General features: G+C 37.9%; 1 protein-coding gene across 1 annotated transcript; it reads right to left on the bottom strand.

The window, feature by feature from the left end:
• Positions 1–13,941: 13,941 nt before the first annotated feature.
• LOC129258900 (leucine-rich repeat serine/threonine-protein kinase 1-like) lies at positions 13,942–61,481 on the bottom strand. Its single transcript, XM_064098545.1, has 25 exons — positions 60,428–61,481; positions 54,681–54,819; positions 48,692–48,836; positions 45,097–45,228; positions 41,685–44,087; positions 41,018–41,176; positions 40,257–40,423; positions 38,907–39,027; positions 38,174–38,332; positions 37,186–37,308; positions 36,490–36,748; positions 35,486–35,621; positions 33,385–33,479; positions 32,643–32,765; positions 31,914–32,110; positions 28,761–30,533; positions 27,939–28,394; positions 27,220–27,471; positions 26,543–26,692; positions 24,911–25,112; positions 23,619–23,838; positions 22,470–22,727; positions 21,615–21,811; positions 21,155–21,283; positions 13,942–20,200 (listed from the first exon to the last, which is right to left on the bottom strand). The coding sequence occupies exons 1-25, from the start codon at positions 60,540–60,542 to the stop codon at positions 19,734–19,736; spliced, it is 8,577 nt and encodes a 2,858-aa protein (XP_063954615.1). The 5' UTR covers positions 60,543–61,481; the 3' UTR covers positions 13,942–19,733.
• Between the last annotated feature and the right edge of the window lie 10,608 nt (positions 61,482–72,089).

Raw genomic sequence — 72,089 nt, 5'->3', positions numbered from 1 at the left:
GAGGGGGAGGAAAGATGACATAAATATGACGTCATATTTTTGCTTCATTCAATAATTGAGCTATTGGAGTATTGTAGAGTTTTAATGGCCCAGACGTCACATTTTTAAACGTCCTCGTTTCTTCAATTTCTCCCTCCTCTTTGTTCCCCATTTTCTATTTTCCCACCCTTTCATTATTTTAAATATAATAGACGGACGGTTGCCCCCCCCCCCTTATGTAGGGCCACCCCTGAATTCCGGAGACGTCTCAGCCACTAGTAAGGATAGTGAGGAGGTGGGGGGGGGGGGGTGATCGGTCTCGTTAACCTTACAAAAATAACAATGAATCAGTACCCAGCGCTCGAAAATGAGAAATCAAATATTCCAACAATTTACATCCATCTCGATAATTGAACGTCACACTTTGATGGCGTAATAATTGATCATTATACGCATCGCCCCGAGCAGATTCCAGAACTCTTATGTTCGAAATAGTACTTTGATATTTACGGGGTTGTAATGGTAGAAGTTGTTTGGCGCCAAAATTGCCGGGCGTGTGATATTACAGTCCTTGAAATGAAGGTTTCATTGTCATCTTTAAAGGTTATCCGAATTTTGGTGCGTGTATTTGATTCTTGATAGCGCATCACGTGAATGACGCAAAACAATCCTTTTTTTCCCAAATTAATATGTCAGGAGGTTGTGAAAATTATTGATCAAAAGGGCCAGATAGGTTATTGCTTTTCGAAACTTATTTTAATCTTTTTTTTACTGAACATGATTCAAGCAAACTGAAAACAATGACAATATGTAATCAAATAACTCCAGAATAACTTCAAGTTAACACCGAAATAACACTAAATAATGTTCAACCAATATGACACCAATGGGAGTTAAATTAACTCCATATTCCAACACGGGTGTAAAATGCTGGATGTCACCTCTGATAACATCTAAGGGCGTAATTTAAACCTTACACCACAGCTATCGCAGTGTTTACACGGAACTATTTGTGATGTTTTAACATCTTCTGTAGATAAGACATACATTGAACTGGAAGCGCGACTGCTGGAACCGTCAGCACTTATCCAGAATCTCGGGTAAAAGTAAAGGTAAAAGCTAAAAATATCTGAATCCTTTCCGATCTATTTCAAACTTTCCTTTTTTACAACAAGCATGACAAGTTTGTTGAAATATTATAAACAAATCGATAATTTGCCCAAACAAAACCGCATGCAAAATGAATTTTAACAAATTTTAGTCAACAGTCGGTCGGTTTGTACTTTAACCATCTTTTGAGTGGGTTTTAAAAAATCTTATCTTTATCCTCTCACACGAAAAATGTATAACCAAGGTAGCTTTCCCTTTTTATATTACTAAAATAACTAATTCGTTGATTGATAGCGTTGATCAAATTACTTGAATGGTTCATTAACTACAGAGTACGGGCCGGTGGGTTTGAATATCTCATGTATTCGTAAAGAAACGATGCCAGTATGTTCCATTTTACGAATGGGTGCAATAAGAATTGAAGTAGTAAGAGGTCTGCTCCCGTAGGCGTTGCAGTTACACACTCAGAATTTAAACACAACACCAAATAGTATCAGATTAACACCCAAAACTCGTTACAACAGCACTAAATTGTGTTGAACACCAGCTCCACAGTTGTAACACAGATGTGATTGCACCCAAAGAGTAAACATATTACCAAATATAGGCCAGTAGTGTATACAACCACAATAGCACCAAACCGAATAACACCAAAAAGTGCTAGTGTACAACCAATATAACACGGATAGATGTTCAATTAACACCATAAGCTAACACTTGGATACAGCTCTCGATGTAACCCTCTGATAACATCCATGGGTGTAATTTTAATCGAACACCATGGTTATCTCAGTGTACAAACACAGAACCAATAGACGGTGTTTTAATATCTACTACAGATAAGAGATTTAGCTAGTAAGAAATTTACTTGTCAACTCTTATCTGTTCGTGAATGGATCGGTCAAAGGTTTCATTAAAAGGACCAAATAATGTAATGTTTTTTAAATGAAAAAAACAACAACAAACAAACGAACAGATAAAACAGAATATAAGTGAAGGTGCATGCAGTGGTCACAAAAGGCCTATAGGTCATGGGCAGATCCAGGATTTGTGCCCCCCCCAAAAAAAAGGGGGGCACACACTTCTGTTTTAACGGCATTTTTACAATACAAATTTTGATTTTGCTTCGCAAAAGGGGTGGGCACGGGCCGGATGTGCCACCCCCTGGATCCGCCAGTGCTACAGGTATTATGTATATAGACCACCTATTATGATGTACGGATAAGGTCCGGACTACAAAAACGCCCCAAATGACAAAAATATGATTATTATCTCACCTCTTATACTCAGAACGATATTTGCTTTTACGGGGACATGATATCAATGTATTGGTTTTATTGGTTATATTTGATTTTCGCTCCGGGCAAAGTATGATTAAAGGTCCTCCATCTCTCTGCCTCCATTTCTTTCTTCTTCACCTCTCTCTTTATCTATGTTTCTGTTAATCTCGTGTCTATCACAGTCTCCCCAATCTTTCTATCTCTCTCTCTCTCTCCCATTTTTCCTGATTTCATTTATCTCAACCGTTATTGCTAATGCTTTACCCAAACAGCCATCGGCTGACGCTATTCATTACACCACCGTGCATCACACGTAATAGAGCAATTTGTTTTACTTGATTGCGGCGATTAACCCGCGATTTAGAAGCCATTACTTCAAAGACAACCGCCCAATGACGTTCCTCTATTTCTCAAGGTCATTTGAATTGACCCAGAGGACAATTAAATCAGAGAGATAAAGAGAGGGCGGTGACTTGTATTCGGCTCTTTATATGTTAATAAAATCCCCTTGAAGATCCTGTCACACAGGACTATTGCCCTCTAAACGGGCTGCAGCCACACTTGGGACTTTTTAAGCCCGCCGTCTTATTTCCATTTACCAGTCGTTAGCCAGTCGAATTAGATGCCACAAAATTCCCGCGCTCCCGGTCGGAGTGGGTAATTTCTAGCAATATCTGCCGCCAGTCCCCATGGAGTAATTCTTCCGCTTTTCGGCTCATCACTACAGACAGCAATATTTTTCTGCCAAGGGGGGGGGGGGGGGGGGGGAAGAAAAAAAGGCGGGTATAACATTCGTGCCGTATCATATAAAAAAGACTTTTATTAAATTCAATGAACCTTGATCCATATCCCTGCCTTGTTTTGGGCCCATAATGAGCAATTTTGAATGTTCCTGAAATATATTTGTGATATTCCTCGTGTAATTGGAAGCTTAGTATATATATTGAATTTGTCCTTAAAGTCTTCTGTATACCCTGATGCTTGGAAAATAGCCAGAGTCCAACCGATTCCAAAAGGAGGGGACTCAGCCACACTGAAAAACTACAGGCCTGTATCTATACTGCCGATTTTATCTAAAATAATCGAGAGGGCAGTGCACTTAAACGTATTTGATTATATATCTCAGAAAGACTACTTATATAAGAATCAGTTTGGGTTTCGCCCTAAGCACTCATGCGAAACAGCTTTATTATGCATGGTGAATCTATGGTCAGAGAATGTAGATAAATGATACCTGAATGGTATAGCTTTTATAAACCTTCGACGTGCATTTGATACGGTTAACCACTCCCTACTATTAGATAAATTACATCAATATGGATTCTCACCAAATGTCATCAAATGGTTTGATTCATACTTGAAAAACCGCCAACAATATGTATCATTAGGAAAAGAAAAATCAACTCTAAGAAACGTTACAATGGGTGTGCCACAGGGTTCAATCTTAGCCCCGATACTTTTCACTTTATTCATTAATGATCTCCCTAACGCTATACCAAATGGCACCGTTTATGTATGCTGACGATACTATTATTTCTGTTTGGGGGATAGAAGCAAGAGGTTGAGCTCAAACTGTCAAAAGCTCTTAGGGAATTGGACTCTTGGCTCAACAAAAGCAAGTTGATTTTGAATAGTGACTAGACCAAAACGATGCTACTAGGATCAAAACAAAAGTTAAGATCACTAGACAGCAATATGCTATCGATAGTGTTAAATATATGTCAACTGGAATATGTAAGTAAATTTAAATGTTTAGGAGTTATTATAGATAACAATCTCGACTTTAAAAAACATGTCGAGATTATAGTTTTAATTGTGAAACAAAAACTAGGAATTATTCGTCGCTGTAAACAGTATTTTGATAAAGCACAATTGAATAAGCTATATTGGGCTTTTGTAATGCCTCATATAATGTATTGCTGTACCGTCTGGTCGGGAAGATCTGAAATTAATCACAGTAAGTTAGAGAGATTACATAAGAGGGCAGCATACATGCATGGTGTCTAATTTTTCTTGGGAAACTCCATCTGAACAAATTTTTAAAATATTATCTTGGCCAAAAATACACAATGTATTTTTTAGAGCATTTTGCTTAATGGTTCATAAATGTTTACACGAAGCTGCTCCTCAGGTGCTTTGTGACAAGTTTATTTATATAGAAGAAGTATCCTCTCGAACAACAAGGAGCACAAATAAGATGATAATCAGGGTGCCATATGCTCGTACAGCCTTTTACCAGTAATCATTTCTTGTCACAGGCCCATTGCATTGGAATGAAGTACCCAAACACCTCCGATTCATAAAAGACATTAAACAGTTTAAACGGGAAATGGCAATATGGGAAAAACATTTGATATGTAATAGGGACTAATGGTGGAATCTATTCTACTCTTTCTCCTCATTTTGTACATATCTTATCTATTTCATGTGTATATATAATTTTCGTTTACTTTTAGGTAACATTTGTACAGTATCATATTTTATCTATTTTGTTATTTTCCATAGTTAATTATGATTATTTTATTATTTAATTTGTCAATATTAGTATTTATGCTCTATTCTGTGTTTATATCCGAATGTGTCAACATGTTTTATATTTGTGTTTGTTTACGAAGGGCCCCAACGAAAACCAGCTTGTTGCTGATTGGGCTACCCTTCTTTAAAATATTTGAAATAAATAGATAAAAAATAAATAAATAAATAAAGTTCCTAAAGTTTCTTAAAACTACAAAGGATGGCGCATATGAGTCCGAGAAATTAAACACCATTTTTTTCTCGGAAATCCTTGCATCATTTTTTCCCCATTTTGGCGCTCTGTTTTCCTCGTATTCAACTTTTAGAAAAATCTTAGAAAATCAATCAAATTGGAGCTGGTGATGGTACTATGAATATGTGCATTTGGTTCACAATTTGATATAACATCCATCCTTTAACATGTTTAAACTTCATAGCTTAATATGCTATGCACAGGAAGGAATAGTGGCTTAAAATTTTGCCCCCTCCCAATTTTCAAGAACAAGAAAAAAAAGAGAAAGGTGAATAAAAAGTGAAAAAGTGAAGGGTGAAATAATTGCGATATTATTTCCAGAATATTAAGTCAATATCTGTCCCAAGATTTGGAAATGTGGAAATTTTTGCTACATGTAGCTCGCTTCGCTTGCTCGCTCGTATTAACAAAAAAAATGAATTTTACGCGACTGTCACATTAAAATGTGTTCATTTATATTTTTGTTATTATGTGAAGATTTTTATTTATTATCCATTTATGAATAAAATGCTGAAACTCCTGCCAAAAAAGGGGGGTGGGGCTTCACGATTCGCAGGAGGGGGAAAACTCCTCTCCCTTCACGATCCATCTAGAGGGCGCGCTTCGCATGCACTTATAGCATCTTCCAAAAATTAAATCCTGGCTACGCGGGTTGCACATGGAGAAGGAGAAGGATGATGATGATGGGAGATGATGCAATCCCGGAAATGTTCTTTGGTAACAACCGATGTGACAAACCGCTTCATCTCTGTCCGTTCTCGGCTCTCTTATGCCTGTAAACTGTTAAAAGGTGTCATTACGAGGTATGGTATAGTTACTGATAGAGTGCTTAATGTGATTGAACTTTCCATTTGTAGGATCGATACTGGGCAACATCCACTTATAGCATGATTTGATGTCTATAAACTTCCTTTAATTTTTATTATGCGAAACTGACGCATTATTTCGTGTAACATCCTCGATTCAGCACTCTTCCCAATATTTATGAACTGTTGTTTCAGCCATAATTGATTTTGTTTACGACATTTGAATGGGGATTAACAATTCTTATTTTCAAAGCTAAATCGTGATATTAGTTATAAAAGCGCACCAATCACATAGAGTGGGTTTCAGCCTCTACTATCCTCAGTAAATGTATACAAAGAAAAAAAAAGACCACCAAATTGTGACTGTACAGTTGCATGCATGTTCACCCCCCCCCCTTCGGCTCAGCCCCTGTCTAAAATCTAAACTAAGAAAATAAAAACAACGAAGACCCCAAACACCTACATGTATAAACATGAATTAAATAGGCAAAACACAAATAATGTTCAGTTTATTGTAAATAAAATACTATAATACAAGGCTTCCGCTTTATCCTTCTCAAAATAAATCTGATTAATTTACTTTCATTTGAGCCGAATGCGATATGATTATGAATATGATTTCTATATTATCGTCTATTGACGGATAAGCCTTGCAGCCTCGGTGCATTACCTTCTTTAGAAAGTACAGAGATCGCTCGGTGAGCTCGGGCAACGCACAGATCAAGATAAATACCACATTCCTTCGTCTTCATTATCAATCCCAATTATTGATCATCTTTGCAGTAAACAGCGAAGACACTTAACTTATTAGAAGGCGGAACGTTCTCGACGTGCAAGGCTGTCTTAAAGAAGACATAAAGGAGAGATGAATTACCCCTTTAGTCTCTCTGTGTGTTTGCTTTCCGTTTTGTTTGTGACCGAAGCGCGCGCTATGGACTTGTGGATGCGTCGTTTTGAGGAGCTCCAACTTCTTAGTGAGATATTTATTGCTAATGATGCATTCGAATCATGGTTAATTTGAAAATGGGACGTAGTTTAAGGATCATTAGGGTGAGTCGTAGACGGAATGAATGATCCTTCTTGCGCCAATTGGTGTTTCGCCTGCCTTGTCAGATGTACTTGCGGCCGTCTTTCCATTCTTTATTTCGGGGAAGGGATTGAAAGTTTCTGACGTCCCTACTGAGATAATTATGGTGCAATTATCTCCGTATTACAAGACGTCCAAGATCAATTTTCATTATCAAATTTTCTTCTTCGGATGTCAATCAGGTTCTTAAACCTGAGCAGAAGATATTAATATAAGACTTATCACCGGAGCACTTGGAAGGCCTTTGGAAAAATAATTCAAGTTGGCAAACTTTAAATTTTAAAACCTTTCTCTGAAATGGTTTTATTCATGGAATGAATTGATCTCACAATTAAAATCTGAAGCGTAACAACTTTATATTTCAATATGATGGCATATGATTTTTACTCTCTTTAGTAGGCCTATATTCGACACCTATTGCCTATAGACATGATAGATAAGAAAGGATGCATACAGCAACATATTAATGGTAATGGCAAAATTATTTTTACTTCAGAGAGATTTATAGAAGGCAATTAATATCTGCTGATTATGTATATCTCTAATAATTTGAAATGAATTTATATATGATATTATTATTATTTGCTTGTAATTGTTTTTTTTCTGACAATCCCCCTGTAGAAAACCCCCAGCAACCCCTATTTAAAAATTGTTCCAAGCACTGGCGTAAATCCGTGTTGAGGGGTGGGGGGGGGGGATGACTGAAATATTTTGGCATTTTTTTTGCAATCATGTTTTTAGATATGCAAGGAATTGTAATTGATATGTCCACAGTGGCGTACCGTGGGTCACGGCATTGTGGGGGCACCAGCAAAATCTTTGAATCACTGAGTGAGCGCGCGAAGCGCGCTCAGTTGCTAGTTATTCTGACCTAATAGAGACATTTTAAGGACAATGTCATTGAACGGATATGTATCTCACTGATCAAATTATGCGAGCGCGAAGCGCGAGCTGAATTTTTTTAATATTCACACCTAAAAAGGGACATTATAATCAAATTTGCGTAATCATGATAGTTACCTGTCTCGCTAAACAATGCGAGCGCAAAGCGCGAGCTGAAATTTTCGTATATTTTGACCCCAAACAGCGAGATTTTAAGGAATATATTTTAGGAATCCATTAAGAGTATGCATATCTCACCATAGTCATCTAATGCGAGTGCCAAGCGCTTGCTGATTTTAGTAGAATTACATCTGAACACATGAAACACTTTTTGTAGTCATTGCAATCATGATTATCATACGCATCTCACTAATCAAATATTGCGAGCGTGAGGCGCGAGCAGAAAATTTAGATAAGTTAGATAATTCAGACCTGAAGTGGGGCATTCTAAGGTTTCTTTGTAGGAATTAACTTGGACCATACGTATTTCATTAACCAAATGATGCGAGTGCGAAGCGCGAGCTGAACATTTTTGATATTCATATCAGAAAAAGGGACATTTTAAGGACTGATTTTAGGAATTCATGAAGAGCAGACATATCTCACCAATCCACTAATGCGAACGTAATCACGGACAGGAAATGTTTTTATATATACGAAGACCTTAACATGGGGCAATCACTTTTTGAGTCATGTAAAAGAAGCATAGGCCTATGTCACTACATAAAACAATGATAACTCAAGTGCTAGGAAATATATTTGGTTTATATTGACTTGAAAACGGGATGTTTTAGTACAACAGGATTATCGTTGAACAGACAATGCGAGCACCAGGAACAATGAAGACGTAGGCCCTGGGCAAATTATGTTTCATAAAGTTATGATAAAAATGTTTCTTATGTAATGTAACATAACATAATTATAATATAATATAACATTATAATGAATAATACTTTCTTCTTTCCCACTACGTTTCTTTTCCTTTCTCCCTCTTTTCTCTTTTTCCCCATTTCCCCGGGTTTTTTTTGTCAGCCGATGGGGGGGGGGGGGGGGGAGCATGTGCCTCCCATGCCCCCCCCCCGTAGTTACGCCACTGTATGTCCATATGGCAAATACCCCTCCAATATTATTATTTGTTTACCCCATGATGGTTTAATGGTTTTATTAGAGATTACATTAAAAAAAAATTGACATTCCATCTTAATCCCTCCCCAAAGACCCCAACATTGATGAATCGGAAGAAACGGGGGTTTCTATTCAATGTTATAATAAGGACATAAGTATTTCGTTTGGAAATGGTGAACTGGCTCTTTATTTGCATTTTATGATTCAATAATATTGTTTTATTTGTTAAGCGGTATTTTAGGAAGAATTTTCACCAATAAAACAATTATCTCTTGTGATTTTTTTTTATTTCTTTCGTAAAAAGTGGGGGGGGGGGATGATTGTACAGGCCATCCCCCCCTCCTCGAAAAGTGGGGGGGATATATCCCCCCATCCCCCCCCCCCCAGGATTTACGCCAGTGGTTCCAGGTCCCTTTTATCGGTTTTTACGTTGACAGGATGTTTTCCATTGCTAGTTTCGTGAAAAACCCAACTAGGGAGAGCATGCCAACGGATAAAATGAACTGAATGTATGCCGAAGTCACATTTCTCCAACGGCGGCCGTACGGCGAGTCAAAAACAGCCGTTTTAACAGTTGTTGTACCAGCTACATATACATGTATGTGGTTTGAATACAAATGACGGCCGCCGTAGGGGAAATGTGACTGCAGCATGACTGTTCATTTCTAAGACACCATTTCGCGACTATATTCTGATACAAAGTCAACCATGTTGTCCCCTGACAAGCTGTACCCGATTATGTTATCTCTTGTTAGATATATGCTCTTTGTTATAGTTTCTTTGTTCTTACTCTTTAATTTTGTCTGTCTTGTCCAATTTCTTCCTTCTCTCCTCGCCTCTCAGCTTACCTGTCCGAATTACTTTCTCTCCTCCCTTTCTTTTACTTGTTTGCTAGAACACTTTCCACCCAACCCCAGCACAAGCACACGATGTCTCGGGCCTACTTGGAACTTTTAAGTTCTTGGTGTTAAAACACCAACAACAGCTAAAGCAACGACAATAGTTAACTACATTACTAAATCTAATGATACTGTTATGGTATTTACGTCGGTCTTTTCAAGTCGATAGATTCCCAATATAAAATTGTTATTATTATTATCATTATTTTACTATTTTCTCCAGTTTAAAGTATCACATTCTCTCGCCTGATCCCTCCTTCTCTGGCTTTGAAATCTCTCTCGTCTCCCAGATACCCTCCCTTCCTCGTGCCCCTTTATATATATCTTTCTCTCAGTATATATAGTTCTGTACTAGCTGGTCTCATTCCATCTCTCGCTTTAATCTGTCTCTGCCGGCCTTTTTCACCCTTTGCCGTCTCTCTTTTTTGGCAGGTGCGAATTCAGCTGTATCATAAGATTCGGTTCAATTATACCAAACTGTGATATCAAAGTCAGATATAATGATATCCTCCTTTCGTAATAGTCTAGACTGAACAACTTATTTCAAACCGCGATACCATTCTCGTCACCGGGTGCGCCCAAGCAAATTTTAACGTCTGAAAGGTCTGATCACCTCAATTCCATGTGTTTTTCTCTTTCTTTGCACGAATATGTTCATATTCCATAGACCTACATCAAATCATAAATACCACCACATTTTTCCTCACGGTCAGAGCACACGTTCAAGGCTTTATGAACATTATTTGATGAAGAAGGCTTCCTTCTTGATTATATCGTTGATATCGATTCGAGAACAGACGACATTAATACCACGATGTTTTATAGATTTTGTTTTCCCCGCGCTTATTAGCTTCACCTCGACTGCGTGCGCTCTCCGTGACATGAAAGACATTGACATTACAAGAAAATGATGAACCAACGACGACATTTCACAAATATCACACTTAATTCCCACATGAGGGGAATTTGTAAACATATATTTTATTATTCGTTTATGTATAAAGGCCTATCTTCAATTTAGGTTCATGGCACTTGTTCACTGCAACCATCCTGCCTGTGGGGAATCTACAGGTAGGACTATGGTATGCCAATGTTGTACAGAGCACACACTTAAAAAAATCATTAAAATATAACTTTTGTGACCAAAATTACTAATTTCCATACAGTTGCAATTTATTTTTCATTAGTAACTTGGGAATAATTTTTGTATTCACCAGAGCGCTCAAAAACTTGATTTTTGGGCATATTTTTGTGTACGCCCTCTATTGGTGGAAAGTAATATGGCAAGAAAATTAACATTTTTTAATCTCTATTTTTAATTAAGAAAAAAATAATTTAAAGAATCAAATTTACTTAAGAGCCAAGTTGCATGACGAATAGGTGTAATGGAAACTGTCAGTGTAAAAAAAAATCAAGCATTTGTCGCAAAGAAAAAGAGAAAATAAGCCAAACATTGCCACCCTTATTTTGCCACACATGGAGATATAACTGAGAGCGTTCATTGAATGAGTGGTTCATGGCACAAGCTTGTCGAATCCCCATTAACAAATTACAGCAATCATCTTCCAAAAAGAGGCAAGACAACGTGATGTTTCAAATAATAATAATCATTTCGTTAATCGTATTCCAAATATATATATATAGATCAGTATTTTAAATATACATGTACGTGACCGCGGTGACGCTAACTAAAAAAAAAGTTGACAAAAGACAACTTACCTATTTTCCTCCAATCCATCAACGTCGTCAAAGCAACACCATCAGCCACGTGACCTGCGTTCTCCTTTGCCGCGCACACCTGAAATCCATGTAGCTGCGCTCAGGAAGTTCCAAACTAAATTCCGGGGTCCGTGGTTCGAGCCTCATGCAGCTCAGTGCAGGTATGTCACTTGGAAATGTCTCAGGTAGGCCCCAGACTTTAGTGGTCACATTTGATTGAAGCATGTCTGTAAAGTCATGTCAAATAACTTGCTTATTCGAAGTTGAGGTCCATATGACGACGATCGAGGCGACGATGATGATGATGATAAACAACGTTTTAGCGCCACTTATCTGTAAGAAACATGTAGGCGCCATTGCCATTGTCGGGGTGTCATTACTCTTGCAGTTGCTGGAAAAGACAGGTCCTTGCTAACTACAGATTTGAAGTTCTTGGTAGAGATTTCAAAAGACACGGAGCAAGGTCACTACAAGTACACCGAAACTATTCCAGAACATGAAATAGATTAATTTAAGCCTTCAAAGCGTCACTTGGGAGCTCATGAGGACGTGTATGCTAATTGATATCTATAAGAGGAATGTAGTGCATTCCTAGAACAACTTACTGTACCTTAAAAAAAGACCCGGGCTGATTCCACGATGTCATGTTCAGGATTCTTGGGTATTGTTCGGACCACAATCGACAAGAAACAAAGGAGAATTTGCTTGTTAAAATAGGCCTACCCGATAGGATTCACAGTCCGTATTAAACGTATCAATAATAGGCGTCATTGATAAAAATTTTTGCTTCTTTTGTTTACCGCGTTAAGCAACAACCTTGCTCTCTCTTTCTCCCCTCGCTCTTTTTTTCTCTCTCTCTTTTGTTATTTAAATTAATCTCTTCCAAGCAAAACTTTACTTTTCTCCACACCCTGTCACATAGGCCAACTGAATAATACCTGTAAGAAATTAGTTCTTGCGAAATCAATGGATTTTTCCTCTTGTATTATTTGTCATTACTATCATTACTATCATTATTATCATTATTATTATTATTCTATTATCAATATTTTTTTATACTAAAAATGTTTTTATCTAATATCTGGTCACTCGATTTAGTGAGCAGATATTATATAAACCTGTTTTTGATAAAAATGATAATAACAAAAATGAGAACAACATTAACTATTCAGTAGATCCCTCCACTTTTCATCTTCGTCATCATCCATTCCATTTTGCAGTGTTTGTAGATACTTGTACGTACATATATTGTTATATCGTTGTGAATGAATCAAACCAAATCAAATCAAATAAATGGATGGGTAGGAGGCCTATAGGCGGCGATTCAGAGGGGGGGGGGGGGGGGGGGGGTGAGAAGTACATGTATCCTATCAATAATTTCAAATTTTGTTCAGAAGCGTATATCCGCGCACGGATGGTAGAATATGACTGGCCTGTTAATAGATGTTCATCATTCTTTCCATCTTCCTAATTTTTTCTCATCTCGCCCCAATCTTTCTAGTTATAGTCGGCGTTTTCCTTGCTTTCACTCTATCACTCCTCTCCTCTCTCATTTCAGTTATAACTATCCCTTCATTCATTATTGTTTATCTCTTATGTATTTTCTTGTAATTCCATCATTAGTTTCTGTATTCCTTTCCCTACATTTCTTTTCTTCTTTCTTTTCCCCATCTCCTTCTTTTCTTCTATTTCTTTAAAGAAGAAGAAAATTACTCATCAAAAAATTCTTCTGAATTCATACTGATTTAATCAAATATCCACGGTAGTGTTGATTATTAATACATAATTTTGTATACAGTGTATATACATTCGTGATACAGTGTTTATATCTATATCAATTTATCGAATTTTGCTGGTTATTTTACTATATTCATATAATATATTACCCTTGTATATAATTTCGATAGGGGGTCTACATCTTACAAGCTTTGCTTTTTAATGGGGCCCCTCCACTATTTTTCATTTTATTGGTACGTTTCAAAACTGCACATGCAGATGTATACTTCTTCTGTAAATGATTTATTATGAAATGTACTTTGAGAATTTGTGGAATATGAATATATAAATAACTAAATGAGGAAAAATAAGTTTTAAAAGGATTGGAGGCCTACATTTTTTTTTTCAAATTTCAGAATGTCTTATTCTTCCTCTTCCTTTTCTTTCTTAATTTTCTTCATTATCCTCCTCCTTCTTCCTTTTGATGTTCCTCTTCCACTTCTTTCTTGTTTTTCAATTGTAGAAACATATTCTGTCAGCCGCATAGAAAACAAAACTAAATCAAAAAGACTCAATTTCCTTCACTTTACATCACTTTATTTCAAAATATCATGCAACAACTTTACAAATATACATAATTTTCTTCAAAGCTTTTACACAACAATCAGACAGAATGTGAAACACACAACATACACAATAAATTTTACCCAGGAATATATAATAAATATAATTCATATTTCTCGTCTCCGCCCAAAATGGGATGAAATTATACAATAAACTATGTTTGGTATTAGTATGAAATAATGCACAGTGAAGCGTATTGCCATAATATGTTGAAATTGCCCATGCAAATGTACACAAATTTATACAAATATACACACAATAGAATAGATCACAAACTTTCTCCAGATATACAGTATGCTACGAGTATCGTGCTTGATATAAACTTTAGAAATATTTATCAAAAAAAGAAAAGGAATCTATTCATCTGACCAGCAGAGAAGCATGCATTTCTTGATTTTTTCAATACCCTTTTTTCTTCAAAATGTTAAAGTTGTCTTCCTAACACTTTGAATCCATTTAATGTTTGAACCTATATGGGAAAGATTAGAAAAAAATACCCTAATCACATACAGGGAGGATGAAAAAAAATGCATTCTTCAGAATAAAATAACGCCTGAGCAAAATATAAAAGAAAAAAAATCCCCTTTTTTGATAGGTCCAGCCTGTATATAATTTTCAACATAAAAATAAATTATAAGACACATTTATGAAGGCATTCAAGTTTAAAGAATGACAGTCATGTTTAAATTTAAAAAAAATGAGCCACTCACTACCTCGTGATATGAAAAAAAAAGGAAAAACGTTAGTGTTTTTGGATATAAATGGATTAAATTAATAGTTTTACTGTGTCAAAATTATTGCTAAATCACATGTTAGCTAGTCCATTAATTTCGGATGAGAAAGATAGGTGCATTAGTGTCTGTCTTTTGGTTTGAAATATACTAATGTTTACAACGCTTTAAAGGTGATATGTTTGTCCGACTTTAATTCACAAAATTTTCAGCCTTGATTACCTCCTTTAACATTCAACATAGGCCTCAACAATAAATACATAACTTTTTCATGTATTACATCAATATTCTAAATGTATTGCACATTTGCACCTGTACATAAAAGACCATAATATAAATATGATGCTTATTGCTAAAACATACAGTATATTTGCATATTCACAAATTAGTTAGAATATCTTAACAAACATACATTGTATGCAATGATTGGTTTGATTATTGCACTATGTACCAAGCCAAATTAAATAATTAATAAAATTGTTTGATCTTAAACATTAAGTTAAAGAGTTAAAGAGGTACAGTAGAAATGCAGGAAGAAAGGGAAAGAATGATACTTATACAAAAAAATATAACAGAGCGAGATAGAGAGAAAGAGGGAGAGAGAGGGGAGAAAGTGAGAAAGAGAGAAGTGAAGGAAGAGAAAGAGAGTGGGAAAAGGGGGAGGGAGAGAGTGAGAGAGAGGACAATTACACAGTGACACAACAATTGCTCCTGCGACGATTTCTCCAGGCTTAATTTTGTCTAAGATGTAGGGTTAGGGTTGCAATAGGGTTTTATGTTAGGTTTAGGGTTAATGTTAGGGTAGGGTACATGTATATTGTTAAACCCAGGGTTGAAGTTGGTTATTTGATTAGGATGTGAAATTCAGAGCGGAGTAATTGTCGCCAGAGCAAACGTCATGGAACCAAATTTACATGTAAAGTAGTATACTGCACGCTTGACCATCCAAAAGTCAAACCATATTTTCACATCCGGGGCCCAGAACATAAAACTTAGCAATCATTATAGAGCATTTTTTTAATGACTACATTGACTACAATGTACAATTAATAGTGAAAATCAAGCGTACGATTAATTACTAACCTTTGTTGTTACAGGACCAATGGGAGTGTTTCATAAATCTTCAGAAGTTACAAGCGACTTTATGAACGACTGGTGACCCTTTCTTATAGTAAATGATATACCCCATATTTTTTTGGTGTTGAGTTACTTGTAAAGAGAGGGTCACCAGTCAGTTTTATGGAACACCCACCAGATCACTCAAACTGTTGTTCATTAATTTGACTTCAGCAGCTTCAATTACTTGACTTTTAATTTGGTAAACATGTGACAATGCTGCCACTAATAACCAAGTGATACAAGTAAATTCTGCCACCAAGAGAGTTTAACACTTAGTAACACCTCAGTCATTTTACACATTTGTACTTATCTTGATAATGCCCAATGAATCAATGAATAAATAAGTAAATAAATTAAAAAAAATAATTGAATAAATAAACAAGTATAAAAAATAATTTGATCAATATTCTTTTCATAGGGTGATAAATACAAAGTATTCAAATAAATCTTGCTGTTTGGATTGAAAATGCTCTATATTGTTGAGCTACATGTATCAATGAGTTTTGTATTTTTTAAGTATTCCACCCATATTTGCGATTGACGCTAGGTTGGGCAGCCTCACCCATGCCCTTAGCAAAATTGAAAACGCAATACAGAACTGTGCTCGATACCTTTTGTTACCAAATCACAATAGCATAACCGTTGGTGTCACATACATTTACTGAACATGTCAAAAGATACGTGCCTTTAAGGTTCTCAAATGAAATGCATTGTGGGAGAAATTTCCATTGCACCGAGAAGCAATGCACTAACCAAATATACATATAATCCTAGCTCTCTTAAAATAACTCATAATCGTGGTAAAGTACCTAGATCTAAAAAGATATCATCTCCAAAGAGAATGTTGTATAATTGAATGAAAAAAAGTGGTGTTAAATTGATCGAAACAATGATCAAACGTGTGGTGTTTGTAATGGCGTTCCGGTATTATGATAATGCTACTTCTATGCTATGTCAGTTGAATGAAAGAAAGGCATTCATATGTCAACAACAACAATCAAGAGGACACATTTTTTTTCTGCTCATCTTTTAAAAAGCAATACAAGTCTACTCCAGGTTCCCAACAAACAGCGCACAGCCGGCAATCAAAATGCAAAATCAGTTCCCTATTTCCCGGCGGAATAGAAACTGGGCCAAATCGGCACTCCTGCAGCTTGCAAATCAAGGCTTTTAATCTTGAGAACATATCAATAGTATCTCATTGCAGGGTCTCGCTGATAAGGAGCTAAAGTGGTTGTGGGTTGGGTGGGAGGTTTCGGGTGGACAGGGATAGTGTCCTATTAAAACGAGCCCTTTTTTCTCATCCCGAGGATGATTTACCACTCTCACCCAGGTGCTAATTGGGCAAAGGTAGGAAACAACCGTCATTGTGGTTGGTTTAGCAAGCTTGCGCCTAACAGGCTGCTTGAAATGCTATGGATCAAGTGACCGGGTAATAATTGTGAAGCGCTTTAAACAGTTGTAGAATAATAAAGCGCTATATAAATGCCAATTATTATTTCATAAAGCTGTTGGTAAAGTTATGCATGGCTTTACGAACAGTGTACATTACGGAAATATGAAGCGCCAAAACTTTTCATGAGATATTATACAAATGATGAATGTGGATGAGTTCATTTAGTTGAGGAGTTGAGGATGTGTTTAATCTATCACTGAAGCCATTAGGCAGGGAGCAATGGATTGATAAGGGCCTCGACAACAGCGGATATATCATATTATGAACAGATGAAGACGTGCATTATTCATTTTCATGCAACTCTTCTAGATCTTGTTATTTGTTAGCATAAACAAAAACATAATGAATACAAGTATAAAACATATTAAAGTAAACATGTTGCTTAAGAGGAAAATATCTTTACTGTATTTGAAATTATCAAATTTACATCAAAGCAACGAATATACTCTAAATGAAAGTTGTTTTACATATTAAGCTAAAGTGGTGGATGCACACACATGGCTTGCCATACTCCAGTTGATCAGAATGTTATGCATTACTTTACAAAAAAGCTATATGAAACATTCCCAAGCTGTCTATGTCATTTGACACTATTCTCTTTATATTTTTCTTTCTCCTTTGGTCGTTCAAACCTTAATAATATACCTGTAAAGATCAAGAAACATCATTCTGCTGTAAGTAGACTAAGCATTATACAGTGCGTCTCACAAAAAAGGAAACCCGTTTTCAGAGACAGATTTCATAATACATACTATAAATTTGATATTTATGGAAAGAGTGGAATCTCATCTTTTATATGAGACCAACATCTGAGCAAATCGTTTGCAGATGGCAGATTACAAGCAATAAATATTGAGGCGTGTCAGAAGCGATTTGCGCAGAAACTCACATGTGAATCTGAATCCATTTTCATTACAGGGATCAGTGAGAGAAAATTCACACAGAATACAAAAGAAATGCTAGTAAGCTAATCGTCGAATAAGCACGGTCATTGTATCACTAACCAATCTTGTTCAACTTTTCTGTGCAACCTGATTTTGACATTAAAATTCCTCTTGCTCATTAATGCGTGAAGTGTTTGTCACATATTAGGTATCAAAATATAGAGAAATAATTGAATTGTATGATGATGTAAATGAAATATCATAATTAATTTTCCTTTGAAGAAAAAAGACATGGGAATAATGGTTTACTTTTCTGGGGTGCACTGTATAGGGCAGAATATTGTGACCATAATTTCTTTGTTCTCTCTCTCTTTCTTGTGTCCTGTTCGGTCTTTCATCTTTCTTCTCGTTTTATCAAAATGCACTTTACATCCGACTCATTTTACACACTGACACACATATTGTTGTCGGGGTATTTATGTTTATTCTTTTGAGTGTGTCTGTCTTTCTTTCTGTACACTTGTCTGCCGCATTAGATCATTCAATGCCTCCCTACTTCCTCTTGTCTATCCTCTCCACTTCCTTTCTTGTACTCTTGCTGCACATATTGGATGTCTGGGGGTAGGGCTGATACAGTTGTTACAGTTACATATGGCTTTACAAACAAACCTAAATTATGGAATGCTGAATAATTTTAGTCATGATGAGCACACTACAACTCTTAGTCCTTAAAACAATGGCCAAATTACGAATGAATGCATATTAGATCAACAAAAAATTTCCTCCACAAGAGGATGAACAGGGTCATATCCCTTGAGGAATGCTGGTAACATGACATATTCCTCAAGAAGGTTGCAACACATTTGTACTACACATTTCTTCTTGTCCAAGCAATTGAGCTGTCGGCCAGAGGAGATTCTCATCAAAGACAATGTTCTGCTTGCTATATACTGGAGGTGTATATGAACATATTTCTTAAGGACAGCTGGTAAGAATACCTGGTTCTTGACAAGATTTTCACACCTTTGCACTCAGTTCTTCTTTACCAAGCAAAACTGCTGCCTGACACAGGTGATCCTCATCAATTACTCCGTTCCTCCTTCTAAAGGAAGATCTCATTCCTTGAGGACAGCTGGTATTGATATATATTCCTTAAGAAGCTCTTCACTCAGGTGTTCTAGAACAAGCAATCCTGCGGCTGGCTGACACAGAAAATCATCATCAAAGACTATGTTCTACCATCTAAAGGAGGGTATAAGAGACCTCATTGTTTGAGGATGGCTGGTAAGGCTGGATATTCCTTGAGGTGTCGCATCTCTGTAAGCCTCTTCATTCACAGGAAGATGGAAAATGGTAATGCTTCTTATCTGAGCATTGGGCTGGAAAACACTATGGTTCCAGACTATGCCAACAAAATAAGTTCTCCCTAATGACCCTTCCAGGAAATTCTCACTTCTAGAAGGTCCTGAAAGAAGGGATCCCTATTCTTAGAAATTATTGGAAGTTCTCACATTCTGAAGCAGCAGAACCGTAGTGCTAGACCAGGTCATCATACCTCTGTACTCCTTGATTTCTTCCTCACGATGCCATCCAGGAAATCGGTTCCAACCTCCAGACGATCCTCACTGAAGTACTCCATGTTCCAGAGAAGAATGTACCAACCCAGCCTCTCCTGGCCGGTGAAGCGGGACGGCGAATTCCCGTATCCGCCCACCAGATCGTTGAAGCCCTTCCCGAGGGTGACCAAGGTTGGGCGGCTGAACCTGAACCGATGCGCTACGGCTGCCTCCGACTGATGATCTGGGATGATGGATGATGAATCCGGGAGGTCTGGCACCAGGTGGTGATGATGAAAGGGCGCTACGGGAATGACGAACTTGACAGGACCCTCGTGACAGGAGAGCAGGATGGCTGGGGCCAGGGTGGATGCATCAAGGACAAGGAGATGGCCGCAGGATATTCCGATGTAAAGGTACTCACCGCTAAGGCACATGGAGTTCACCTGGGAGCGGAAGGCTGGAGGAAAAAAGAGAACAAATCGTAGATTATGAAAGGTGATTATTTACATGTATAACAAGGTTAGTAAAAGGGCTGTAACACCTCGCCATAATATCCAGTGCAGGCCAATGTACGCTATGTGTGGCAAGTCATTTCTCCTTTAATCCTATCAAACATTCCATTTCTTATGTCAAGAATCACATTTTGATCACACAATATTTCAAGATTTCAAATTCTTTATATGAAGAAATCATTTTCTGTTGCTGAGAAAGAGAAATTATTGATGTCAACAAAGTGTGATGAAGAAAAACTGCTTGCCATAGGCTATGTCCCTTGGTATACGCTGGCTAAAATGTTCAGGTGTTGGTCCTTTAGAGCTACAACAAGAAATGACAGACACCCTACATCATACTGTCACTACTCTAATATTTGCAGGATCAAAGCGATATGGTTGGGCCATGCAGGGTCAAGATAAGTAAAGGGATAAAATCATGATCTTGTTTAATATGTAGGAGTTACTAAACACTGAACATTCACCCTCTACTGTTACTGAACTCTTCAATCATAATTCAAACCATAGTGAAATATCTATTCATTTCTTTCAATTCAATTCATTTATATTTATTTCATTTCTAATACTGCATGGCATTGTATGCAAAAATCAGAATTATTACTGGATGTTGCAAGAAAATTATTTGCAATTGATCACACATTTAATTTACAAATTTGAAATTAATTTGATCAATTATCTGACGCAAGAATCAGACCATCAATTAATTAGAAATTCACTTTTCAACATTCGATCTGATGTAACATAATCCTATTTTAACATGATTACAAGATGAGAATACTTTGTTTTTCATCAAATTCCTACACCTAAACAACTCACTTGTAAAGTAACTATAAAACGTCAATCAATTGCAAGATTTACGCTTGATTTTGGGTCCTAAAATTGACCTGCAAGTGACTTACCACTCATTGGTCGATGACTTTGTCTGCCTCTTGGTCGGGGGTTGGATCTACAAGTTGAGACCGTCGCAACAAAGTCAAGCCTGCCCTCTATTGCTTTCGTTTCCGTGTTCCACTTGTACACTACTGGGCCTGGAGAAATAAAATGAGCAAATAATTACCATTGGTGAAGAGGGCGGGGGTAAACATACCACTACATTTAAAATTTGTGAATGCCCAGCACGAAATCCACAATTGGTGAAAACCGAAATCTAAGTTTTCTAAATTGTTTTAAAAAGTGGATCCTAAGCTGTGAAATGATGTAAAACTTAAATCCACATTACTATTTGACTCAATTTGTGTGTTTCACAATACATTCATGCAATTCTAACCCTATGCCCTCTGAGATATTAAGACCAGAGCAAATGTCGTGTCACCCATGCAACACCCCCCAGAAGCCACACCCCCAAGAGGCCACACCCACCTGGCTGGACGTACGACCAGACGTGCTGGAGACCCATCTGTTCCTGGATGGCAAGGTCATAGGTCACCATCTGAGTGACCGGTGCCAACGTGAGGGGTTCGTCAAGATGGCAGAGGACGACCTGCTGAGTGGTCAGGTTGCCGGCATTCAGGATGGTCACGTACCCATCGGTCTGGCCGCACCATAGCTCGTAGGACCTGAGGAAGCAAGAAACAAAGATTGGAACAGGTTGATAATCAGAAGTAGTCAAGTTCACAATTAAAAAAAATCCTTTAGCTTGCATATATCCAGGATGTGCCTGAGGTGAAAATTTTGGATGACAGAGAAACAGCGCCTATGTCCTGCTTCCACTACGCAGGCGAGACAATTATAATAAAATTTTTGTACGTCTGACCCCCTATTTCTCCATTCTTACTTTACTAAATACTCAAGCCCTAATAGTTTGAGGGTATGCAATTTTTCATACGAAACACAAAGCGGAAACAAATGATTTTAGGAAGGGCGTGCATACAGGGGGTCAGACATACATGTACATACTTTCATGGGCAGTGGCATCAATTACACTTAACAAGTGGACAGAAACATTTAGACAATGTGTCAAGATCAACTTTGTACTACGGCGCAGATCTCCCTTGTTCGTTTCAAGTTATTTATATCATATTCATCTAAAATCCATCCAAAATTCTTTGAAAAAAAAAAAATCAACATTCAAAATCGATGGGGGGGGGGGGCATTCCCCCAAATTGAGGTGATCCTCCCCCCACCTCCACCCAGGATTAACACTCGTGCCTCTGGGATCAAACAATCATTGGAGTACCGAATAACCATCTAAACATTAAAACTTTCAATCATTACCTTTTACTTCCATTCTTCTTCAGGACGATGGCCATGGATATGATCTCTCTCTGCACATCGACATAGTGGAAGCCGTCCGGGTCCGCTGAGGGCGCCCCGTTCCCGTCTTCTTGCCTGAAGGCGACCTCGTGATCTGCTGCTATGGCAACCAGCTGGAGAGGGGGTATGTGTACCATGCAGCACGGGGAGCGCGGCTTGCTCTTGTACTGTGGAAGAGAGAGGCGTGCGATTTCGTTGGGGTACGAGAACCTTCCGTTCCTGGTTAAAACAAGGGTGAATGAAAAAGTACAATGATGAAGATATTTCTGGTTTGTTCATGATAGTATAGACTGTAAGTCCCCGCCCCCCCAAAAAGGGAAGAATGTCTGCTTGCCATAATGGGAAAAAAATTAGGTTAGGTTGTGGTTATTTTATTCAAAGTATAATATGAAAGCTCAGATTTCTTCTTGTGTATGTGGCAGGGACATCATCAAGATGTTTTTGCCTCTGTTCAACTGGTTTAGACCATACCAAATCAGATACCAAGGATACAATGCTATCATGAACATTTCTCCTACAACACATCACTCACGGAGGAGAGCTCCGTGAGGTGCAAGTTTTCATGGAGGACACATCTAATCAACAGCTTATTCAAAGACACCTTATCTATTATCAAAATTATTCTAATATCGTAAATAGAGGATTCTAAAACCTACAAATCCATGGCCTTTTACAGACACTCGGAGGGTCTCCGGAAGGCGACATGACATTTGCTCCTGCGACAATTGCTCCGGGCTTAATTTTGTCTAAGATGTAGGATTAGGTTTTGGGTTGCAATAGGGTTTTATGTTAGGTTTGGGGTAGGGTAGAGTGTTAAACCCTGATTGAAGTTGGTCATTCGATTTAGTGTGTGGAATTTAGAGCAGAGCAAAATGTCATGGAGCCTTCCGTACAGACCCTTCGTCAAAACTCTGGTGGATTCATCCTAGAACAGACATGACGTGTTAAATCAATGCTCATTAAACAGTAATGACTACTTTGCAGATATTTATTTTGTATTATTTATTTATTTATTAAGTAGTCTTTCACACCAGCAAATATACCAGGTAATTTTCATTAGCAGGTATGTGTGAAAGCATCTAATGAGCAAATCAACCTGTTGTCACTTACTCATATACAACGATAGAGCCTGAATTCAGACCAAGCCACATCGTATCAGCCACAGAACACACGCAGCGGACAGTGCCTCCGGAGACGGTCAGGTTGAAGCAGGTGGTGTCGTCGCTAGGGGTGCGGTCAATGTTGAGGATGACCACCGATGACGACTGATCCTCTTCCATGGTCTGGGTCATCCAGATGACCGGCAGACTGGACGAGGTGTCCGGACCGTCTAAAGAGTTTGAGGAACAAAATTTTAAAGATTATACAAGAATTTAATACAGTAAGTTTGTGAACTCCTTCATGCTGAGTGTTTGATATAGATTGCGACATCACAATGTTTGGCGAGCCCAGAGAAACAAACTTTATTGAATGTGATATTTTATCACCTGACTTCACAATTAAATGTCTAAAACATGGCAGAACTTGAACACTTTGAATATGTTAAATTTCTGAAGGGGTTCACTAACTATTGAGCACCACCGTACATGTAAAGACCACCCAAGGTATACAAGAAATAGATAGGATAGGACCACTTAATAAATTCAAGAAAAACAGTATTTGTGAAGAGGCTCCTGTAATAACATGTTTCGATGGGAAATACAACTTGAGGGAAATCAAACTTATGGTCTTGACAGGCAAACTGTCCCAAGGAACCTTTTCCTTACAGCAGATATGACTGAGTACACTTCATAGGTAACTGGTAATTAGGCCCCCAACCTGAAGTGCAATCCCTTTCAGAAGCTCCTTAGCCATCCCGTAATAAAGATACACTGTGCACCAGCGTGAGGTGCCATAGTGAAGTAAATCTAAGTGTCACAATATAACAGACCTGGTGGGCATTTCATAACATATGAAGGACTTAATGCATGACTGGTTACCTTTTCTCATGCTCAGTGATATATCCCTATGAAATTGATCTTGGGGGCCGTTTCATAAAGCTGTTCATAAGTTAAGAGCGACTAGTGAACCTTTTTTGTGTGCTAAACCATAGCGAATGAACATTTTGGTGTATACCATTTACCACAAGAAAGGATCACCTGTCGTTCTTAAAGTCGCTTTCAACTTACGAACAGCTTTATGAAACACCTACGTGGGCCCTGAAAACACAAAACTTATAGATTAATCATGGAGCTGATTTGTACAACTGATTGCAGTACTGTTGCTAGTTTGTATGATCAATTGTTGAAATTAGCCCCAAGATCAATTACTACGCTTTATGTCACAGGGCTCCGACCTTTGATGTGACAAACTGTTCAATCGTCCTGCAGGAGAGAATGTGCCAAAGACAGAACCCGACTCACCTCCTTCCGACCCACATCCTGCTGTGGTGGCAACGGCGCAAGAGACGACTGGCTTCTCCTCCAGAGAGAGCACCTCCAGGAGGTTGGCAAACTCTGCTGTCTTTGAGATGTCCTTGATCTGTTCCATTGATGGGCGGTCCCTGGAGTCCTGGGCCCAGCACCAGGTCAGCAGGTCCAGCATGTAGGTTGGGTTGGACTTCTCCTGGAAAAGAGAATAAAGAGGATATATCAATGTGCATCCTATCAACCGAACATTTTCTAGAAATTCAGTTACATAAACTACCACTACACCCTCTTTCTAAGAAATATGATTGGAACTGGTATAATGATTTAAGATTTATATAGCGCACAATTGTATGTCATGTCATCCACAACAAAACAATTTTAGAACATGCACATTCATATGATGCAGGAATGAGCTGAAACAGTGTCAAACACTTTTGGGGATTTAACAATATTGAAAAATAAAATAAATTTGTTGCAACAAACACTTATTGTCACAATATCATCACAGATCTAGGTCTGGTACATTAACATAAACCAAACTTTATAAAATCATGATATTTTAATTAGCTGGAAATCTATCACTGAAAACTGCCAACACAAATGAGCACATGTCAGACAGTGTATTATTATTGCTTATAAAAAAAGACTGGACATCCGGCTGGAATGCCAGGCTTATTTTGCTCATTTCTCTGAGATTACACATATCCTTCCAGAATCATTTGGCACATATTTTCTACTCATACAAATAAACAATTTGTGGTAATTTTATTTGATTCTGTTTAAATTCATTTTGTGATCAATATCAAAACTGGCATTTATCTTTAACCCTAAATCTCCTGGGGTATTTTGATTCTTGTCATTCCCGGGGGGGGGGGGGCCATTATGGCCCCCCCTTAAGATCTCGGCCGCCAATCGCGCGAGCAACGTAAAAATTTGCACGCTGGTAGTGTGCGATGTAATCTACAAGGCTGTATGGTAAAATTTTCCAAAATAATGAAATTTTATTTTATATGAATTAATTATGCTAATTTATGCATAAATCATACTTTTTGCTCTAATTCACTAAATAAAGCTCCTAGAATGCTACTTTTTGTTAAAAATATTCTTTGTAGCATTCTTAACAATCACAATTAAAAAAAACTTCGGTTTGGAAATAAATTTCTTATGTATTTTATTGTTTTATGAATTTCTTATGTATTTCCTTGTTTTTTTACTTTTTGTTTTTTATTGTTTTTTCAATGAAAATCGTTCCAGACTTAATTCTGATCATAAACAATGCAAAATTGATTAAGTTTAATCAGTAAAAGTAGAAATAATGATACATTTATGAATTTTGGCTAAATACACAATTTGCATTGGATTTGTACATGAAATCACGTTTATGAGCAATTTTGGGTCCGACATGCACTTACATAATGTTGCGTAATGTCGTAACCGCGTACCCGGGCGTCACAAATTTGGTCTCAAAATTTGCGCAAGACTTGAAAGCAAAAAGTCAGTGAGCGGCAAGGTCAAAAAATTTCGCGCAGCAGATATATCGCGAAAATTGTCGAGGGGGGGGCCATTATGGCCCCCCCCCCCCCGGGAGAATTAGGGTTAAGAGAGGCTTTAATGATGAGATCCTACCTTTCTTGAGAGCACAGGCCTCTGGCCATCCTTGATGAGTTGCTTGATAACCTCTGACAATCGACCTACATCCTTCCCGACCAGACACTCGAAGGGTCGCTGGAGAGACATCAGCTCATACATGAACATTCCAAAGGAGAAACAATCAACCTGAAAGGTGGGGAAGGATAGATTTATTTTTGATTTCTTACTTTTAGAAGCAAACAATAAGAAACAAATGATACTGAAACTAGTAAAGTGTACGAAATCACTTTTCAAGGATGCATATTCCTGTAATTAATTTTCTACACCTGGTGAAAAAGTTGGATCAACCAGTCTGGTTAAGAAGCAAAGTTGCAAACTAGATTTAATATACAAATGTACCCTATCAAAATGAATTACACCGAAAATTAGGAAGATGCCTGCCAATGAAACACAATCCAATGATGGTTACCTATGTACATGCACATGTAAGAATCAGGGAGAGACTTAGAATTTGTAGTTTTTAACATTATGAAACTCTTTCAAATTTTTGGGCAGTCTTCCTGAAGATTGTGAACACACACTGCCATGGTGGTAGCCAACATAAGAATCTGGGAGACACTGAAAATTCATAATTTTGCTTAAACCCTTCAACTTTTCAGGGAGTTTTCCCGAAGACCCAGGAGACCCAGAAACACAATTTCAAGGCAACTCACCTTCTCATTGTAGGTTTCCTTGCCATCATATTGGACAATCTCTGGGGCCATGTATCCCGGTGTCCCACCATACCCCTTTGTTCCTGAAGGCAGTGCGGTCACGCTGATGCCATAGTCAGCCAGTTTGATCTTGATAGGATCTGCAGGGTTAGGACTATATGGGTCCGGGAACTTCCACACAAGGACATTCTCCGCCTTGAGGTCACGGTAGATGATGTCTTTGCTGTGGAGATAAGCGACGGCTGAGGAAACCTGCAAAGCAAAAGGAATTTAATACAGGCATACTAAAAGCTTGTTTTTCACAACTATTTTTTTAGGAAAGCTCAGAAATAGCTCTATTTTACAGTTATGACATAAGTTTTGTCATGACTTTCTTTTCCCAAGAAAGATTTCTCTACAGGATATACAGCTTTTTCTTGATCCTTGTTTGCTCTGAGACTTTTGAAAATTAATGATTTTAAATTTCTACCTCTAATAAAATCTGTTCACTCCTGTCTACAATTGATCAAGTTGTTTACTAGTGATTCTTAAATCAATGTGGAAAGAGAGAAAGATAGGAGCGGGAGAGGAGTGGGAAAGGAGTAGGGGACAGTGAGAGAGAGGGAGAGACAGAGAAAGAAAACATGAGTGTAATACATCAAATATGAACTTGAAACATAAATGCCCACGTTTTAATCATAGCTGCACCTTAAAGTAATCTATTCTTCAACTACACATACCTGTACAACTAATTCTTGCAAGGTGTGAGGCGTCAGCCTGGCTCCAACACGCTTGAAGTTCTCCATCTTGGTGTCAAGTGCACCTTGAGGCGCCAGCTCCAGGATCAGACACATCGGATGCCTACAGAACCCAAGGAAAGGAACTATGTGTGGATGGTCAAGGTTATTGATGATGGAGAGTTCCTTGCGAGCTGTTCTGTAAGCCTCACAGGAGAACCTTAACGGATCCCGGTGCCACTTGGTGTTGTCGTTGTCGTAGCGCCGCCTGTCGGTGTTCCCGGCGCCTTGGCCTGGCGGGTAGGGCTGGAGCATCTTGACTGCGATGGGACGTCGGTGCTCTGAGGCACGGGCCATCACCCCCTGGAAGACCAGGCCGAACGTCCCACTGCCCAACAGACGTTGGATGTCCAAGGCCGACTTTTCGGTCAGGAGGGATGGTCCAAGATCTGCATACATCTACATACACAGTCATAACAAATAAATGAATAGTAAGAAAATAAAAGGAAAAATGGAGGGATACATTGTTCTTAGTGTCAAAAGTCAAATCCACAGATCTATTCAAAAGTTGTATTTTAGGGGAAGAATGAAACTTCTCTCCTCACGATTAATGGAATAACAGTTGCATTGACAGAATCTTGGCCTTTTTAGCAAATCAATTTACTTCTAAATGTTTTACAAATGGATAATCAGCATGTCATTTGAACCATGTATAGAATAAAGAAAAACAGGTGAAAGATCCCAATAATGGATGTTAACATATAGTCACAGGTTTTGCAAAATTTTATCTGAATTCATCAAGTCTTGCATGTACAGTGTACTCACAACATCTGGTGCAATGACGGAGATGGCTATGTTTCCGTGATTGGGACACTCCACAAACTCATTCCTCATAGATTGCAGGACAAGCTCTTCAAAAAGGAACCCATACACGCAGATATCGTGAGGCACATCACCACTTTTATGGATGGAGCTCAACATGGTGCTGTTAAGGACAGTGTCCAAGGCGATCATGTCGTTGCTGACATCGGGTTCAATACCAAGCTCACTGCAGGTCTCCAGCGGCAGGGGATGTTCTCGGTCAGCATCTATCTCCGTCTGTAGAGTCATGTCGCCATCGGTAGAGAGACGGATGTTGGCCGCTGCCGCTATGCGATCCTTTCGATAGAGTGCATGGGCAGCTTTTCGCCTTGGGTTGAGGTGCCTGAGGTTGACACCTGTCAGGATGTCATCATGGAGTCTTGGGTAGCTACAGGAGAGTCCACAGCAAAGCTTGCTTCGCTCACCCGTATTGGTGCTGATCATCTGGGCATCTGCAGAGCTGATGGACGACCACAGGAGCGGAGAATCGTGTTCGGCATTCAGGTGCAAATCTGCATCGAGAGCATGGATGAATTCCCATTCGGAGACATCCACCTCATCCCAACTTGGCTTGTTGTAGTCCCGCCAACACCGGTGGCAAGGAACTACCCTCGTGATGAAGAGTTCTCCTTCAAACGTTGTCCCCAATGGTTCACACAGGTTGGGATAAAAGTTCTCTATCAAGGTGTCAATAAGATCAATGATGGTAGACAAGAGACGGCAAACAGCCTCCAATGACGTAAGCACTTTCACTGAATCAAGAGTTTTCTTTCCATTGCTGTCTCTCTGCTGGACCTTATGTGTTACTTCTAGATTTTGGTTAGGGATAAGGATCTCCAACTGGCCACTCCGGGAAAGGGACACATTCCTTGGGAAGTTGTCAGGGTCATCTGTCAGGCTCAGAACGTGGACGGACTCTGGTCTCCTCTCCCGCTCAAAAACAGAACTCAATAGCTTCTCCCTGACAACAGCTTTCACATGGAACACAGTCACTGACATGAATTTCAATTCAATCCCAGACTGCCAACACACCCACTGGAACTCATTGGTGAATTCTGATATAGGGGTATCTTCAAAGAACCTGCGGACATCGTCCGAGAGCAGATACATAGAGTTGATAAGACCAGGGATCATCTGGTCGGATAAAAGTCTGCTGATCAGGTGTGACCAAAAGCCACTGGGAATGTACTGGAGGATATAGAGTCTTCTGATAGCAGTCTTAAGGTTCTCCACAGGAGTGAACTTATACCCATCAAATGGGCTGGGCACCTTGTCATCCTTTGCCTGATTTGACACCAACGCAATGTCTGCCCTGTCCAGCTTTCCTTTGACAGTTCCTGTATTGACATCCCCTGAGCTTGGGCTCTTGGAGATGGTAGCCGACTTCCGCAACAGTTCAAAGGTAGGGGTATCACTTGTGTCCAATCCCAAGGTGGACGTTGACGCTTCACTGTACATCTCGCAAGGAGGTGACGAAGCGCAGTTTGCCATTCTCGCCTTGCCCTGGAGGTTTCTTCGGATCGGGACTGGGATGGACATCGAGGCTTGGCTCCTCTCAGGAGGTTCGAGGGTCTCAGGGGATGTCTCTCCAGCGGATGTGACATCTGTCGGTGATCCATCACGGCAATACATCCTGGAGGGTGACGGACTGTGACCACGTACTGCTTTTCTGTTCCATCTTTCTGGAGGAGAGGACTGGATCGGTGATGGACTTCTTGCTCCTGTCTTCCTGTAAACCTGCAGAGATGTAGAGTTTCAAAGAACAAGTGTAAGGTCAACAGTCACTTGGGACTTCATGATCCAGGTGAGGGGGGAGTACATAGCAAGAAGTATGCAACATTGTGGCAAAATCCTTTTGCAAGTTTGACTTATTGTGAAAAGCATCAAAGACAAGACAGAACACCCCTGGTGTAGTTTGGGCTAAAGCAATAGTTCTTATCAAGGTATCAAGTTTCATGGGGAATTACACATAAATACCATTCAAGTGAAAGAATATTTTGAAAACTTTATGTAGTATTTTTTAATGTCACATCTTGCCTTGTATAGCAATTTGGACAAACCATTATCTCACTCTCAGGCCGAGGTAGAGTATGTCTTCTGACGGAACAGCAAGGTTAGCTGGCTCTCCTGATGAAATCTTATTGCATTATTAAAAGTCTTTTTGCAAAATTAAGTTACTCCTATCCCAAAACTAAAGAAAATAAAGTCAAGCCTATTTTCAGAACCTGTACAGAAGGACCACCTATAAAGACCACAGGATTAAGTTTTCTTGAACAACTTTCTTTTTACAACATCTATAAAGGACAGCTCTGATTGCTTCCAGGTCAATGTTTTGAACAAACTGTGCATGCAACGATGATCTTGATTGGTCACTGGCAAATAGCAATGGATCACTTTATATTTTGGAGCCCTGGTGGGCATTGTGGCATACGTGTGTAATGCAAGTTACATAGGTGAAGTTACAAACTGACATAAATGTTGGAGCCCCGGTCACGTCTTCTGACTGGTGATGCTAGAGGTTAGTTCCAGATGTAAATCATCATACACAATTCGGTGGATTCACAATAGAGTGTGCCATCTATCGGTTGCAGCGACAGGCCGAAATTCGCAATGCCTCATGGGAAAAAGTCGACATCTGTTGCACACACTAGTACTAAAAAATAAAGTGCAAGTATGCATGCATGCGATTATTCAGCGCTGGCCGACGCGGCTCGACCGGATATGCTGTTTACTAGGGTCCAGGAGGTGGGAGAGAAATTTGCCCGCATACTGATATTTCTTTGCAAAATTTAGACCATTTTTTGTGAATTTGTGCCACATGGTTTTCATTTTTAACGCACCACAGCCACATTACAGTACATTAGCAGTGTGCGCTGCCTGTGCCTGTGCGCAATGTCGACCGCGAAGTTAGACAATTGTCCTGTTCGCTGCAGCCTATAGATGGCGTAACATATTGTGAATCCATCAAAATTATACACATGCATCCCTAAAAACTCTATTACACTCAGACAACTTGCGTATAATGACCAATATCCTGTTTCTCCCTTTGGGTAGTCCTTATATACAGGTTTCACTGCATATCTACAAAGTACATGTACATGTATGATCAACCCTTACCCTAGTGGAGTCACTCCTGCTCCTAAAGACCGGTATAATGGTGGTATCCACGCCCTCCTGGGGTAAACGAGACGGGATCAAGAGGTGCTTGGGGTCATAGGTCACAGCCACCTCAAACTTGTTGAGGAGGCTGATTATGAATTCCTTCACGCTGGAATCCTCAAACTTCCGATGCAGATCTTTGACGAGCATCACACCTGCACGATAGATCAAAAAAGAAGGGAGGAAAAGATGTGAGCCTTACAATCAAGCTATTAGGGAAGTTTCTTATGTGGAGGTAAACTTGATCATATCTTTCAAGGCTTCATTTACTTTTTTTTCTCATCCTCAGAAATCACCTTTAAGTTCAGCCTTCACAGAAAGAAGATGCACATAGAATAATATCAATAATTACACTTGCTAATACAAAGCGTCCACTTAAGCACGATATAATAATGCAGCATAATTACAGCGAAACATGCAAATTTATAGAATTTCAACTTGGAAAGACATTCTCTATTAATCTTTCTAATCATTTTCCGATACAGAAACTTTTTGAAAAAAATGTAGCAATGAAAGAAAAAATAACAAAGTTGTCAGTTTAGAATCAAAACCTGAAGAAATGGAGCTACAAATAATTGAATGTTCCAAAAGGAGTTCTAGAGGCCCGTTTGCCCCTAAAAATAAAATCGATCCCTCCATTATTCCTACTAAACCCTTCATCCTTCTCATTCTTCTATCATACTGTACCTTTCTTAACATCTGGGTTAATCTCTGGAATCGTCACAACCTTGGCCAGCGTGTCACACAACCACTGCGGGTCCAGGAAGAAATAGTCATTCAGCATTGAGTCCTCGTAGTGAAGAAGAATACCTGGTAATTCAATTTTGTAAAATGTAAGAGAACAATTCAATAGTTTATCATCATAAATGGAAGAGTGAACTGTTCAGCATCGAATTCTCATAATAGAATACTACTACTACTACTACCACTACTACTACATGTACTACTACTAATAATATTAATAATAAAAAAATAATACCAATAATAACAACAGTAATAATAATAATAATGATAATATTAATATTGATGATGATAATGGTGATGATAATGATAATAACAATAATAAATTTGAATTACTATTATAATCAGTGGCGGACTGAGCCAGGTTGAACACAATACTCTCTCTTAGGGACCATATTGCTCTTGCACAATAGTTGGCCTCTCAAAACTACTGTGTTTAACCCGCCTTGATCCGAGCTTGATAATAATATCAACAACAATATTAATAATAGGCATGTATACAGACTCATCTATCTAAAAATAATCTATTCCGAGACGCACTTTTTTGTCGACTTCTTCTCTACCTGCCATTCTACTGCTGAGCATTCAAGGGATCAATCCTGTTGGGTAATTATAACTGAATTCCAATAAAATTAAGATGAAAATGAACTGAATGATTAGCGATGCTAAGTGAGAAACGAAAGGGTACCGTTGTTATGAAGGAATCTTGTTGCTTGGAGGAGTTCTTCCTTATCGTGGAATGAGATCTGAGACTGTTCGACCATCATCCTCATCACCTCAGACCTGGATGAGAAAAATGAAATAAAACATTTAGCATGTTATAGTAAGGACGTACTTTACAGGGCATTCCAGACCCCCCATAAAAAAAAATAAAAGTATGGTCGTGGCACTTTTGATCCCTAACAACAAGCACAAGTTCTTTGCACCCTTCAATCAACTTTTCCCAATCACTATGATAGTACCTGTACCTTCCCAATATCCAATCTCACAATGAGAAATAAGCTTTATTTCATTAAACCTGTTGACAACTTAATGATGTAATTTCCTTTTTAGTCTAAACCAACGAACGTAGAGGGCAGCAACACACATCAGTGTTGCTTTTAGGAAGGTCCACTCTGCTCAGATTTTGTGACCACTTAAGCTCCGCCCCTCACTCCGCGCACTTGTTTGGTAGATTGTAGAGTTGATTTTTTTTCGTTTGTTCAATTTTACTATTTTTTATGGATACTGAAAACTCCACAAAATAATGTTGAATATTACTTTATAAATGTTCATTTATTTTTTGAAAAACGTAAGACAAAACGTAATCATGATTCTTGTAGTTTGCACATCAATAAAATACATAGTCTGATGACATTGGATTACCGTTTTTCTGCTTAATTTCGCTGCCCCTACCAAAACTACACCAGCCAACACTGGAACCAATACCTTGAGCTTCTGGCAAAGCCGCGCTGAAACTTCCCGGGACACATCGGTGCGCGTACTGCACAAAGGCAATGCTAGTCGACTTAGCCAGATATGGACTTGAACGATATGGACTTGATCTGTCATTGATGTGGCACTAACTGCCAGTTGCAACGATAAATGTTCAAGGTTAGAATCCTAATTTTCCCTTACAGTGTAGATCGGAGTCTGAAAATATAAAATAATTATGTGATATCCCCAAATCCGACCAAACTTTTTTGCAACCCATCAGGCAGAGATCGAATACGGCCACCAGCCAAGCTCAAGCCCAGGTAAGTCCTAGTCTAAAGTGAGACCTAATTAGCAGACCAAAATTATCTGGTCCAGTCTCGAGCCTGGTTTGACGGGCCTTGACTTGTGAACTATCAAGAGACGAAGGTATATGTTACAGCTACTCAAGCTTCAAGCGATGGCACTGCCGCTGGATTGTGTAGGCGCATTTATGTGGTGCAGCGAAATTTAGATGAAGAATGTTCAACCTCAAGTATATTTGTTATCATATAGATATGTGAATGTCATAAAATTGTTGTACCACGACGTAATATTTTAGGAAAAATACAGGAATGAATATCAAATATTTTTAAATGTGATATTTGCTTTAAAAATCTTTCAAGTAAAAATGTTGAAAATGAGGTAATAAAAAAAATTAACTCTACAATCTACTAAAAAAGTGCACTGAGTGAGGGGCGGAGCTTAATAGCGGTCACAAAATGAGCTTGACTAAATCGGGGTGAAATTAGCAGATTGGTTTATTTGATGGCAGAATTCAATACTGTTTACTGAAGAATTAAAAAACATAAGACAATAATATAGTAATATTTTTAACTTAAAAATGTTGTACACTTTTTGTCAATTGTTTTCATATTTCTATTATTGGAATTTAGTCTTGTCATAATCTGTTAGTTTACCTCTATTTTCCTATTAATCTCTGAATGTATTGCGTTGGTTCATGATTTCTTTGGCATGCCTACCAAATCGTGCGCGCACTTTAATTGCACGTGCGTATCGAGTGGACCTTCCTGATAGCAACACTGCCGTGTTGCTGCCCTCTACGTTCGTTGGCCCAAACATAGAAGAGACTTTGGGGTTTTAGGCACTTATTAAGAACTGTACTATTATCATAATTATTATCAGTTGCTACATGTATGTGTAAGGGCAATATCTTCTTTTAGGGCTCCTCTTTTGACTACTTCCTAAATTAAAGATAATTTTCCTTGTTACTTTAATTATATTGTTATAGTTCTTACAGTTGAAAATAAAAATTCTGAAACTAGATGTAATTCCCCAAAGGTCCAGTTGCAGTAGGAAACTATTCATTGACGTACTTATATTCAGTACTGTGCAGGACGGGTTCTCTCTTAGCAGCCCTCATGTCAGCTGAGATCTGCATCACAGCCTTCTCAAGGGCAAGATAGGATGTCGGCACCCTCTGCATCAACAAGGGCTCCCTCTCTCGACCCTCTGTGGGAAAACAAGAATATGGAATAAGTTTTCTTACATTTGTTAAAGTGTTATTCAAGATTCAAGATTCAAGATTTATTAAAACATATGACCGCAGCTTGTTAAGCTGAATTGACAAATGTTTTACAAAAGAGCATAAAAATGTACTTAAAATCAACAAAAAAGTAATGTTACAAGAGAGTCAAGAAATTACAAAAACAATTAAGGTATAATCATGATAATAATGAAGTGATCTTAGTTTTTGGAATGTACAATATGTACATCATAATAAAGAAATAAAAAATATTCCAATTAAAACCAGATAGTTCTAAGATACTTTCACAGACAGTAGTAAAAGTAGTTGTTACATCTGACATTTGAATCATAAAGGAGCACTTTTGGTGCAAAGAATCAATTGTGCATTATTTGACAACAACATTACAGCTTCACAATGCTTATGAATTTTGATTCAAAACAGGTATATAATATTTGATAATGATGAGAATTTAGTATACATTTATCTCTTAGCTGATTAAAATACTAAGTATAACATTTGCTTACATCTAAGTATTGAATTGAATACAGGCTCCGGTTTCACTCGTTACAATAACAATAATATGGAAATTTGTAATGTACAGTATCCATCATAAGAAGATGTTCAAGGTGTAGTAAGGAGAAAAAAGGAAATTGAAACATATCACGAGGGGTTGAGAATTAAATTGAATTGAAAACCGGCCTGAAAAACCAGGTTTTTAAAAGTTTTCACATGAAACCCACAAACAGAAAATCTTGCCACTAGGGAAGCAAAATGTCTTGTACCTCAAAGTGGGACAAATAGATTCTAAACGATAATAACAGTTCATGACATCCGATGAATTACAACACTCACCAGTTAGACTATAGGCCGTGTCGTACAGCAAATCCCGAAGCATGTTGACATTGTACGACTTGGAGCTGGCAGCGCAGCTCACCTCTACGCACGCTATCACGTGGGGGAGCCCCGCATCCTGGGGATGGGCAATGTTGATGAACCGATCGAAGATGGTCCGCTTCAGCTCGGGCCAGTACTCCTTGGAATACTTCTTGTCTCGGAGGATGACGTCGTAGTGAGTGCCTACGATGATGACAGGAGAGTTGGGAGCCCTCGCCTGGTGTAAAAAAAGGTAACATTTTAAACTGATAATTCTGAATTTGACAATTTTTATTACTACCGGAGAACCTTGCCAGGCAACTAATAGTAGTTCATAAGCTGGCTTGTAAAAAATAAATCCTCGATTATCAAATTTAAAATATGATATCTATGAATGTGGACAAATCTGACAACCTTGAGATTTGCACACAGTGCAGTCAGGAAAAAATGGTGTCAAATAAACTCTTGTTTCTCTTCTTATATTCAACTTCAAATTTTCGCAGTATTCAAAAAGAATTCTCTTTCGGATACATGTAAGCTAATTTTCCAAGACCAAAATATTATTTTGCCTATTGACAGAATAGCCCTGGTGACTTATTGTGGTTTTGAGTGGACGGGATGCATATACTCAATGGATTAAATTGGATGAAGATAGATTGATGTGCATGAACCAACCTGTATGTTAACCAGCCACTGCTGGAGTTCATTGATGACCTTTGACCCATCAGTGATCTTGAAGACCACGAGGTAGAGGGATCGCTTCGTCAGGAAATACTGGTGTGTTGCGTAGAACTCTTGCTGAAAAAAAATAAGGAGATAGATAAATTGGATCAGGAAAAAGAAAATTAATTCCCAAATTATAAAAAAAAAAAAAAAAATCATGCATCATAATGTCACAATTAAGCCAATTTGCATTGTTCAATGTGTTTGCAAATTTTTAAATTGTGCTATGTGAATTGTAATGGGCACCTTGTGAAAAGTTTGAGCCATGCCTGTCCAGCAGGGAACTTGCAAATAGCCTGTCTTTCCATTTCTTACCTTTAATAATGATAATCATCATAATAATACATAAAATTTGTAGAGCACACTTTCCATCAGATGCGCAAGGCGCTTCAGAGCAAATTACAGAAAGCGAGAAAAAAAAAGTACATAGCAAATTTGAACTATGCAAGCATAGCGTTCAATACATAGATGGGTTGTCTGTCAAAAAGCACCACTATACAGGTACGTACGTCTTCAGAGTGCCCTTGAAGGTGGTTGCAGATGTCTGGGTTTTCAAACCCTGTGGAATAGAATTCCACAGGGTCGGCCCTGTGCACAGGGTCGGCCCTGCATGAGCAAAGGCACATTAACCAATACATAGATGGGTTGTCTGTCAAAAAGCACCACTATACAGGCACAGGGTCGGCCCTGCATGAGCAAAGGCACATTAACCCCATTTCTTTCCCCATAGATGAAAAACAGGGAATGCGGGAAAGCCTATGATAAGATGTATTACCTGCTTCGATGGGGAACAGATTTCTGAAAAGGTGCCTTTAGTATGTCATTTGTAGATAATACACTTTTTCTATTCATAATGATTTGTGAAATATTTTTGAAATGTCACCAATAAAATATCCCTTATCTACCGCCCTCTTTCCATCTCCCTTATTGATCATCTCACCTGTCCTCCGAAATCCCAGGTGCTGAACGTGACCTTGCCGTGTTTGCCTTTCTTCTTGTTGTAGGTCCACTCGCAGACGTCCACTCCGACCGTAGACAGGTGTGTCCCCTTCAGGGTTTTACCACCAATGTGGCTGTTACCTTGTCTCTCCCCAAAGGTCTAAGGACATCAAAAAATGAAAGAGAATTGGTTGAAATACATGAAAGTGATTAAAAACGTTCAATTATAGCTGAAGCAAAACGGTTTACATTCTGTGTTGCAAGAAGAAGATGGACAATCTATTTGCAATGAATTGCAAGATATATGATTGGTTTGAAGACCCCAAATAGATCTGATGCGACACACTTTTTTAATAAATCGCATTTTGCATCACATGTTAAAGTTCCAAAAAGTAAAATTATTTCATTTGAAGTTTGGGATAATAAAATCACAATTTTGCCTATGCGGCAATTTGCCTTTGCCGATGGTGCAAAGTCCAAAATCAGGTTCAAATCGCAGCTGATGATGATGTCATTACGATTTGGATTTGAATTTGCTCTTATTCCTACAAGGAAGCTCAAACTAGACTGAATTTCGATTTCAGTAGTCCCACTGTACTACTATTCTGAACTCTGACCGCTAAGGTTTAACTGGTTGGAATGTTCATATCAAATGTAATTACTATTTCTTCGAAATTCCGATTGCAACAAATCGCATAGTGTGCGCCGGGCTTAAATATGAATATCTGACTTACCCCGAGTGACTGTGCAATATAAGCACCCACTCCATCCCTGCGCAGTTCATTCAGCAGAGTTGTCTTTCCGATGCCAGCTTTCCCCACAAACATCAGTTTCATACGGGTGTATGGCTTTGCACTATGAAACAAAAAATTGTTATATCATGTCTTTTTAACAATCATGTGCAACATAGGACCAGCAACCATTCAGGTTAGCCAGCATATTACATTTACACTACACTGCATAACATTCCATTAAAAAAAATCATTCACAATAATATATCATACATGTACATGTATAACTTCATGATACGATGATATACAGCAATGTTGTGTAATAGGCCCAGGCTCTAATTTTACGTGTGTAAAGGTTAAGAATGATTACAACGCCAACGACTACATGTAGGTTACAAATCACAATTGATCTACAGAATTTGTGAAATATCCAGTACCATACGGATTACTGAAGGTTTCACAGGCCTAATTCATTTCCCATAGACTCGTGTGTTAAAGTGGCACTTAAAAAAATTCATAAAAAATAAGGAGGAAATTTGAGGGTTGAATGTTTTCTACCAGTGGACAGGATATATGTCTGACATTCCACATCTGACCAGAAAAGGGTACCTCGACCGGCTCATTTTAAAAATGAATCAGCATTTATGAAGACTACACCGACAGGATCAAATTCATCACTTGAGTGAGTAAAATGACCCTCATTCTTCCGCCAGTAAAAAAATAGTTCTAAAGTAGTGATATATATTTCCAATTTGGAAAAAGGAAGTTCAGTAGGTACCCTTCCTAGAATCAGTGTTAGATTGTTAATCATATTCATTCATTTTTGTCAATCAGCAATATCAAATTAAAAAATTGAGAATGGGTTGGCTCGAATGAATATCTTTGGCCTGCCAGTTCTAGTTAAGCTCGTGTAACCTGAAGCCTGCATTGTGTATAAATGTGTCCCTCCCCTGTTCCATAGATGCAGGCTATAATACAGTAGAAAACACTCTGTCCCTCGGATAGGGCGTTAAATGGAGGACCCGTGCTGAGGAGTCACGACCTTTGCATGTTAAGAACCCACTAAACTATTCGTATGAAGTTAAGGGGAATCCCCGGTGTATGCCCAAGGCAGTGTCCTCCACCTTCAGTGCAATGTAAGGCACTACATGTATGTAATACGGATGGAGAGTGTATTAAAAAAAAACAAGAGACTTTTGTAATGTCACTTCATGGCACATTTATTTCAATATCGTGCCAGGTGATATACATGTACCATGGATCCAGCATTCTCAATTCACCAAAGTTTAAATGTCTCAGTATTTTGATTTCATCATCACCATATCGTGCAGCCATAGGTAAAGTGGAACTTACTCATCGAGAATGGAGCGTAGGTACCCTAGCACATCTTTGACGAGCGACGTCTTGATCATGGAAGAGAGAGGCTCCACAAGTTGGCAACCGTCTGCATTGAAGTCATAAAGGCATTTGAGTCTTCCCATCTCTGGTGGTAGGGTAGTGATGTTCACATTACCATCCACCTAAGCGTTGAAGGACCGATATAATAATAATAAAAATAATAATAAAAGCTTAATTTGTAGAGTGCCTTTTTTGCCAGAGGATACAAAGCGCAACTATTTTTTATCCTGGATTTAGCTTGAGCTAACTTTACCAGCGGTGCTCAGTGCATAAGAAATTAATCTTACCAGGTACCCATTCACCTCCCCTAGGTCGAATGAAACACAATGTTGATGAATTTCTTGCTGATGGAAATTACAGCCCTCTGTTTCAAAGTCTTGAGACTATTCCACTGGCTCACAGCACCCCATCAAGTCAATTTCTAACTAGATGGAATAAAATTTTCAACAACATGTTGCAGAGAACAAAAACTTCTGGTCATTTAAAAAGAATATTGTGAAACTGAATGAGGTTTAAATACTCAGAAAACTGTTTCAATTTCTATATTTCATAAAAGGTATGGGGTTAGAATTAAGACATAGATCTAAATATTGTTTACACTTGCAAATTCCAGATGATTAATATTGAAAGAGGACAGCGCTGACAGAGTTGTAGCTGAAGCTAAATGAGTGGGGATCTAGAGCCAGATCCTCAATATTGATAGAGGGCAGTCTAACCTTGAAACTACTAAGCTTGGTCAAGTACTGTACATCGGCTGGGATCTCACTCAGCAAGTTATTTGAGAGCATCAAGACGTTAAGGCTTGGAAAGAGGAGGGTGCCCTCTGTGTCCGTACATGCAGTATTGGTGTAGAGCTTCCAAGCATCTGCAGGAATCTAAAAAGAAAGAAAAGAGAGGAAAAAAACTTCCTTTGATCTACAAAAGTAACAATCGATATACAGTAAAACAACAGTGATATCTTACTAGAATTTACTAAAAAGTTTAGTGAATTCAGTAATCGTAATTATTTGCAATTAGTGCCAACATCATCATCATCATCATCATCATCATCATCATCATCATCATCATCATCATCACTATCATCATCGTCAATACCACCATAATCACCTGCAATGAATTATCAAAAGTTGGCAGGGAATAATTTTGCTTTCAAAATTTGATTAGTATTTTTGGTCATAAGAGGAAAATTCTCAACTAATTTCTGACCAGTCCTATAGAAAAATATGCTAAACAAAAACATTTGGTGTAGCAGTCTTAAAATGTGGAGCATATTGTGAGGGGATACCAAAGATATTATTCCCTGTAAAGCTTACTAAAAAATCTTTAGAGTCTTCAAACAAATCCTCCAAAATGATATTCACATCTAGAGGGACATATACATACATTTGGATCTTCATCCTGCTGCCCGTGTATGGTGACCACCATGGGCTCATCCTCGTCTTCCCCAATGTCATGGGGTGCATCCACAAGCATTCTGGAGATGATCTCCAACTTCTCCAAGCAGTTGTTGGACAAGTCCAGAGTCCTCAGGTTGGCCAACGTCCGATGCCTCCTATGCTTGCAGACCTGGACCAGGCTGTTGGTGGATACTGAAAGAGTCGGCGGCACCATGACGGACTCACGGCTCCTCCGTCTTGATGACGACGATGACGACAACGGCGAGGTGACCAAGTAGCAGGAGGTCTTCGGACTGTAGCACGAGTCCGTGGAATTTGTAGGATTCTCCACGGTAGAGGCTGCCCGTATGAGCCGTGATGAAGTGTTCTTACCTCGAAGAGAGGTCCTTGGTGCAATCACCGAGATGTGCTTGACTCTATTATGGGCTAATTCTAGATCCATCAGACCAGCTGGCAGCTTGCTGATAGAGCAGAGTTCAAGGATTTCATTGTGAGATAGGATGAGTTTGGTAAGCTTTGGAGTCAGGCAAGGTAAACCTGAGGGTATCTGGGAAAGTTTGTTATGTGAAAGATCAAGAATTTCTAAGGAGCTCAATTCATCGATGTTCCCATTTTCTTCTTCTTCGTGCGTGGCATCATACGACCCCATGCTACACAAGCGATGACGCTTCATGTTGACAAAGGAATACCGCCGTGGGGGAGTGTGCGACCCCGACTCCACTCCCTCAGAGTCTGGAGCCGACATTGCCCCTGAGGAAATCTGACGTTTCATCCCCCTAGAAGGGGTCGATTGACTCTCCAAGCCTGCCTCGTCAAGCGTAGGGCTGCTACGGGATTTCCCACCTTTGACTGCTGACGATTCTTTCTTTGAATCAGCCATGAGCGCCATGGGGAGAGACATCTGACTTGTCTTCTGGTTGCATCCTATGTGATTCTCATCAACAATTCCTGGAGTCTCCAAGTGGCAGCTCATATTGACACCACCAACAGAGTCCATCTGATAACTTGGTAATTCTTCTATCCTGTTCCGACTAAGATTGAGCATTTTCAGCTTAGGTGACATCCACATCTCAAAAGGCATGTGCGTAAGCCGATTGTTTTGAAGGTAAAGGTTTTCCAGACAAGGTAATGAGAAGATGTCCGGTGGCAAGGTACTTATTCTATTGTGCTCTAGGTGAATATGCTTGAGCAATGGAGCGTTCCACTGATCCAGAGCGAATACATCAGATCCTTCTGAAAAGCTGCTCTTCCTTGAGCATTGTTCTCCCACTGCGGCTCCATCAGGGAGCCTACTAATTTTGTTCCTACTGGCATTTAGATGCTGCAAGGATGGCAGCTGGAATACAACCAGAGGAATCCGACTAAGGCTGTTATCAGAAATGTCAATGCGTGTGATGGTCGCGACTACGTCATGAATCCCTGATTCAGGAACGGGGTAATGTCTCAGAGCTGGGTTATGCCGAAAACCAGCCTCCACCAACCAATCTACATTAATGTCTGTTAAGTTGTGATCATGCCAGTCAATGGTGACGGCAGTATCAAATGTTCCAAGCGTGCTCACAGATCGCTTGATACTAGCAACTGTTTTCCTGCGATCTAAGATTCCACCCTTGCGTCTTTCACCTGGATTTGAGTCCTGCCTTCCAAAACGGGACCTCTGCATTGATGCAGTTTCCCGCGATCCCTTCCCAAACTTGATCGTCGATTCATCCAAATCCACGCTACTACTCCGCGAGCATTCCAAAAAGTAGTTTTTGAACTTGCTGAGTGGTTTGTCTCCAATCACAAAGTCTGGATCTGGATGCACACCAGTGTGTGCCAGAATACTAGTCTTGACATCATTGTGAACTGCCAATGTAGCAGCCATCAAGGCCTTATCATCAACATCACGCGCACCTTGCCTCAGAAGCATATTGATGATGTCAATGTTGTAATCGTTGGCACTGCATGCTTCATAGAGCAGCGAGGAATCCTCTTCTGCAAAGAACATCTTCTCTGTCACCTTTCCTGAATCCTTCTCCTTCCCTGAATCAAAGAGGCACTGTATGGACTTGATGGGAAGGTTGACATCAGCACCATGCCTGAGCAGAAGAGCAACGATCTCAGTATCGCCCTTCATGACAGCACTGTGCAACGGCGTCTGCCCAAGCACCGTGTAGCAATCAACATCCACATAGGACTTCTTCTTGAGCGTTGCGTAGGAATGTCTCGCTGTCCCCGAAGGTTGGTACTCCAGGAGAATGCGGACCACTTCCGGGTGTCCTGCCATGCAGGCTAGGTAGAGAGCGGTCTGCCCGTTGATGTTTCTCTGGTTGATATAGAAGGGCAGGTTGCCCTTGTAGGACTTGAAGGTGATGCCGGAGGTTCCAAGGTCGGACTCGCAGATGCTCTGGTGAAACAAACAGACCAAAACAACCACAAATCAATCTAAATATGGCAGTATGCTTGATATTCAAAGTAATCATTTTAAAAATGTTTAACAGAAAATTAATAACAAGAAACTCTAATTGCGATATCAATATTTCATGGTTTGGATATTCTTTGTTCACTTCATGTCAAGGATTACTTTGCAAATATCCCAACATATAACCAGGGGGCAATTTATGGCTCACTGAATTTCATATTCTTGTTTTTCATTTATAACCTTTATTTTATATTTGCCATCAACTTTTTACAATGTAAGTGAAAACCTGATATAAATTTCCAAACAAAATAAAGATCTCAAAATCTGCTTATAGTACCAATTGTCATTCTTACACCCGATTTACACCTAGAACAATGGATATGGATCATTAATCCTGCTGTTGTGTGCTTGTTGAGTGTACATTGAGTCAAAGAATGCTAGCTGGTATTTTTGGTAATGATTCCTATAGTACATGTACATCTGGGGCTGATCTTTGCCAGGACCATCATTCATTTTACCACTTTACTATAATGTGCCATATGAGACTCCTTTCAAATGAATACCTGCGAACCTATCTTATTCATCTGTTAAATTGAACGAAAAGTGTTGCTTAAAATGACGTAGCACCTATATATGCCATTAAATAAAACTCGATTTAAAAACGAGATGAATAATGTTAACAGTTTTAAAAAAATAAATTTTAGAAATGTTCCTCCTACGGTACATCATATGAATGAGTGACAGGAAAGACAGCCCTTGCAAAGACCCTGGTCCTCTTTCGTAAGGACCTGTTACAAGAACAAATGGACAACTTCTATAACAACTTTCTATCAGCCAATCAGATTGAATGATTTCAGTAGCTTTTAACTGTTACTGCAAATTCTTATCATAAGTTTTATAAAACAGGTACTAAATCATGCAATCGGCTTATCTGCTTTAGAACAAGATATCCTGAAGTTCTTAGTCAAATAACAGATTAAAGTGTACTCCTTACCGATTCTTCGACAGCCGTCTTATAGTCGAACTCCAGAAGGAGTTTGACCAAGGCGGGGTAGCCTTCTTTGGCAGCAGCATGCAGCGGGAGCTCCATGTCCTGTGTCTGCTCACTAGCCATACCTGGAAACCTCTGAAAAAAATATATAATTGATTGAATATAACCACATTCACAATGTAAACAATGAAACTCTTGCTCCTCAGGGAGTGGAGGATGTGTATACATCATGTGTGTGAATAGGACACAGTACTTGGGAAACTTTAAGTAGCATCAGCAAAATTTTTGATCTTTTGTTCTCAACACAAAAAGAAAACTTGAAGAATTACCTCAAAATTTTTCGCTACCAACCGCAGCCTTCCTCAGCGAAGTGACCCGATTTGACCTTATTAGTGACGTAGTGATCGATGAACAAAAGTTCAAAATTTCCTTATTTTCAACCAACACTGATGAAGTTTCATGATCATCTTTTCATTTAATAGCAGTAGAGAATACCAACCCCAATTTAGATTCTTACCTATCCACACATGAGTGCTATTCCCCCCGAAATGATAGCAGAGCGGAACAGGTTACCTTTGAGTGTTATAGGAAGTTTATCAACAAACTTATTTTTCAAAAAATATAAGGAAACATTGGTCAGCTAAGAAAATTGAATTCAACCCCCAATAATTTTTCAACAGTCCATGCAGTTCAGCTGCACAGAGCCAATGAATATCACAGAACTTGGTCATCTTGGTGGCTGCAGAGGGGCAAAGTTAATATTATGCCTACTTCTAAGATAAGATCAAGAGGGAATAAAGGGGGGGGGGGAGGGGGTGAACTCTTGCATGCAGCAAAGCTGCTAAAAGATAATTGATGACTTGTTTGGTGACCTATCAGGTGGGTGTTTCATAAAGCTTTACGTATGATACAAATGACTTTACGCATGACTGGTGATCCTTTCTTGTGCTATGTGATATCCCTATGTAATTGAGTTATGACCTAAGAACATGTTCCTGTCGTGCGTAAAGTTGTGCGTAACTTTACGAACAGCTTTATGAAACGGCCCCCAGGACCTATATGTATCTTCTTTCAGACTTACATGTATATAAAATATAACATATATGTGCACCTAAAATAGGAAGTCTGCCCAAATATAAAGCAGTTAAAGAAAAACATATTTTTCTCTTTTTTCTAAGCATACTATGTACATGTATTGATATTATAATAATTGTGGAAGTTTGTGCTTTGTAATGTTGTCTGACCTAACCCACAAAACAATTTAGGGAATACCGTTTGTAAGTTCTTGGAATTGCTGTCTTCTCAAAACAATGATATACATGTACAATTGATTAAAACTACGATACGAAAGCATTTTAACATCCTGTTGGGTTTACAATACAGATCAATGAATGAAAGTGAAAGCTCATGGTGTACATGTGGTAATCATGTATCTGTATACATGTAAACCTTCAAAAATAAACAACTGGAGTTGGCAAACAGTCAAAATCCCGAAACAAATTGCTGAAATCCAAACATCTAACTTTCGAGGAAGCAACAGGAAAGAGCTAACTTTCCCTACTTCCTTCCGTTCGAACTGAAGTTTCATTCGATAATAATGTTCTTTGTTTTTGAAGAGATCTTAAAAGATCAGAATAGATGTATCATACTGCAACGGGAATGTCAGATTACGCGTTGCTTATTTCTTAATTTCTGGGGAGTTTTCAATAGCCTTACCCCATTTTTTCTGACATGCCCTGACCCCACTTTCTCTAACATCCCATTTTCTAAACCAATTTTGTACATTCAGCATTCTCATTCTTGTTTTTTCAATGAGTATTCATCACTTCACTGTATAAATGCCTTTTTTTACAGGAGATGTTTGTCCAAATTCCATTCTCTGGTTGGCATTTATTCTCCTGAATATTCATGCGTCTTCACAAATGGCTGCCTTTCATCGTGCAAAAAATTAGATTAACTTCTTTCAAATATCATTAAAAATCTCTATAGGGTAATAAGCAGGGTAATAAATAATAGTAAAATTTGTTATCTCAAAGAATAATAGGAGTAGATTTAGCCTCTATCGAATCCCACTGTACAGATCAGATCTTAGGAAAAGTCCGCTTGATTATGAAAGACACTTCTCATCCACTTAATCATTACTACTCATTCAATCGTTCTAGCATAAGACTTCGTCCCACTCCAACCCGCCTTTCCCGTTTTAGAAATTCATTCATACCCGACTCTATTCACAAATTCAATTCACAAGCTCAACGTTAAATAAACTTCTGTTCCCAGCGAAATGATGAACTTATGTACTGATATCCCGGAAAGTTTCATGATAATGATAATAGTCATATAAAAGCAATAGTAGTGATGATGATGGCAACAATAATAATAATGTCAATAATAATTATAACAATATTTGAATGCTAATAATTTTGATAAGTATTCTGGATGACTCAAACTTTTGCAAATGTTTTGTTGTATTTGCTTCATACCTGTGTAACTTATTTGTTTCTTTGTTTGATTTTGTTCATGCATGTCTAATGTATATTACACCAGTGGAAAACAAATTTCTTTGTAATCATGTTTGCGAAGACAAAATAAATATCTTGTATATCTTGTATACATATCTTGTATATCTTGTATATCTGTTTTAGGGCCATTCTCGGGGGGGGGGGGATGATGCATGTGCACTGAATCTAGAGTAATTTATGCATAATATCTGGATAAACCATGGATTAAAAAGTAGAAACACCATTAAAAATGTGGGTCTTAGTATTTAACAGAACATGTAAAACTTGTATTTGATGTACATCTGTTCAAGTACTTAAGGCAAGATGCATCCACATACATGTACAGGATATCAGTGTATAAGCAATGACATTGAAATTTATTCTTAACATAAAAGACAAAGAGGGTGAGTGGGAACTTTCATTGTCAGGAAAATGCTTTATAATTGTGACGCAGATGGAACCAAAAATAAGCTACTGTTGATGAAACATCTAAATTTACAATTTCCTGTTATTGCTGTCACCAAGGAGGAGTTTACGTACAATAATGCAACTTAAATATTTGGTTACTTTAAAGCCAAAATTATGTTGTTACAGTTAGCCAAATTTTTTTTAAATTAGTGATTATCACCATACATGCAGATAATTCTGACATTGTTTAATTGAGCCAAATACTGTGAAATTATGTAAAAACAGATGGAAACCAAGTAACTTTCGAAAACAATAAAAATCATCAATCATCACAAAGAGACCCACATGCATCCAGGCATGCTACTGAAAAAAAAGACCTGTCTTAATGGCATATAGTAGTGGCTTGTATATTATTAGTGTACAATTACAATTTTCTATAAGTATAATCAAAGTAATTTGGCACATATTTATTCTTATTTTAACAACTTCTTGGTATTATTATTATTTATTTACTGTTTACCACATTTGGAAAATCGGCTCTCAAACTCGAGAGTGCATATCTCTGAAATTGGAAACTTCGATATTAGATACAATCTCCCCAAATGAGAGTCTCCAACATCGGCAGCGTGTCTCTACTAAAAAACAACAACAAAGAAACAAATTAACTCAATCATTATAAAGTTAACACAAACCTTAAGCAAAGTTTCGGCCACTTCCAGGTAGCCATATTGGCAAGCGGCGTAGAGGGCGGTTATCTTACTCTCCTGGTTGGGTCGTCCATCCGCTCCGCAGCGCAACAAGAACTTGACGACATCCAGGTGTCCTCCTTGTGCTGCCCTGTTGATAAACACAGACAAGAAAGTTGAAAATGCTTAACCTCCAGAGATACAGTATATCGTATAGGTTATACAGTTGTGCTCAAAAGTTAGTGAATCCCACCACAAAATGCACTCCTTCATGCCGAGTGTTGAATGTAGGCTACAACACTACAATGTTCGGCAAGCCCAGAATTACAAACTTTATTGAATATAATATTTATCATCCGACTTCACAATGGAATATCTACAACATAACAGAACTTGGAACACTTTCAGTAGGTTATATTTTCTGATGGGGTTCACTAAATTTTGAGCACCACTGTACATGAGGCTGATTAATAAGGCTGGGAGCCGTTTCATAAAGCTGTTCGTAAGTAAAGAGCGACTTTAAGAACGACTGGTGAACCTTTCTTACGCGCTTAACCATCGGCAATGAATATCCCATTTACCACAAGAAGGATCACCAGTCGTTCTTAAAGTCGCTTTTAACTTACGAACAGCTTTATGAAACACCCACCAGTTCCTAAGTTACACATGACTGGTGATCCTTTCTTGTGGTATTAAAATGATACACCCTTGAAGGTCTAGTCCACCCCAGAAAAATGCTGACTTGAATAAACAGAGAAAAATCAAACTACATGTAGCATAGTGTGGAAAATCTCATCAAAATAGGATATAAAATAAGAAATATGACATTTTAAAGTTTCATTTATTTTTCACTAAACAGTGATATGCACAACTAGGTGAGTCAGTCGATGCTGTCCATCACTCACTATTTCTTTTGTTTTTTATTGTTTGAATTATACAATTTTTTTTTTCATAGATTTGACAATAAGGACCAACTTGACTGAACCATGTAGTATTAAACAATGCTTACTCCACATGTTCAGGGAGGAATTAATCATTGTATCATTGACGATGAGGAGAAAATTAGAATATTTCATATTTCATATAATAAAATACAAAAGAAATAGTGAGTGGATGACGTCATAGTCTCCTCATTTGCATACCAGCCAGGATGTGCATATATTACTGTTTTGAGAAATTAAGCGAAACTTTAAAATGTCATAACTTTCTTATTTTACATCCGATTTTGATGAAATTTTAAGTGCTATGCTTGTTGGATTTTTCTCTTTTTATTCAAATCAACTTTTTGTTGGGGTGGACTTGTCCTTTGAGTTCATTGGTATTGATTTAGCTCCTAAGAAAGGATCCCCGGTGGTACGTAAGAAATGAACAGCTTAATGAAACACCGACCTGGGCTTCGTAACACAAATGTTTGCGATGAATTGCAAATATGAAAGAACCGCACAGATTGGTTCTCAGTCAGTATTTTAAACAGAGTGCGCGTGCAACGATGATCTTGATTGGTCATTGGTATTTAGCGATTGATTGCAAACCTTTGTGTTACGGAGCCCAGGTGGATGTTTCATAAAGCTGTTCATTTCTTACTTATCTATGACGAAACTAGTTTAACGTGTAATGAGAACAGTCAAAGCGATCTTCCAAACTGGTTCAGAAAACCACCTTGCGATGTAGTTTTGAAGAACGCTTTGCCTCGTTAAACTGGTTTAAGCATTATTGAGGACACAACCGTTCTTCGAGAAGCGATCTTCACACCGTGTGGAGAATGCCTACGCTGCGGTTTCAAATTTCGTGCGAAAATGAGAGCGTACCCATGGCTAAAAGATCGATTTCCGTGAAGTGGTTTTGAAAACCAACTTTGGGTGATCAAATTGGAACGCTAGCAGTGCGATCTTCCAAACTGGTTTCCTGAATCGGTTTCCAGTAAACTAGTTTTTAGGTTTAAATTGAGAACGGTGTCACTGGTGACCCTTTATTGGGAGCTAAATTAATACCAATGAAATCGAGGCTCCTATAATAGTGATTGATCATTGGGCTGATATCTACAATTGATTAAATTGGTTATTGTTTATAATCAATTATACAAACTAGCTCTTCTTCGATCAATCGCTAAGCTTTGTGTTACGGGGCACAGATCTTCTTTCTGACACAAGTAATGGTATCGTTTAACTTCATTCAAGGTCTATATTTTTTTCTTGCATAGCTGCGATCATAATTGCAAACCTTTATGTTAGACAGGAATATCCAAAGATTTTGAAGTTTATCGGTCGCTCAAATGCTGCAATAACGTTAGTTCAGATCTGGACGTTAGTTTGGAAAAACCTATACTCTCATCCACACACTACTACTTCAGTCCTATCTCTTTTCACCTTAGTAGGAGAAGGTGAAAAGAGAGAGGACTGATGTAATGGTGTGTGGGTGAGGGTAGGATTTTTCAAACAAAATAACTACTAACGTCCAGATCTAGACTACAATTACGATGACTACGGACATAAGTGTCCATTTGCTTTTAGAAGTTGACACTGAACTGGAGGCAAAATAATCATTTTTTTTACTTATTGCAAAGCATCTTCATGTTATGTTGCTTATGAAATAAACTTGTCAGGGTTTCCTCTTGAAACACTATTGCATGCATTAACAGCATGTAAATGCTCTAAAGATCTGGGCCCCGTCTTACAAAGAGTTACGATTGATCCAATCAATCGTAACTCTATGAAAATCCATCAGTTGTCATAATCTTTTCTACCCGAAATGTGCAAAATGTCCTTGGTAAACAAAGAACACACCTAACTGACAAGAAATCAATGAATTTGTGGATATACATCTAGAAAAAATTTGAGCAAACATGCATTTCATATGTTGGCTTTGCTGGCTTTCCATAGTTACAATTGATCGGATCATTCGCAAGTCTTTGTAAGATGGGGCCCAGATTTGCAAACCTATGTACACAAAGTTACTCAATCACTTTTAAAAGGATATATCTCACTGAACACCAAACAATCGCAAACGCATGTAACAAGTTTTGGATTCACCATATTTTAAGAGCACAATTCATGGACAATATAAATTGAATGAATGCAACAAAGATCTACCAAGGGCCTTCATCCAGTTTGTAATATCACATTCACTCTAAGTTATATTTTAAATAAGCTGGAGGGGGGGGGGGTTGATTATTTGAACCCTAGCGTGCAGCAATAGTTATTTGGTTTGCATTTTGATATGTGATTCATGTTAATGTTTTTAGCTTAAGAAAACTGATTTTATTCACTCTAAAAGTGATCTGCTGCCCCAAAGCAATTTCAAAGCTTATCAAAATTTATCAACAATAACCCATAAAATTACATGAAAGCAGAGAGAAGAAATTCACAGAAAAATTAAACAAATAAGGAGAAAAACAAGGTTTGGAGTTTGGGTTCACTCAAGCATGAGATGTGAACACGGTGAAATCTCGTAGAAAGAAGATTTATTCTTCCAGAATGCAACACAGAACTCAATCACAATTCTAGGATATTATTTTTTCATTCTGGAAAGCTTATTTTTTATTTTTACTTTTTGAAGACAGAATTAGTCTTAGCCATTTACAGAGAACATTCCTTTGTAACCTATTGTTGATTTTAGGGGATTTTGAGTCACAAAAAAGTAAAAATGTAATCTAATCTACCCTCATTCCTGGCACTGATTCTTTATTAAAGCTAATTACTACTCCTATCACAAACAGCACATTTTTTTTTTTTGAAACAACACATGCAAAAAATATCCCACAATCAATAAGCACTCCTATTTATTAGCTGCTTATTAATAATTTTTAGGGTATTAATTACATTTATTTAATTTCAAGTGTATCGAAAGTGAAATTAATCAATGCTATGAGGACCCCATTCTCACTGGAGATAAAATATCTACAGTGGAAAGAGGGCTAACCTTTTTCACCAGTTTAGTCTGCATAATACAGCAGATCGAGGGAGAAAATCGACAGTTTCCGTACATTGATGAGAAATATCATATGCATGATCAATGACAGTTAACCGAAGATGTGAAATGAAGTACATAAATGTTTAAAGCCAATATCTGTATGATTTGTTATCGCAGTATTCAAATGATTTTCGAGAGTTATGTATTTTGGAACCAAATATCCATAAAATCACAAAATAGTATGGACCAGAGTAAACTGTGAAATTAGAGGCAGAACACCACATAAAAAAGTTTATAAAGTCAAGAAACATGTCTAAAGTTCACCTTGATCATCATGCAGAAAATAAATCCATAGGGGGTTTATAAACACACTTCACCAATTACGCTTACTTTCCACTTTCATGCTATTTGATCACACAGAAAATGAAAAGTGAAAATATAAAAAGCAGATAACACTCGAGACATTAACCTACCTTGTGGATCCTTAATTGCCAGCATTCAATAAAAAGAAGACAATTACAAACATTTAAATTAATTAATGAAGACGCATGAATCTTAAATGAAATTCAGAATGATTATTCCTTATTTTCACTTTCAAGATCTTTTGCAATGTTCCCTCATAAATGAAATTTCCAAGCGAGACAAAAAGGAGACAATCATTAAACATTTAAAATGATTAATGATTAATGAAGACACATGAATCTTTAATTAATGAATTCAGAATGACGATTGCTTATTTTCACTTTCAAAATCATTTCTAATGTTCCCTCATAAATGATACTTTTGTACTATCTTTGTTTTGTATTGCTTTGGTATTTTCTTTAAATCCTGCTTTTCTTATTCCCCCACCAATGCTGGTGAAATCATGTTTACAAGCAGAAGCCAAAAAAAAAAGAGGGGCAATCAACCCCTCATGATTTGTCAAGCATTTATAAGATAAAAGAAAAAGGGGGAAAAGAAGAGAAAAGAGAGGAAGAAAAAGAAATGAAAATAAAGTCACGCATCTGGGTCCTGCAACTCCGTTGTCCCTGTTATTAAAGGTCAAGTCCACCCCAGAAAAATGTTGATTTGAATAAATAGAGAAAAATCAAACTAGCATAATGCTGAAAATTTCATCAAAATCGGATATAAAATAAGAAAGTTATGGCATTTTAAAATTTCGCTTATTTTTCACAAAACAGTGATATGCACATGCAACTCAGTGACATGCAAATGAGTCAGTCAATGATGTCCATCACTCACTATTTGTTTTGTTTTTTATTGTTTGAATTATACAGTATTTCATTTTTTACAGATTTGACCAAATGAACCGACTTGACTGAACCATATAGTATCAAACAATGGTAATTCCACATGTTCAGGGAGGAATTAATCACCGTTTCACTTGACAGTGAGGAAAAAATTTGAATATTTTTTTATTTCCTATGATAAAATACAATAGTGAGTGGATGACGTCATCAGTCTCCTCACTTGCATACCGACCAGGATGTGCATATGACTGTTTTGTGAAATTGAGCCAAACTTTAAAATTTCATAACTTTCTTATTTTACATCTGATTTTGATGAAATTTTCAGTGTTATGCTTGTTGGGTTTTTCTCTTTTTATTCCAATCAACTTTTGTTGCGGTGGTCTTGTCCTTTACTTGAGAAATGATTATGTCCACTTTCAGGTTGTCGCCCCCCCCTCAAAAGACCCTGGGGCTGACCACCCCTGCAATTACATAAACATTCCAATACTTGTAATTCTCACTAAATACGTGGGCTAAAGGAGAAAAAGTAGGAATTACAATGAGAATATGAATATAAGAATAAGTACATAATAGTTCAATTCAAGCAGAGGAAAAAATTGAAATGATTTTCTTGTTAGATTTTTTTGTTAGACCAACATTGATTTTAGTCAGTTGTTTATACTTCAACTTAGAATCTCTTGACATAAATTACACACAAGATGGACTCATGTGTAAGTAACAATTTTCCATCCATTTAGCCAAGAGCTAATATACCCAATTGTTATATGATAATATGCAAATTATTAATCATACAATTGTAGAAACTGAAATTGAAGAAGATACAGTATGAAGCTTACTTGTAGAGAGGAGTTTCCTTGTAGTTTTTATTGATTGCACTGAAACCCAGCTTCTTAAGAAGAAACTCTAACTTGCGTATGTCTGAACATGCCTCCAGTAGGTCCAGCTCAAGCTCCGCCTGGAGTTGCTCTCGTTCAGCTGCACAAATGAACAACAAATAAAACGTTATTCTACTTAAATAAGCTTTCACATAGAATGCAATCATGGTCATTTACAGGGATTATTTTGACATTTTTAAAGGGCTGTTGGGGACATTTTTGGGCCTAAATCAAATTGCACTAGGACCCATTTATATTTTACGCTACATGTACGATATGTAACATGACATAAATTAATTAGATTATCTTGGGCTGATATGAACACAACGTGGTACATCAATCTTTTCCTCATTGAGATTTGTCTCTGTATCCACGTGTACACATACAGTCTATTAATGAGACTCACATGGAAATCTTGCGTCGGTGAGTCAGCGACTATTTATGATCCATGTGTTACAGGCAAATACTACAGTGTGGTATGGGTCTGGGAAAAGAAAATTATAGAGTTTGCTCTGATTTAGGAACTACATCCCTTTTCATATTCTTTGTATGTCGACAAAGTCGGAAGACTTCTATTTTGACATCACTGTAATACTATCTGATTTCAGTTACTGATGATGAAAAATTAAAGGACAAGTCAAACCAACCAACAAGGTGATCTGAATAATGTTATGTTATACCGAGGTTTTTTACCTGACTGCTAAGAAAGCACGAATGCCTGTGAGCAAGCAACCAGGGGACCAATGGCTTAAGGTCCTCTCCGAGGGACCTGGTAATGAGGATAAATGCCTTACCAAAGGGCTGTCACCAAACTTAATTGTTTCGTAAGACAGCATACAGTTTAGCTGAATTTTTGCAAAATTGTTATTTATGCTTGGCATGAGGGAGCCAATGATAGATCTCATTCTATCATGCAAAACATGGTTTGATAAATTATTGAATTTTCATTGACCATTACGCTTGCTGGATTTTAAAAAAATTCAAATCAAAGTTGTTCAGGATAAAAACTCCATGTCACAGTAGAGTTATAACATGTATGTCTAAAACCACAAATTAATATACATGTATAATTATGTAGTATAAATAATCACTGTTATATAATGTGTGAGTACACAGAACAGTTCCCCACATAATATTCCTTCATCCAAATAAAATGTCCCTATTTTCAGCAGAGCAACAAGCTATTAAACATGTCTCATTTTCAATCTTAGACAAAGAACTCACAATTCATTCAGACTCCCAAAATGACATGACTTGCAAAAGTTTACATCCTACAGAAATATACTAAAAAGATCTAACAAATCCCCATAATTGCACTTGTAAATTACCACAACAGAAGATTTCAAAAATTATTTTTGATTTAATTATTTTTTTAAAATTAATCCATCTATCCATCCATCCACCCACCCACCCAATCCCTCGCTCGTTTGTTTGTTCATTCATTCATTTTTATTTGAGGTTGAGAATTCACTATAAAGTAAATGTTTTTCACATGTTTTTTTTTTATTCTACAAAATTTAACCTTTTATGAAATTGAATAACACATAAACATTATATTCCTCATGTAACATCTCATAAATAATTATCAGTTTAAGATGTTTGAAAATGTAAATAAAAGTGAAATGAAATAAAGTTTCAAAGAAAGCAAAAAAACACATTTCAATATTTGAAAAACGTCATTGCTAAATGTAGTATACAATTATTTCCTGAACCATAACAAAGCTATACTTCTTATATTTTTATGATGTTCTTGGGCTAATGGGAATGTCCTAGCCTGACTGAGTACTACTTCAGTAGCATGATGGACACTGCTCAAGGATCTAGAATAATTTGAACAAGCCTTTTCCTCGACTAACCATTGCCATGAATTTAGCATACAACCTTTATAAATCATTAATACAGGAAATAGACATCAATATTTTAATCGCTTTATGATTTTACACATAAAATAGTATTCCCTCCCTCTCTGTAATGGAATCACACATACTAAATGTTTTTTTTATTGGAAATGAATATTTTTTCCCCTTTAATCTCTGCCCCATACCATTTTCTCTCTACCCATCTCTATGTCACTCTCTCCTGAATTCTTCCCTTTACCCCTTCTCCCTTCTACTTTCCCCATCTGTCTCTTTCTCTCCCTCAATTATTCTCTACCTCTCTCCCTCCTTCTGCTTTTCTTTTCCCTATCCCCTCACCCAGTGGTAGATCTTGCTATTTGCTAAGAGGGGGGTTTGACAAGTAGGTGTTTGACCCAATAACGAAGAGCTGCAATGTAATGAGACCTACCCCCCCCCCCCCGTAGATCCGCCACTGTTCTGCTTGCGCGACTCTCGTAAACAGGGAAGGGGTGTTGGAGTTTGATCCCACACTCCTTGATTCTTTTCAGGGAGCCCGAGGTGGGGGTTTAAACCCCTACTCCCCCCAGATCTGCCACTGCCCCTCTCTCTCTCTCTTTTCCCCTCCCCTTTCTCTGTGTCTCTCTTCTCAATGTTAAATGTCACGGGGGCGGAAGAGGAGGAAGATGAGTCACGGGTAAGTCATTACAGAGCGGCAGCCAAAAAAAAATCCCTGCCTGCCTTCCCTCATAATTAACAGCCTATCGGTAACGTCAACAAGGGCTTAAGCTTTAGATTCATCACAGTACACACAGTTTTATTTACAGCACTCCAAAGATAATACCAATTAAAACAAAACACATTTCAATAAAAACAAAATAAAACCCCCAAGAAAGTTTGGTAGAAAGTTAATAATTTTTAGCAGTTCAATGCAGTATTACAGTTATGTCAATAACTATGCCAAACTTTCAAACTATGATTAACTTATCACATAACGATTGACCGCATTTGCTATTAAAGTACAAGTTGTAAATTTTAATTTTAATTGATTTTGAACTCATGTTAAAAAACTTTTCCTTATCACGAATGATCAATTTCACCTTGATTTAAAGGGTAATGATTACCGGTAGTGGTAGACATATCTAGCTAAAGAACGACTGGCATAAAACCCTTAACAAGTGGAACGCTGTACTGGCAATTTCACCTGCATTGCACAATTCAATATAGCAGCATTGTTGTCTTTGTGAAATAGAAATTATCAAACATTTCTAGCTTTTTCTTTACCCTTTTGAACAATAATCCAATGCTGTAGATGCCTTTATAAATATATTCAGAGGCCTTAACGCCCATCTTATTAGCTGTGGAAATTTTGGTGCCCTTATACTCCCCCCCCCCCCATTTGTGCTGGAATAAAGAAATGTGCCCTTTAGCTAATGGGCCTTGTCCTAAAATATTCAATACAAGGGCTTGGAATTTGAAATTATGAGGTGTATGCCTTCCATACTATAAGAACTAAACTGATACTGGACAACGCAGATATGTAACTTCTTGCATCTATGGTGCACGTATACGGACAATACGAATATTGATATCATCAGCAAACTATGTTGATGCCATACTATATTCAAGTTATGGGAACATTATCTAGGGAAACCAATCAAAGTAAGAAAAATTTATACATGTAGTTGTTATGTACTGCACTTTATCTTATTTTTATGCCCACTCTAAACATTTGTTTCTCAAATTGAAAGTACTTGTTGCTATATATAAGCTTAATAAATTCCTAATAGGATAAATCCTCTTCAGATATGTTGACACATCAATAATTGTTAATATCATTCCATATTGAGATCCATAATTAATAACAATATCTGTCATAAATATAACTCTCATGCATGTACATGTATATTAAAATGAAAGAAAACTTTCATTTTACTGTCAAACATAATACACCTTTTGTATGGAATGCACTTCCTCAATATATACGTCAAACTAGTAATTTCAATTGTTATAAAAGGAAACTATAAAAACTTATAAAAAAAAACTAACCTACATGCAATCCCTATTCATGTAATTATTCATACAATAATATTTAACCTTTCACCCCCTCTTAACTTAATTTTATGTTTATAAAATTTTGTAAAAGTTGTAAAATTCCTTTGGCGCGATAGCTCAGTCGGTAGAGCGGGGGATTCGTATTCTGGTGACCCGGGTTCGATTCCCACTTGGTGCGCTAGTGCCCTTTGGTAAGGCATTAATCCTCAGTACCAGGTCCTTCGGAGAGGACCTTAAGCCGTTGGTCCTCTGGTTGCTTGCTTACAAGCATTTATGCTTTCTTAGCAATCAGGTAAAAAATCACCACCTTTATTTTGTATTGCTTTATGATTAAAAACCTCAACAATTGTCAATTGTACAAATATTCAATTCCAGTTTGGGGCACAGCCTTGACAAGTTCAAGTCTTATTCTAACTTTTGCAGAGACCCAATTCCATATTGGATTATTTTTTCCTTGTATGGGAAATCAATTCCCTTTTTGTGTTTTCATAACTTGTATTGTATGTAAATGTAAATTCTTGTAAATTTGTATCATTTTATTGAATGTAATGAATTAATCTTGAATCTGAATATATGGAGGTATGATTACTGCTCATGACACAGATAATGCTGGCACTCCAAGTGACCTATTAATATTCCTGAAAAAGTATCAAAATATTACGTACATCCTTAACAAGCTCGTCATATGATTTCCTCCTTTTTTATGATTTCCTTCGTACTACAGAATCGAGCCTTCCCTTATTAAACCTCACCAAATTAAAGCTGAACAGTAGTGCAGTGCAAAAATAGAGGAATTTGCCATTGAAGGGAGTGCAGATAGTGCACATCAAACATTTATAAAAGAAGTACAAAGAGGACTAGAAGATGGGGAAGAAAAAGAGGGGAGGTGAAGATTAGGAGGAAGAGGAAAAGAAGAAGAAAAAGGAGGAGAAGAAGAAAAAGGAGGAGGAGAAAGAAGAAAGAGGAGAAGAAAGAGGAGGAGAAGAAGAAGAAGAAGGAGGAGGTGGAGGAGAAGAAGGAGACAAAGGAGAAAGAGAAGGAGGAGGAAGAAGAAGACAAGAATATCAAAAGGGGAGGGAAGATGTTGAACGAGGGGGAGAACATGGATGAGGAGGATTGGACAAGAGAAAGCAAGAAAAGAAAATACAACTAACAAGTAGAAGTAGAACAGAATTATATCATGAGTAAACAAAAATAACAATAAAATATTTAATAAGAATATGATTGCCAGCAGCTGTAGGAGTTGGTTGCAGGGGTGGTTGTGTAGTTCCAAACAATGATAACAAAGAGGTAGTTGGTCCAAACAAGTTTTTTCATCTTTCAATGAATGAATGAATGAATTAATTAATCTTTTTTTCGTTTCAATACCAATATTTACAACATCAACAGTAAATCAAGTAGCTGTTTGTAATGTACGTGTAAAAAATATTTGTATCTAAAGGAACTGTTGCTGCGCTAGCGCCATGAGCGTCTCTGGACGGTGTGCGCGCTCAATAAGATATCACTATTATTATTATTATTATTATTGCAATACAAGTAAATAGCAAAGAACAAAAGTAAATAACAAGGTCCAAACAAGTAGATAGTAGGTTCCATGACCTTTGCTCCTGTGACTAATGCGCCAACTGAAAATTAAGCAAATAAACCCGAGCTTGAAACTGTACCTTAACCCTAATCCTCACAGGTATGATTCTTAAACAAAATTCTTAACACAAATCTGACCTTCACCTAAATCTTCAGATTGATTCGCAGAGGAGCATTTGTTTGTGGTAAGAGCAAACCGATTTAACTAACCCACAAATGAAGTATAATACTCACTCTTCCTTCTTCTCCCACCTTCCCCTTCACCATAGTTCCATGACCTTGAGCTCCACTTTTTGCCAAACGACCTGAAATTCCTCTTACATCTCAGAGTCAACGATGACGACATCATGGACAGACAGGGCAACTTTCCTCTCTAAATGCCAATGCAGGAAAAGCTTATGGATTACTGAACAGTCAACCTGAACTCCGGCTCAGGTCAAAGAATATCCCTTAAGAAACCTCTCAGCCAATTCAGTTACAGTTTACCCAGTTTGCACAAATATGGCGGTGAGCCTGACAATACCTTGTAATAAGATAAAGTAGAGTCAACGATATTATTAAGCATCGGCCTTTCTTTCCTTTTGAAGTTTGAACATGATCACATCCTGAAAATCAACACTTGGACAAAGCACGTTGCAATCATTGCGAACAGGTTAATTTTCACAACATATGTTAATAGTGAGGACATCAGTGCAAAAAGGCATTCATTGACTATTCACCAACACATCACTGATCAGTGGATCACAAGATGTTCACTCTTGCACATGTTCAGGCCAAACTGCTTTCGTTCATCCCTGTATTTTGGTCCTGCACAGCAGGATAATTTGACCTCACCAGTAGTCTGTTCAGGAATTCCAAAAGAACAATTCCAAGACACCAGAATCAGAATCCGACTGAGATATCCCAGTGTATCCTATGCTCAGTAGATGGCAAACTGACATTAGCTTTAGAACTAGATCTGCAGATGGACATTTCTCTTCAGAGACATCAGAAAAATATTACGCACAATCACCATGATCTAGGAAGACAATTCTATAAATGACGACTGATTACGATGGCTAAGCCTCCAACATAGATTATTGAACACGCTTCCTTGTTATCAGGTGTCCAATGTTGCGATAAGAGACAAAAACAAGCAACAGGAAGATACCTGTGATATCCTTTCACTTCAGTGACAATGAATATAAAATGGCTTGCTATATCATAGTTTGGGAAGGCAACAAACACTTTCCTGATGCTTTGGGGGCATCCGTCGAACTAACCCTGATGCAACCATTGCATGGTGCTGGAGCGAATTGATTACGGAAACTAGAGAATAATTACACGGCTTTAATGTCAAACAGAAACAAACATTCAACATCAATACTTGGGTCCATAAACACCATCAAAACTAATGAATTCCTGGGAGTGGCTGTCTGGAAAATCATTAAGAGTTAAGTTTTGGAGAGAAACTCGAAGACATTACAGGTATCGACATTGCATGATTACATTTTGATCATGTGATATGGAAGTGCTTGTTGAGATGATATGAAGTCTAGGTAGCACATGGCATGGAGAAGAGCCACACAAATCAGACAGATTCTTATCCTCGGGTTTCGCGGGAAAAACTGTTGAATCCTGGTTCTGCCATATATAATATGGCCCAGTGACCCGCTCTTGTCATGTGGGTTCCAAAAATAAATGTGCAGCTCTAAAAAAATTAAGGTTTACTCTTCCAAACACAAAGTGTTACAAGTAGGTGAAAGTATTAGAAAAATATGAGTGATCAATATCATGCCCACGTTAGCATGTAGATGATGTAGCTGAAGAGTTCGTTAAAACAGGACTCCGTGGGAGAGAGAGAGAGAGAGCAGGCCAGGGCGATAATGCCTGGTGTGCGTGTGTGTTACCCAAAATATCTCAACTTCTAATTCAGACAGGCGACACGAGACAATTCATGATCATGAGAATTAAGTAGTCATTAGATTATTAACCAATGAGTGTTAATGTATGACTACAGGCTTCCTAATTTGGAGTGCGGGGTGGAGAGAGGGGGGGGGGGGGTGAGTGTTAGACCTGCCTGGGATGTACAGTATGTATGTCAAGGCAGGAAGACAGGGGGGGGCACACAGTGTTATGATTAAAGGAAGTGAAAGAGGGAAGGAGGGTCAATAAGAAATTATGACAACTTGTTAAAACTAGGGCATAGCATGGGTCTTGCTCCAAATTTCTGTATCTGGACAAAGCAATGCCTGTTGGGAAGGCTGAAGTACATTGTAATCTTGTAAGTAGCCAAGCAATGTTCATGACTTTTGTATACCACCTACATGGCAAAAATTACTATGACATCATATGGATTACTACGCTCTAAAAAAAACTCAAAGGGTAGAATAGGTGGAAAAAGGTGGAGAAGCGTGAAAAGGGGCCAAGGAGTGAGTGTCTACCATCCTTTTTAGAAATGCTGTCACTTCTCAGCTCTCATAAAGTTTGTTTCGATGAAGGCAGAAAAACAACAAAATAAACATGTAAGTGAAGGTTTAGCGAAGATCCGTAAACAAATAGAATTTAAAACTTTTGAGTGTGTGAGATCATATGCACGCATGTATATGTTAATTCTATAATATAATACTAATTCTCAAAAATTGAAAATTGATAACACACATGTATTATTTGCATGCAATATCATCAGACACACAAATCATTTCGTAGTCAGTTTTATACGAAAAACTATATTTACAATGATGATTAACATGTACCATAAAAAAAGTAAATTTATGGAATTCATATCACATGCCATATATTAGGCAGTTGCTCGCATATGACATCACAAACTCAATCAAACCTAAACAAATCATAACTCTCTAATTATTTGATGACATTTTTGCCGATCTGTCAGTTATATCTTTTTCTTTTTTTTCAGGGGTTTTTTTACAGGAAGACAATTTAAAAGCCCACAATTTTTTTTTTCAATCTATCCCACAACAGGGTATCCCTTTAACCATGGAGATACTTCCATATGCTTTAATTACCGTAATGATCATGTGATTTTAAAATCATGTGATCTGAAGTCAGACATCTACATCCCCCTGAGCACACAAAGAGCAGGACAACCGTCAATTTGGTGAAAATCACACAAGACCATTTCATCAGCTTAAAATCTGTAATTAAGCCAAAGATAATTTAAACAGCACCTGCTTGACCTAAAGCAACTCATATTAAAGAACCTGGATCCGGTTTATATGTGACCCCCCCCCCCCCTCAAAAAAGTCGCCAGGACAGATTCTCTGTAAATAGCCAAATAGCAGTATGATCTTAACATTAGAAATTGCTTTAGATGACAGAATAATTATCAAAACTTTAAGTTGTACACTGTACAGATAAATAAAGGACAAGATATAAGACTTTCTTTGATCCCACTTTTTTCAGGACTACTTGGAAGTTCCACTGAGATTATGAACATTTCGTGGAGCGAAAAAAACCACAAACTAAATGTGTCAAGATTTCTCTAACATGACAGGCTTTAACACAAAAATCAAAATAATAATAATGGAATAAAATGTTCCTAGATCCATCAAGAGTATGAGCTAATTTCCATTCTTTCGTGGCTGCATATTAAAGAGTAACACTATCTTGCAGCCAAGGGGAACGCCCATAATTACTCAAGCTTACAGAAGAAATGAATGCTCTAAAGACACTGGGATTAGCATTCACAGCTTCATGTTCAGCTGTCATGTGACTGCCAAAAGACAAGATAATTATAGCTTTTAACCTCGACCCGACGAGTCTTGAGCATTGTGTGATGCTGATATTCTGTACTGCTTGAATAGTGTGGTGGTGTCAGATAGCTTCCCTATTGGAAAGAACACAGTTCTACAGTGTGTCACACAGTGTTCACATTCATGTAGCAGTAGAAGTTTAGTGTGTGGGAAACAACGTGAATTCATCTTTAAACTCTTAAATTTGAGCTTTCTAACAGAGCTCTTGAATCCCATTTTCACATAGTCCACTATACCATTTGGGTGCTTTCCAGGGACAAGTGCTGATTGGTCTACAGCCGCTTTGTCAAGTTTACATATTGTCTCAAACCACGTGGTCTAATTAAACTCTTTCTAGTACCAGGGGGCCGTTTCATGAAGCTGTTCGTAAGTTAAGAGCGACTTTAAGAACGACTGGTGAACCTTTCTTACGCGCTTAACCATCGCCGATGAACATTTTGGTGCACACCATTTACCACATGAAAGGATCACCAGTCATTCTCAAAGTCGCTCTTAAAGGGGAATCCAGCCTTGGTCATAATATGTTGTGTTTGAAAGGAGAAAAATAAATAGAACAGAATGGTGAAAGTTTGAAAGAAATCGGACAAGCAATAAGAAAGTTATGGCTGTTTTAAAATTGAGATCTCTAAGACTATGTAGATTTCAAATTGGCAACTGGGTAAGTAATTTATGACAAGAGGCAAGGACAACTTTCCCATAGGCCATGTACTTTATTATCAGTGATTTGTGGTTTTCTCCTAAGTGAACACAGTTAGAGTTATCCACAGTGTGAAAATGTTGAATTTCAGGATTTCGACAGTGCAAATCACATCTTCACACAGTTCACTGAGTGAACACACTGCAACCTCTCACACTGAAGAGTTGCACACACTGATAAATCACCATTTTGACCATGTGAATAAATTTTCCACACAGTCCAATACTGTGCAAACCCACTGTGATCCCTCACACTGTGAGTTGCCCAGTGTAAAATAATCTTCAACAGCATAAATCACGTTTTCAAGTGAGTAGCCAATAATCTGAAACAGCATGGATCACATTTGCATATGTCCACTATATGAACACACTGTGAACATTCACACTTTTATTTTCCACAGTCTGATATTCCCATTACACTTTTGAATTTGAGCAGTTAAACAGTGTGAAATAGTTAACAGTGTGAACACACTGTGACCCTTCACACTGTTGAGTCGTCAAGTGTCAAATTCTCCTCTCATGGTTAAATTTGAGCATTTCAACAGTGTGAATCAAATCTTTCCATAGTCTACTATGTGCATCCGTGCACTGTGAAGTGTGGAAACACACACTGTACAGTTGTCCACAGTGTGAATAGCATCTTCACTGTGGCCCTAGCTAAACCTGTAGAGTAGTTTAGTCTAAAATTCTGTTCATAGTGCGAATCACATCTTTATGTTTAGTCCACTTTGTGAAAATACAGTGATCCCACACTGTTTAGGTGTCCACAGTCTGAAATTATCTATTCCACAATGTGAATCACAATTCACATCCATATACTCTACTGGGTGAATACACTATGAACACTCCAATTGTAGAATTGTCCACAGTGTTCTAACTGGTGTGAATCAAAGCCACATAATCCATACTGTTAGTTAACGCACTGAATTCTTACACTTTAGAGTTTTCCACAGTGTAAGTGTAAGTCACACTTCAGATATTCTACTATGTTAACATACTGTGAACACATCAGACTCAAGAAGGATTAGTTGACTATCAAACAAAGGTTTGGCTAAGATGAACAGGGATTTAGAGGGTTCCATGACATTTCCTCCTGAAACAATTGCTCAGACTCTAAATTCCATCATGGACCTACTAAAGATTCCACACACTATGTGTAATCGAATGACCAACTTCAACCCTGGCTTTTAATAATGCTACACCCTACCCTAAACCTAATCCTAAACCTAAACATACATGTAAAACCCTATTGCAACACTAACCCGGCCTAACCCTATATCTTAGACGAAATTAAGCCTGGATCAAATGTCACAGGAGCAAATGTTGTGTCACCATTTAGAGCAAATATTATCACCGTCGGTATTTGATGGCAAATTTTATACCATTTGGGTGCTTTCCAGGGACAAGTGCTGATTGGTCTACAGCCGCTTTGTCAAGTTTACATATTGTCTCAAACCACATGGTCTAATTAAACTCTTTCTAGTACCAGGGGGCTGTTTCATGAAGCTGTTCGTAAGTTAAGAGCGACTTTAAGAACGACTGGTGAACCTTTCTTACGCGCTTAACCATCGCCGATGAACATTTTGGTGCACACCATTTACCACATGAAAGGATCACCAGTCATTCTCAAAGTCGCTCTTAAAGGGGAATCCAGCCTTGGTCATAATATGTTGTGTTTGAAAGGAGAAAAATAAATAGAACAGAATGGTGAAAGTTTGAAAGAAATCGGACAAGCAATAAGAAAGTTATGGCTGTTTTAAAATTGAGATCTCTATGACTATGTAGATTTCAAATTGGCAACTGGGTAAGTAAATTATGACAAGAGGCAAGGACAACTTTCCCATAGGCCATGTACTTTATTATCAGTGATTTGTGGTTTCTCCTAAGTACCTATTCCCCTGGGGCTGTGATCTAAACATCGCCTAGGTAGTATATTGTTGTATGTCCTCATGAAAGAAAAATATAATTTGAAGTAAAACATTTGATAAAAATGTAATTTTAGTCATTTTATGTATTGGAGTACATGTAAGAGTAGTCCTAGCCTTACATCACTTTGACATCACATTTGTTGCCAATTTGAAATCTCCATAGGTATAGTGATTACCAATATTCACAACTTTTAAAAATTCATAACTTTCTTATTGTTTGTCCGATATTGTTCAAACTTTCACCTATCAACTTGTCTTATTTTCCTTTTTCCTCTAAAAGCAAGTTTTTATTTGGGTTGGATTCCCCTTTAACTTACGAACAGCTTTAAGAAACATCCACCAGTTTGTCTACTACCCATTGGTATAATTACATTACCATTTAGCCCATTTACCCTATTCAAGAACTTTTTATACACCAAAATTTCAACTTGTTTAGGGGACAAAATGTGTAAATAAAGCCCGCGAAAAACTTGTTTGGGGGATTATTTTGCACACAGAGAGAAACTCGCTAGAGGGTATTCATTTGTCTCGCAATCTACTATGGTCAACAAGGAAATTCGTGATCACTCTCGCAAAAAGTGTTCACTAGCTTACAAGTTCACGAGCTTTCGAGTGCCGCTGCAACTCTTTATCAAGTGACGAAAATTATCTGATACAGTAGTCTATTTATACCAAACCCCACGACCGTACGCACGAACAATAGTTGGGCACTGATCCGTTATGTGATTGGTCGGGCGTATATGCAAATAAGCTCGTGAACTTGTAAGCTAGTGAACACTTTTTGCGAGAGTGATCACGAATTTCCTAGAAAGCTAGTGAACACTTTTTGCGAGAGTGATCACAAATTTCCTTGTTGACCATAGTAGATTGCGAGACAAATGAATACCCTCTAGCGATTATTTCATTCCACAATAATGAACCTATTTAGTATTAGAGAGAAACTCGTTTAGGTGTTTGGAAATAATTTGGTCACGCATGTGTACTGCAATACATCTGACTGGCGCCCCCCCCCCCCCCGGCAATTTGAAAGTGGTCCAACTGCTTGTACACCAAGTGAATATAACCATGGCCTGTGCACTTATGGAGTCGCACCAGGGGCCCCGTAACACAAAGCTTAGCAACGATCGTAGATCATTTTTCCATGATCGATTAAATTGACTACAATGTACAATTAATCGTAAAAATCAAGCGTACGATCGATTGCTGACCTTTGTGTTACGGGACCCAGGTCCGGAGACTCCCTTGGGAAGAGATTTAATCCAAGGAGCAGGTCAATGATATCCAAAGCAATTCAGAGAGATTATTCCAATGCATTATCTGCTATATAGAAAAAAAGGAGAATAGCAATATTTACTCACCCGAGGAGGTATTATTCCCCCTCTTTGAAAAACCATCATCACATCCTGATTGGAAGGACTTCCCTTGGAAAACTTCTCCACTCATAACAAACATTGTTTAAACCGTTGAATACCGAAAGCTACAATTCACTTCGGTTTTGTACATGGTTCTGGTTAAAAACAAATGTACATGCATGTAACTATCATAAAAATCAGTGATAACATACAATGGCTCCTTTTTTAACGAGACGCACAATATCAAACTTTCACTTGCTGGAGAGATCACTACCTTCTACATTGTTGTAATCCTTCATGTGACTTCCATAAAGGTAATCCAATGTTTCATTTGCCGAACAAATCACTGTAACCGAGTGATTACCACGTGGTACCAAGCCCTAAGCTCACTAATGCATCACTGTCGTTTTTGTAAAGCGCTATCATCGTATCAATGAATCCTTCAACAACGATGTCCATGCTCTATCAAACCAAAGCAATTGTTGCACTTTCGATGATTAGTTAAATTAAACACTGTTTGAGTACAGGTAAAAATGTAGAATGGACATAGTACGTGATGATCCTAAAAGTATGATGAATGGCATAAATCTGTTTTTGAAGATACAACTGAAACAGTAACAGCAAATTACAATTAGCTTCTGTCTCAATAATCAATCTATCTGAAGATAATTCAGAACGCCAATTAATCCTTCAACCACAGCGTATCATGACAGTTCAATTTTGATCCTACTGCACTGACTGGAAAGATTGCAGCATAGCAAGCTATTCCTCTTTCGATTTGACAGTTCAGAATGAATTGTAACAGACTGCAGAATTCACACATATAGATTCCTATTTAGGCATGCAAGTCAACAAGTATATCTTAACAACAGGATGAGTAATAAAGATGGCTCCCATTGGCTTCTAACACAAGTTATTATAGAAAAAAGAGAACAATCAATGTTCATAGTCCAGTTTTATTTGAAAGATGTGCCAATATTCAGACGCTACTTTGTCATTCTGTAGGTCAACAAGTCAGAGCTGCCGGATTCTCCATTTGTGAAGAAACTTGGCAACAGGACACTCTGTGGATTTCCTCTCGCAATGACATTAAAAAGTAGAGTCTGCTTCCAATTCTAAACAATTGTGTTTGTTTCATCATCTTGAGGCAGCCAGAAGACAGTACAGTAGCCTTTTCTTAAATAAACAGATTCAGTACAACAACAGTTGAATATTTCTTCTCAAAGTAGCTTCCTCACAAGTCACTCCATGCAGACTGATGTATCGGTGCTAAAACTCAGCACTATTCGGTAAAATGTAATTTCTCAATGTAAAGAGCGCAGTCATACTAACTGCTGTATCCCTAAGATACACTGTCATAGTAACAAACCCCTCCATGAATGTCCATGTCTTATACAGGCAAATAATCCTTGATCCTGATCTGGAAGATGCTTTAAATTCAAAACAAGATCTGAGACTGAGATTCCAGGCATAAATTTTTTTTCTAATGTCCAGTGAACTTGTGCAAAGAAGTTGGTTCCCAGGATCTTGAGCAATTAAGTTTAGTGTACGTGACTAGCTCGGCCACAGCCCGAGAGCAGAGGGATGTTTTACTTGGATATGCCGTTGCTATGGCAGGATAAGGATGGTGGGCGAGGATTGGCGGAGCTCTGATCTTCAGATTCAGGAAAGAACGTCTTGATCGGTGCCCTAGGCTTGAAAATGTCAAGCAAGGCGACATGAATGACGCATCAAATGTACATGTAAAGTGGGCGTGCAATGTGTTTTTGGAGCAAATATACCGGCCCAATTTAACTCTCTCTCTCTCGCTTTGTATACTGTCTGATTTGTTGCTCTGTCTGTCCTTCTCTCACCCCTTCTTCCTTTTTCTGTCCCTTCATGAATGATGCACTTAAGACTTTTATTACAAATTGTTACTTTCTTGCTTTCTTCGTCTTTCATTTATTCTTATTTTTGACTTCTGTTTATTTTTTTATTTTTTTTCTAATTCACATCTCTCTTTATCTTTTCCTACTTTTCATTTCAAAGGCATACTCTCGGATGAGAATATTTGTATCTAATTAAATGGAGTAAAATAGACTGAGCAAAATGCTAAAAATTTCTTCAAAATCTGATAACAAATAACAAAGTTATTGAATTTAAAGTTAAGCAATATTTTGTGAAAACAGTTGTATGCATGTCGTTATAAATATTCATTAGGTTGGCTGATGATGTCACATCCCCACTTTACTTTTTCTTATGTTATTACATGAAATCATAATTGTTTCATTTTTTTCATACATGTGAGAATGATATGTCTCCTTATAATGCAGCAATAAATATTGAATGCACTAAATCAGTTGTCAATCCATTTTTTTTTCTTGGAGGAAAAAAAATAGAATAAACCTGATTTCATACAACGGTGGGGATATGACATTCATGAAAACATACCTAGAACTGTTTCACCAGAATAATGCAATCTTTGAAATGCCATAGCTTTGTTATTCCTTGTCCGATTTTTATCAATTCACTGTGTTTTGTTTATTTGATTTTTCTTAATTTGTTCAAATCATATTATTTTTAGCCTGGAGTACCCCTTTAATTCTCTCTATTGTCTCCCATCCTCTTATTCTCTTTTCGTTGTCTAAACATATACACTCTAAATTCCATGAATTATAAAAAAATCGAAATCTGCTGTGGATAGTGACCAGCTGAATGTTGGATTTATTTCAAATCTTTAGGATTTAACTTTCAAATCTCAAAAGATATAAATTCAAATCTTTTAGATTTATAACATTTAAATCTACAAGGTTTAAAACTAAATTAATATATGGCTGGTCACTATTCACAGCCGATCTGGATTCATTTTAAATCCTTGGAATTTAGAGTGCATGCATCACTTTCTCCTTCATTCAATTTCTGACCTTTTCTCTCTTTTTTTTGTTTCTCTCCATTTTTTCTTTATCTTGATGTTTCTTTCTTTTCCTTCTCTTTCTATTCTCTCTTCTCTCTCTCTCCCTTTCCCTTTCTTACTATCCCTCTTTTCCCCACTTTCACTCTCTCTCTTGAGGCAGAAGTGCCAAAGCAGGATGGATGTTTAGGATATCACAAATAGTGTTGTGATGAAAGAAGTGATTATCACTGAGAAATATTCATGTGCAGCACAAAATATGACAACCTCCTATTCAAACAAGACTCAATTCCTTGAACTTGAACACACTACCTACATGTACAAGGGGCATGAAACAGAAAAAAAAACTTTTTCTCACAGGACTAACTCTCAGATTCATATATCTTAGATTTCTGAGGTGGGTAAGCACTGATAGTTCAGAATATATCCTACACAAATTAAATCTTCTATACACTGTACTGACTGGTTATAGCATCACGTGACCAAACATAATTTCTAGCTATCCTGTGAAACAAAACACCCACTGAAGAAAATTTGCTATTCTGTGACGTCAATGATGGAATAATGCACCATCCCATCATGCAATCTCTCGGACGCACCGTTCAGCGAGGGGTCTCTACCGGGCAAGTCTCGTGAAGGGACGGAGCAGGCAATAATCCACGTTCCGCTGATCGATGCATGGCTTCAGGAAAAGTAGGTCAGTCACCGCAGCACGTTATCTATATTTTTGTTCAGATTAATAAAGGATGAACTACGAGTACCAGAACTAGATTATCAAGATCTATTGTTCGAACTTACTCAAAGCCTGGTACATTTATCTGACCCTGGTCAACAGCGGGTTTAGCTCACCAATTGATGGGCTAGCCCTGCAAATGGAGAGCTACATATAAGCTTGAGGGCCAAACACATAGTCTAGGGCTAAACTGAGTGTGTTTCGTGAACAGAGGCAACTTTTTTAGCAAATAATGTATTAATAATTGCCTGGCATGCGTTGGCTAACCGGTGCCAGATGAAAAGAACAAGAATTTATGAAAATGAAAATAATAATATAGGGTATATGTGTAGTGCACATATCGACCCTGTACTTCCACCCATATTCTACAAGTATTACCTTAGTTTGGGTTTTAAATTCTCGGCCAGGGCTAGGTGACTAGTAGGCCTACTGAACTTCAAAAAGAAGTGTGAAACGCAAAGAGAGCTGGTCTGGAGTTGAGCTTAGTCTAGTACTAAGCACAGTTTAGTCTAGGACTAAGCTTAGTATGAGCCTAAAATTCA

Source organism: Lytechinus pictus, chromosome 4 (genome assembly GCF_037042905.1).
Source record: "Lytechinus pictus isolate F3 Inbred chromosome 4, Lp3.0, whole genome shotgun sequence".
Taxonomy (NCBI): Eukaryota; Metazoa; Echinodermata; class Echinoidea; order Temnopleuroida; family Toxopneustidae; genus Lytechinus; species Lytechinus pictus.
Note: the sequence above shows the minus strand (reverse complement) of the source record. Positions and strands in the feature narration are given on the sequence as shown.

Bases quoted from the DNA above. Each gene is read 5' to 3' on its own strand.
- LOC129258900 (XM_064098545.1), bottom strand. From the start codon at position 60,542: ATGATGTCGTCATCGTTGACTCTGAGATGTAAGAGGAATTTCAGGTCG. The intron at 40,424-41,017 runs GTTAGACTGCCC...TTCAACGCTTAG, and splicing joins CCAAGCTTAGTAGTTTCAAG to GTGGATGGTAATGTGAACAT. The intron at 20,201-21,154 runs GTAAGTCACTTG...TTTTTCCTCCAG, and splicing joins AAGTCATCGACCAATGAGTG to CCTTCCGCTCCCAGGTGAAC.